The sequence below is a fragment of the Henckelia pumila genome, chromosome 2, assembly GCF_033568475.1.
Source record: "Henckelia pumila isolate YLH828 chromosome 2, ASM3356847v2, whole genome shotgun sequence".
NCBI classification, from domain to species: Eukaryota; Viridiplantae; Streptophyta; class Magnoliopsida; order Lamiales; family Gesneriaceae; genus Henckelia; species Henckelia pumila.
The window spans coordinates 100,493,522-100,554,469 of NC_133121.1; the positions used below are offsets into that span (position 1 = coordinate 100,493,522).

A 60,948-nucleotide genomic window follows, 5' to 3' on the forward strand; every position below is an offset into this window, starting at 1 on the left:
GTTGTCCATTTCCAATCAAACATTCATTCTTGTAAATATTGCAAATCTCATTCACAAAGTTGCAAGAAAAACCATCTCTATCAAGCATAGAAATAGATATAATGTTTTTGACCAAATCCGGAACATATAAAACATCTCTCAAAAATAACTTAAAATTGTTCTGCAAAACTAAATAAATGTCTCCTATAGCTTTGGCTTCGACTCTAGAACCATTCCCGAGCCTTAGCTGGGTCTCACCCATCCTTAGCTTACGACTTCTTGTCATCACCTGCAAATCATTGCAGATGTGAGATCTACATCCGGTATCCAATACCCAAGAAGAAGTATTAAGCGAAACATTTATTTCAATGTAAAATATACCCTTTGCAGTTCGCAACTGTTTGAGGTATTCCTTGCAGTTACGTTTCCAATGACCGGGTTTCTTGCAGTAATGGCAAATGTTTTCATCTTTTATCCCATTTGAAACCTTGGCCTTTCCCTTCTTATTTGGTACAATCTTCTTGGGCGGGGCAGAACGTTTCTTATCCTTTCCACTTGGTCCTTTCTTAGAGTTAGAAGAGGAGCCAACCAAGAGTACCGATTTATCCTTCTTTAGTGTGGCTTCATATGTGACAAGCATATTGACCATCTCTTCAAGGGTGTCCTCTATCTTGTTCATATTGAAGTTCATCACAAAACCGTCAAACGATGAAGGAAGTGATAGAAGCAACAAGTCCGCGCTAAGTTCATGCTCCAAAGTCAAGTCGAGTGTTACCAACTTTTCAATGAGCCCAAACATGTGCACCCCATGCTCACGGACCGAAGTCCCATCTCGCATGCGGCTCGTCATGAGCTCTCTGACGGTGGCATACCTCTCCGACCTTGACTGAGCTCCAAAGAGTTCCTTGAGGTTCTTGTGAATGTCAGCAGCATTCACGGTGTAGTAGCCCGTACCCTAATTGAGTAATTAAAGGATTAATGCTAATTAAATAAATTGGGGATTGGACGGATCGGAAGCTCCGAAGGGACGATCGGAAGCTCCGATCGGGATCGGAAGCTCCGATGAGGATCGGAGGCACCGATGATATTACGTCATCCATGACGTGTGGCTGGATCGGAAGCTCCGATCAGGATCGGACGTTCCGATCACCCCTATCCGAAGTCAACAAATGATATTTTGACACGTGGCAGATCAGGATCTTCGGAAGCTCCGATGGCAGGATCGGACGTTCCGATCAAAGTTCGGACGTTCCGATCGAGGATCGGAGGCTCCGATCGTTGTCTATAAATAGAAGGCCGAGACTTCATTTCTCCTTGCCAATTCCGGATTTCCTCTCTAATTCTAGTCATATTCGAGTTGTGCTAGCCTTCCTAGGCTTGAATCGGGAGTCGTCTAGGCGTTCGATAGTCGTAGCGGAGTTGTGCCCAAGTTCTGGAGGCATCGACATCAAAGGGCTAACGACGGACGAAGGTATAGTTTTTGCTTCCTATAAATATTTAGGAGTATGCAATAGCTTAGTTAAGGCTTTTAGAGCACTTTAATGATAGTAGTATCATTTGGCAGTGTAGAGCAGACTATAGGCGTGGACCTAGAGTTGGTAGAGCTTGCACTGTTTTGAGGTACGAAAGTATTGTTCGAGATATCCTGACTGAGTATGCATGTATTATGTGACTGCATGATTTATATGCCATGATATTATGCTGCATTCATTTGCATCTTGCTGTATCTCCTTCGAGATGTCTGTAGTAGGGTTGTACCCTATCCTGTTAGTGGATGGACTTCCATCGATTTGGGTCCGGCGTATCCACAGTTATCTCGGTATGGGAGCCACCTCCTGAAGCGACGGCACAGCGTGCTACATACCAGGGCCCGGTCTGTCTCTGTTATCTGATCCTTGACCTCGAGTCTATAGGGAGTTCACTTTGCATGCATGTATACTCATACTCTCGCACTGAGCGTTTTATGCTCACGTCTCGTACTCTGTATTTTCTGGACACCCTATTCCATGGGGCAGGTTTGCGATTGGACGAGGAGGGTGGATCCAGGAGGGGCTAGTCAGTGGTTGGCTAGCTGGAGCTTCGTCTAGGTTTTATTACTGTTGTTTGGGTTTATACAGCTATTCGATTTGGTTGTATATTATTGGATAATTACAGATTCCTTTTCTTGGGATTGTATAATGTTATTGGTTTCCGCAGTTTTATTCTGATATCTGTTTTATTAAGTTAATTGCATGCCTAAGTTCTGTTTAGTAGGTGATCCGGGTAAGGGTCACTACACACGGCATCCTCGAATCTCCTTTGAAGCTCATCAGACATCGAAGCCTGCATGTAACATTTGTCCTTGATATCATGGTCCCACCATAAATCAAGTTTGGCCAACTCTTTCGGACTTGTATTACCCGGGACTTCCTTCGGAGGCGGCTTCTCTTACACGTAGAGAGCTTTTTCCGAAGTAAGAATAATTTTTAACTTACGGAACCATTCCGTATAGTTTGCGTCAGTCAATTTGTTTTGTTCGAGAATTGAAAACAGTGGATTGCGTGGATTCATCGTAATATAATACTGAAAAGGAACCAGACAATAATCAGTGATTTGTTTAATTAATTTACTAAGACATAAAATATGGCGAATTTTATTTTATGAATTACACTCCCACTATTTTAACGATTTCACTATCCTCTAGTGAAAACGGGAAACTATTTTCCTTAGTGAGAACATGGAGTCCAATTGACAAATCATGATCCCGAATAATATCAGCCAACCATAATTTTCAAAAGGTAGAGCCCAATTACTTCCAAAGTAACCCCAATGTTTTTACCTCATGTCCAATAAGGGCCCAATAATATGACGCCGTTTATTGTGACATGTCAAGATAACCCATCAATATTAAGTTGTGATGGACGGTCGCCATGTGGATCCCCAATAATATGAGCCAATCCCATGGGAGTTCCACCCAACTTACAACATGTGTCGATCCAATGTACAGCTTTCCGACGAACGGGCCCCCCCAATAATATGAGCTGGACCGTATCCGCGGGTAGCATCTCATACATTGATCGTTGATGGAAGGTAGGAATATTTAAATAATATTTAAATTCCCTTTTATTAATCTTGATATCAATTTTAAATCATATTTAAAATGAGGGATTTTTAATTTTGAAAATTTGTCTCATCATGCAATTTATGTATGCTTGCGGGATTCATACAATTTAGTCTAAACATGCATACATCAATAATATCATATATTATTTAAGGATGATCGATCCCATTAACTAATCGACCCGTGGTTGCCAATCACGAGTCTAAGTCCAATCCTAGGTGATATGCAAGTATGCAATGCAATCCTATTACATTGTGCTTCCAATTTACATTTCTTCGGTCTTCATTGTCTGCTGGGCCCACCATTTCTTCAAATCTTTGTCTCCCACTAAGTCTAATAAATTTACAATAAATTTCGATGACAAATATGGGATACATTTTAGGGGTGGGAACGGGCCATAAACCAGGCCCACTTTTATTACATATGACAATCGTATTGGGCTATAAACCAAGCCCATTAATAAACACCAACAACAATAAGACAAATGTAAATCACCTAACATACACCTAAAACATTGGTCATGGCAATCGATCATCCTTTATCCATTAATTAATTCAATAATTAAATAATTGGATAAACATGCAAAGGCATCATAATTTAAAAAATAAAATCATATTTTATCTTATCCATCCATAAGATCATATCTTATCATCAATTGTACCAAAATAATTAATTTTATAAAATTTAATTTAACGGATAAAATTTATAAATTTTCCAAAAATTCAAATTTATCCAAAAATCAATTTTAAAATTTTCGGACTCGAACAATTCGATCTGATGTCTCGTGATCTAATCAAAAACAATTTTTGATCGGATCAAACACTAGAATTTCAAAAATTCAAAATTTTTTTAAAAAATAAAATTTTAATTTTCCGGGCTGCCCGGGACAATCCCGGGCAGCCCGTCGCTGCCCATTGGGCAGCGCCGTGCGCTGCCCGTGTTTTGCCCGTCAAAATTTTGTTAAAAATTTGTTTTGTTTCAAAAACCGAGGCTTAAAAATTTTGTGCAATCGATTAATTTAATCGTTTGATCTGAGCAACCTGGCTCTGATACCACTGTTGGAAATCGGTGTTCAGATCAATTAGAATTGATACCCGGTGCAGCGGAAGTTTAAAAATTTTATTTTATTAATATGGAACGATTCCATATCTGGGTATCAAAACTTTTACGATTAAATTTGTGTAAGTAAAATAAATAATCACAATTAAATATTTTACCTTAAAATCTCGAAGCGAGATTATGGACACCAACAGAATTTAATCTGCTCTTGTTGTATATCCCCGGAACTGATGAACGAACGTTTCTTCAATCAGGTCCACGAATAGAAAACAAAACCCTCTGATTGACTGCACTAGAAATCAATCAGAAGTTTGCGTAGAGAATAAACAGATATGATCTGTTAATTCAGATTGTAATTTTTCATAAAAATCACAAGCCGAATTTTCTCCGAAAGGGACAGAGGATTTCAAAAATCCTCTTGAATAATCTAGACTGATTTTCGAAAATTCAAGACTGAATATCACACACAATTTTCGAACACTGCAGTCCTATTTACAGATAATTTCTAGACTGGATTAAGTTATAATTATATCAGGACTCTAACTCCTTAAAGCCCACAATCCATAACTTAAGCCCAACAAGCCATGCCTGTTGTTATAGAAATTAATATAAAATTCATCGTGACTCCGATTGATAAACTGATTTCACCAATGTGCACAGAAACCATTTCTGCATCTTTTAGAGTCAAGAAAATTTTTCTGAATCCGAATTCAGTGATTTTCAAAAATGTCCATCCCTATGTCATTTTAGGAAATTCCACTCCCTTTAGTTAAGAAGTCCAACTTTTCTTTCATTAAATTTAACTCTTTAAATTTAACTATCTCTACGGGATTTTAGTAATCCATTACTTGTGTAACCCTCAATGGTTCAGGAATACAGCTAGCCGTGGGCTCACAACTCCTTGTGACTCGGAACAACAATTTCCGACTTACCCATCGAATCATGGTAAGAGCGCCTAGCAACATCGCCCCATGATTTCCTAGGTATTACTGATAGTGCCTGCAAGAACCAGTAGATTTTGGTTAGCGTACAGTACGGTCCCTTCAACCATATATGCCGATCGAATCAACAACCATTGGTATATCGAGAGTCGTTCGAGATTCGATAACTATGCATAACATCTTGGAGATCTATTAGTGACATCGCATGTGTTACTAGGATAACCCATTAACCTAAAACACATCATGTACTCTGGCCAGAGATTCGTCACACTAATATCTCCTCAGATCGCATAGGATATCCACACTCGCAAGTATGTGGTGAATCCTTGACAACAAAGCATCGACTCATATATGTGTCGTAACTATACCCAATCCCGACACCTGATGACCCCAATAGAGTCGGTAAATGAGTCAAAGTACAGTACTAGCATATAGAGTCTCAATGATGTTTCAAGTAATAAGGACTAATGGTATACAACCAAAACCGCGGACTTTATCCACTCGATAAGTGATAACCACTTGGAAAGTCCGAATAGGGTAGTTCGATCAATCATCATATGAATATCCATTTGCATGCTTTGAACATCTCTATGTTCCATAACAATAAAACGTGGTACTCGGCATCGCAAATGCTAGTCTCAATCTCGAGCGATCCTTATCCTTATTTGCGGACGGCTCAATTGACTAGGAACTGTTTAGAATATACAGTGACTATAAGATGTGTTTCATGATGGCCATCCCCATGTGCTACCACATCTTATATACACTATAGTATATTCAAGGTCTTTATCAAAACAACAATAGTATATCATAATATAACATTATGAAGAAAGATAAAGTCAATGCCATTATAAAAGTGTAAATTATATTAAACAAAAGATTGTTTTACATAGAGTCATAAAAGCCCTTAGCCACAAGTTGGCTAACCGGGCACCCACTCTTTCAAGCACAGCCTAGTGGATCTTTTGAGCCTCGAGCTCAATCTGTTGTGCAATCTGGACCTATGTCTTCTTCTACTCCTACTACTTCATCTGGATCTCGTGGTTCACGAGGTATGTTCCATTTTGGGAAGAAGAAGAAGAAGGAGGAGTTTTGTAGCCATTGTGGAGGGAAGCATCCTGCAGCTTCATGTCAGAGAGCTACTGGTGCTTGTTATATTTGCGGTCAGCAGGGACATCTGCGGAGAGATTGTCCTCAACGCATGGGTTCTGCTAGTGGATCGGGATCACAGGTTGGATCTCAGGCTTCTATTGTTCCACGTCAGCAGCCAGCACCACAGAGTTCTTCTGGTTATCGTCCACAGACTCAAGGGCAGGTGTTTGCTCTGTCTCAGGAGCAGGCTACAGAGAGAAGCGATCGCATGTTGGCAGGTACCTTTCTGTTATGTGGTATTCCTGCACTTGTATTAATTGATATTGGTGCATTGCATTCCTTTATTTCTAGTCGCTTTGTTAAGAGACATATATTACCTTATGTATCATTAGATATGGATTTAGTTGTATCTACTCCGTTGGAGCAAGAGATAGTAACTAAGCTTCTAGTGATGGGTTGCCTTCTGAAGTTTGAGGGTAATGTGTTAATAGCTAATTTGATGATATTAGCGATGACAGATTTTGACTGTATCTTGGGAATAGATATGCTGACTTTGTATCACGCTACTGTGGATTGTTATCAATGTCTGGTACAGTTTCATCCGGATGAGGGTGATAGATGGTATTTTTATGGTGAGGGTGTGCGACCTCCGATGCCACTTGTTTCGGATCTGAAGGCATGTCATGTCTTGGAGTCAGGTGGGGAGGGCTACCTCATCTATGCAGTTGATATGTCCACGAGTAGTACGGGAATTGATCAGTTACCAGTTGTCAGCGAGTTTCCTGATGTATTCCCTGATGAGATTCCTGGTTTTCCTCCGGTGCGAGAGGTTGAATTTGGTATTGATTTAGTACCAGGAACTACGCCTATATCCCGAGCACCTTATCGTCTGGCACCGTCCGAGATAAAGGAATTGAAACAGCAGTTACAGGATCTGCTTGATAAGGGATATATTCGTCCGAGTGTTTCTCCGTGGGGAGCACCTGTTTTATTTGTCAAGAAGAAGGATGGATCGATGCGATTGTGTATTGATTATAGGCAATTGAATCGTGTCACCATCAAGAATAAGTATCCTTTGTCGCGGATTGATGATCTGTTCGATCAACTACAGGGTACTTCTGTTTATTCAAAGATAGATATGAGATCTGGATACCACCAGATGCGGGTACGAGACTTAGATATATCTACGACTGCTTTCAGAACCAGATACGGGCATTATGAATTTCTGGTGATGCCATTCGGTTTGACGAATGCACCGGCAGTCTTTATGAATCTGATGAATCAGATATTTCGAGAATATCTGGATAGATTTGTCATCGTCTTCATTGATGATATTCTTGTCTATTCTCATGACAAGGATGAGCATGCACATCATCTAAGGATTGTTTTACAGATGTTACGAGATAAGCAGCTGTATGCGAAATTGAGCAAGTGTGAATTCTGGCTTGATCGAGTAGTGTTTCTCGGTCATGTGATTTCTAATGAAGGGATATCTGTTGATCCTAGTAAGATAGAGGCAGTGCTGAACTGGTCTCGACCGACGACGGTTGCTGAGATTCGTAGTTTCTTGGGTCTAGCTGGATATTACCGTCGGTTCATCGAAAATTTTGCACAGTTGGCAAGTCCTTTGACTCAGCTTACACGGAAAGATGTTGCCTTCATTTGGTCCTCGGATTGTGAGACGTCATTTCACGAGCTGCGTAGACGTCTTACTACTGCACCTGTGCTAGCTCTACCTTCTGGATCAGGAGGTTATGTTGTCTATACTGATGCCTCTGGTCAGGGGTTAGGATGTGTTTTGACACGGCATGGACATGTTATTGCCTATGCTTCTCGACAGTTGAAGACGCATGAGAGTAATTATCCAGTGCATGATCTCGAGTTAGCCGCCATTGTATTTGCGCTCAAGATTTGGAGGCATTATCTTTGTGGCGAGAAATTTGAGATATTCACGGATCATAAGAGCTTGAAGTATTTATTCACTCAGGCGGAGTTGAATATGCGACAGAGACGCTGGATTAATCTTCTGAAGGATTATGATTGTGAAATCAAATATCATCCAGGTTCTGTTAATCTGACTGCTGATGCCTTGAGTCGGCAGGTGAGACCTTCTGCACTTCAGACTAGTGAAATATCTCATATGATTCAAGAGTGTTGTTCATTAAGTTTTACGCTCAAGCACAAGAAAGGGAGGAATGGGATTCGTTTGTATACTATTCTATCTGAGCCAGCATTGTATTCTCGGATCAGAGATGCTCAGATATCTGATGTTAAGACTCAGCGTTTGGCACGTCTAGCCAATGGAGTTAATACATCTGGATTCCATCACTACAAGAAAATTGCAAAACGACAACGGATATTATCCGTTGTCGTAGGGGGGATTAAAACCGTTGTAACTAGGGGCGTTGTAAAAAGCGTGCCCTATAACAACGGTTTATATCCGTTGTCGTATCCATCCTACCACAACGGTTTTGCAACAGTTTGTAACCGTTGTCGTAAGTCTCCAAAGACAACGGTTCTGCAACAGTGTAAATCCGTTGTCATTGACTATTTAAGACAACGGTTCTGCAACAGTGTAAATCCGTTGTCATTGACTATTTAAGACAACGGTTCTGCAACAGTGTAAACCCGTTGTCATTGACTATTTAAGACAACGGTTCTGCAACAGTGTAAATCCGTTGTTGTTTATGGCTTAGGACAACATATTTGCAATAGTTTATATCCGTTGTCGTTTGCAACAGTGTATATCCGTTGTCGTTTGTGATTAAAACCGTTGCCTAATTAATATTCATACGAACTATAAATATTAATAAAAAAATCAATATAAAATAAAATATTTACTACATTGAATCCATGAAAATATTCAAGTTCCAAAATAGTTACACACATCAAATTTGAAATATAATACTACGTAGTCGAAACTGAAAATATCCCATCTAATATAATATAAATGTAACAAAAGTAGTTCCAAAAGATGGTTATATCAAAACATAAATCATCATGTGTTTGTTCTTGATAACGATGTTCACGAGATGACTTCTATGTATTACCAAGGCGATCTGAAACACAGCTCAATCCTTGCATCAAAACCCCTTATGCATTACTCCCGAGTTACCTAAAAGAAACACATTCTCAGTCCAAAATTATCAACAAAATCTTAGACAAATTTAAACATGGAATCCAATCTCAACTATCAAACTAATATATCCCTTGTCATGGAAAAAAATAAAATAAAAAAACTCAGCAACTCCAAAAGGGAAGGCAGTACAGATTTTATTCAACTCATTTTTGCATTTGTATTGAATTCATAAAATATAATAGGCACAGTTGACAAACCGTGGGCTCCTACCAACCCACAGGCCACAAGCTAAACCATGGATTTGGCATTTTCAAGTTACACTCCACAACATCCCAATAACTCAAACCACACACCATTTCAAGTTCCACTCCACATCCCAATAAGCTAGCCTCCCAACTTTAATTCATACTAGCATGGATCTGCCTTCTTGTTTGATATCATAAGCAAATTAACATTATTTTAGGTACATGTAAAATAAGCTATGCATATTTAATCTCTCCTATTCTACAACATATTTCATTTTAACTAAAAGTTGACTAAAGATCCTATGCAGCTAGTTAGGCCTTGTTCGTACCTTAGGGAATCCAAGCTCATAGAGCCCAAAAACGACAAGAGCCACCAAAGGAACAACAGAAATTGGATTATCACAGCAGAAAATAAAAACTCATTAAGCAAAAGTGAACAATAAGAAAATAAAACAATATCAATTAAACATACCTATTCATAATTAATATAGTCTAGTACGCATTCCGCCCATTCGGATCGCACTTCATCAATTTCTTCATTAGAGTAAACTGTTTTCATGAACTGTGAACAAACTCAAATTATATTAGTAAAAAAAACAATAATGAAGAAGAAACATGATATAAACACAATTATTTGAGAAGATTGAGAATATGTCAAATATACTATTGAGGAAAGTGAATCCTTATCACTGACAGCATTTCTTTCAACAATTTCTTTCATAAACCTCATCAAATAATACCCACACTGTTTTGCATCTGGTTGGCGAGGACCCTAGATTATCAAAAAATTGTCAATGATTAATACATGTATAAATATTTGTCAATTTATCGCAGACAAACATATATAAGAAATACCTTTATCACTTCCCATGTAGGCTTTTTTTTTTCCTTTCCTCTCCTTGTTCGAATTAAACAATCTCAAGCTCCTTCATATAGCAACAAGATTCGACATGAGTGTTCCATTGGCTAAATTAAATGCTTAATTAAGAAAAGAATATATACTCACATATCCACTACATATTTCCAGTCCTCATAGCGATTGCGATGACTAAGTGAATCCAACAAATAAACCACCTCCACATAAGAATCGATGACAGTGAGAATCCAATGACAACTATAGGCACAAAACAGATAGTCAATTAACACGTTTCGCAAAATTGTTGAAAAAAATCAATTATAAGTGATATTGTATTTCTAATTTACCCAACATTGTATGGCACCAAAACTAATTGATTTCTTGCTGCACCACTTAGCCTATCTGCCAAAACACTTGCCCAGCTATTCAAGTGTTCAATTTTTTCATTTTTATCAAGTTTGGATACATATGGCATGACTGGGATGGTGTGTGGATTCATAAATCTAAATTTTTCGACCTTGTTATCTTTTTTCATCTTTTTGAAGAGAATCCTGCCATTTGAACAGAAAAATGTTACCAGATTAATGAATTTTATACAAAATATATGCTAAAAAATTCAAAGAAAAATGTTAAATTTAATCGAAAACTTACCACATGTAAACAACTATACAATTGGCAGATATTGGCTCCAACAGATAAAAAGGTATGATATCTTCAAGGTCCACAAGTAGTTCGTACTCATCGTCAAATAAATCATGATCAAGAAACATTGATATATGTTTTCCAGGTATTTCCAGCCCACGCTTAGCATAACAGTACAAAATATGCAATGATCTCGGCACATTGGATGGCAAAACAGGATTACTTTTTTTCTCAACAATTTTCTTTCTTTGAGGCTTCTGAAAATCGCACATGTAAATATGTTAGTGGTGAAAAAAGGATGGATACGCCCTGAAACTGAACATATTACAACTCTGAAAAAATCTTATATATTAACTAACCGGAACCAACATTTTTACCTCATCTTTCATCACTACCAAGTGTGCAGGCCAAGCCACATGGGTTCCTATAGCATCACCAACAGTATCACATTCGTTTGGTATTGGAAATGGCAACAGTGCTGATTTCTCCACAGCCTCATCAACGGAGACGCGCATGCAATTCATGGGTAATGGAGCACCATGAAGTAACTTGCCAGCCCCATTGACATCAACAATTGTACCATAGGCAACAACATTGGTCTTAGAAACCAATGTCAAAGCAACCGGCTTACCCTAGAAGACAATCAATCATGTTATAAATTGATGCAACTTATTCTTGCAATAATATCAAGTAATGTAACCACAATTAAACAAACATATACCTGAAGATACTCATCCTTGCTCAAAACTTTCATGTCATCATCAATCAAAGTTTCATAATTTGGGACACTCTTTTCTGTTTTGATCTTATCTACACTCATGGGAGGTAACCTCACTGAGCAACTTCCTTTTTCATCAACCTCAATGTCGCATGCACCTTTTCTGAACATTTCTTCAAGTTTCTGTATGCGTGCATCTTGCTCTGCCATGCGTGCATTTTGTTCTACCATGCGTGCATCTTGCTCTACCATGCGTGCTTCTTGTTCAGAAATTAGCATCTTTGCCTCTAGCAATTCCTTTTGATGACGAACGATTAATTGACCATCATCAAGAGGTCTATTCCATTTTCTACCAACATTAAAGTAGATTGTTGGAGTGATATGACCTCCAACAGCCCTCACACGCCCAGCATGTTCTTCTGAATCGAGTGCATTTGTAAGGATATCTTTCTTTGCCCCTTCAAAGTGCAACTTCCCCTCTCGTTTTTTTTGCACATAATCATCCTGTAATTACCAAACATACAAAATAATTACTAAATCAGTTTTAATAAATAACAAAGTATTGATTATCATGTATTGATTGCATACAATCTTTTCTACTGCCATTCTCAGATCATCCCCTTCAAATTCACCCTCCTTGTTGACCCGTCCTCTCTTCCAAATAAGAGCTCGATTTATCTCATCGTCATCACATAATTCAGATGCCTATAAACAAGGAGCAATCTTAGAATACAGATTTTGGAACATAAATTCCAGCACATAAATAAATGGACAATGCAGGAGACACTTTTTCAGCCGGTTGGACAGCTTTATTAATGTGATATTCATAACAAGAATGTACATAACACCTTCAATTAGGTTGAAATACAGAATGGGTGTTGAATTATTGGACAATAATATGTTCCTAAAATCATGCGCAACATGCCATCCATAAGGAAATCTGATTTCCAAATATCAAACTAGTAGTTTTAAAAATATATTAATGTGCAATATTAACCAGCAGCTTCAATATACTTACAATTTCATCAGCAAAACGTGCATATCCTTTACGGGAAAGTCGATGAGGGTATACGTTCTGCCTTCTTCTCTTCTTTTGCTCATCACTTTCTTTCTAGTTAATTGAACATTTCACATACGTATCAGATTTCAATAGAACTAATGATATTGTAATTGACTTATTTGTAAAAGACAAATTATGAATCTTACCATGAAGTCGTCAGTCATGCGGCTGATTACGAAAGAACTCCAGTCATCTCGTGTAATACCATAGCCAATCGGTGGATCTTTCAACTCATCTGGTTTATCCATCTTGCTGAAAATGAACTTTTGAGTGAGAAAAGCTTTATATTGACGCCATTTATTATTTGCTGAACTTAGACATCCCTTCTTCCAGCTTTGGTCAATATTGTACGTCAGCTGTAGAAAATTATTAAAAAAAACAGCACATTCAATATATCGTAACCATTTGAGATCTAATTGAAATTGTGTAAGCATTATAACTTACATTCACCGATTCCCATATTAACTCTTTAACATCATTTGGAACCTGCTTCCAGGTCTTGTAGCTTATCTTAATCTTCTCTCGAACGAGCACGCCGATATAACTTTGCATTTCACCCGCAAATTCTCCAATTGGCTGTCCAATCTTGTTGAACTTTACATCCTTCCTAATTCCATGCACCCTTTGCCTAACAAGCTTATCCAAACGTGTACGACCTCTACATGTCCTTGTTGATTCGGTCTCTGTAGATTCAATTACTGTTTGACCCTCACAACTATTGTTAGTCGCAGAATATGCAGTACTATTTCCTTTAGCCTTATCAATCCTCCATAATATATGGCTCTTCTCAACCGTTTCATCAACTTGATACCCTATAGGAAGCTTTCCACGACCTGCCATAGTGTCATCAAAGAAATGAGGAGATTATTGAATGCCGAAACCTTGTCAAGATCCTCAATGACCCAATTCCTGCAAAAAAAAAAAAAATAGACAACTTGTTAGGCATGAATATTGGTGACGCTGCTGATAATCATTATGCACAGATGAAATTAGAAGACAATGGTGAATTGGGTTATTCAAATCTCTACGCATTTTATGTCCTAAGCAATTAACAATAAAATAAAGATTTATGAAGGGGACCATAGATACGCAATATTATAAAATTTCTATTTGGGACATTAAATATTAAACAAAAAGGCAGAGTAGTGTATATATATATATATATATATATATATCAACATCTAAAGACAAAAACAACATTGGTAGTATAAAAAAAATATTACATTTAATTATTTTCAACCCAAGTCCCATCACAATCTTCACGAATGCACGGTGGTTCATTCTCATCTGTTCCGTCATCATCCAATGATTTCATTGATACAAACCCTCTTGTAGAACACTGGTAGTGGATTGACTCATTTTCCAACTCATCACAATTCATGTATTCAATGTAATCCTTAGTAGGAGTGGAAAGTACAACATGCCATGTAGGATCTTGAGGATCTTCAATGTAAAATACCTGCTTTGCTTGACTGCCCAAGATAAAAGAGTCAAACTTGAATCCAATTCTGTTGAGGTTTACCAACGTGAAACCAAGATCATCAACTTTAATACCGTTATTATTCTCAACCCAATTGCATTTAAACATTGGAACTTGAAATTTGTGATAATCGAGTTCCCATATTTCTTGAATAACTCCATAAAAAATCATGTCTGACACAATTGGATTTTTGTCCTTCGCACTAGCAACTTGCATTGTCTTTGCGACTAAACTTACCCCAGAGTTTTGAACTACTCGTGTATTATCACGCTCTTTTGTATGATAAGTAACTCCGTTAATCAAATAACTAGAGTACTTTAACACTTGATTGTTAGGTCCACGCACTATCCACTTAAATCTTTCGGATATTTGACGGGTGGAATTGCCAACTGCACTCACACGATCACGTAACCAGTGAATAAAAGTCCGGTTATGCTCATCTTGTAACCACTTTTTGGACTTAGCTTTATGAGGAAACGTTTCCTTCAAAAATTCCATGTATTTCCTAATGAAACGATTATTGATAAGTTATCCAATAGAATGTAAGTAAAGTGAAAAAAATATTAATAGTTAAGAGAAATTACTCGATATAAGGATTGACGTCAACATCATTTTCCAATACATAACGATGTGCTTGATTCAACTCATCATGACAAGTGGAGTGCAATACTGAACCAGACAGAGGCTTAGTAAGTTGTATTTGCCGATGTCTTGACGGGATCCCAATTGTATGCACATTAGACATGTAATCCGAGCAAAATTCTACAGCCTCTTCAGCAATATAACATTCGGCTATACACCCTTCAGGACGATTGCGATTTCGCACATAGTCTTTCAAGGTCTTCATGAATCTTTCAAATGGGTACATCTGCCTATACCAAACCGGTCCACACAATTTGACCTCCCGAACAAGATGAACAGTTAAATGAATCATTATATCAAAAAAGGATGGGGGAAAATATTTTTCAAGCAAACACAATACTGTCACAATCTCTCTTTGCAGAGCATCCAACTCTGAGACATCTATCACTTTATTACATAACACATTGAAGAAGCCACAAAACAGAGTGATAGCATCTCTAACATGTTTAGGCAAGACACCACGGATGGCGACTGGAAGCAATTGTTGCATCAAAGTGTGATAGTCATGTGATTTAAGGCCAACAAGTTTCAAGTCTTTCATCGACACAAGATTTTTAACATTGGATGAATAACCTGTAGGGACCTTTGTTTCAGACAAAGAATTGCAAAGTTTTCTTTTCTCAGCCTTACTTAGAGTATAACATGCTGCTGGTAAAAAAGTTCTCTTATCCCCCATCTTTGGTGCCAAATCAGTCCTCAAATTCATCTCCACAAGATCTAGTCTTGCTGCTACCCCGTCCTTTGATTTTCCAGGAATGTCAAGTAACGTACCGACCAAACTTTCACAAACATTTTTTTCAATGTGCATCACATCAAGAACATGCCGAACATGTAGATGTTTCCAATACTCAAGCTCAAAGAATATAGATTTCTTTTTCCAGCAAGATATTTTATCACCATGCTGCATCTGACACTTCCCACTCACTTTTCCCAGGTGATAATTTATTCTTTCAACTCTATCTAAAATTTCATGCCCAGTTAATGGTTTCGGTGCGGGGTTTAACTCTTGGTTCCCATTAAATGCTTTTTTCTGCCTTCGATAAGGATGACTTGGAGGAAGAAATCTTCTATGGCCTGTGTATGACATTTTTCTACTATGCTTCAACCTTGTAGAACATGTTTCTTCCCCACAAACAGGACATGCATGATATCCTTTCACAACACAACCTGACAAGTTCCCATATGCAGGAAAATCATTGATTGTCCATAGTAAGACAACTCTAAGTGAGAAACTTTCTTCTCGACATGCATCATATGCCTCAACACCTATATCCCATAATTTTTTTAAGTCATCAATCAAAGGTGCTAAGTAAACGTCAATATCATTTCCCGGCTGTTTAGGACCAGAAATCAACAAAGTGAGCATCATAAACTTTCTCTTCATACACAACCATGGAGGAAGATTGTAAGTTATCATCACAACTGGCCAACAACTATATGCAGAACTCATCAAACGATGAGGATTGATCCCATCTGCTGATAAGGCCAATCTAAGATTTCTAGGTTCAGCAGCAAAATCTGGCCACTTGTGATCAACTACTTTCCAAGCGGGCGCATCGGCCGGATGACGCAAGTGTCCATCACGAATTCTTTTATCAGCATGCCGAGTTAACTCCTTGCATATCTCCTTGTTCCGAAACAATCTTTGAAATCTTGGAATAAGTGGGAAGTACCAAAGGACCTTTGCAGGAACTCCTTCATTTATCGTAGAATTTTTACCCAACTTCCACCTTGACATCCTACAAATAGGGCAATTGGAAAAACCCTCGTACTCCTTCCGGTATAAGATACAATCATTCGGACAAGCATGAATTTTCACATAATTCATCCCTAATGCACAAAAGCTTTTCTTTGCATCATACAAAGATGAAGGCAATTCATTGTCATCTGGAAGCATTTCTCCGAACAAACTAAGTAAGTCTGTGAAACTTTTATCACTCCAACTATATTTTGCCTTCAAGTTATACAATTTCACAAGTGCTGATAACTTTGTAAATTTAGTACATCCAGGAAACAAAGGTTTCTCGGCATCTTCAAGTAGCTTATGGAATTGGTTTGGATTTTCAGCATAACTGTCGTATGTTGCATGTACCATATCAAAAGGGTCCTCAGCAAAAGTTTTTTGTTCATCTCGCCCTACTTGATCACTGTAATTCATTGAGTTGTCGATCGTAGATCTTTCCCCATGCCAAATCCATTTATGATATGTTAAATCTATACCATTACAACACAAATGTGCTCTTATAGTGTCAACATCTTTCAGCTTCAGATTACCACATCTTGAACATGGGCAAGCTATTTCATTCGGATCGGTAGCGTTTCACATTGCAAACTTCAAGAAAGACTCTACCCCAACCTCATATTCATGTGATAACCTATTTTTTGACATCCACTCTTTGTCCATCTTTTTAATAACTAATCAGTCAAAATCTACCTTCAAAAAATTGTACATTATACAACAAGATCAAAACACAAGCCTCAAGTAAAAAAATAATTAAAAAACAACCATAAACAATTTATTTAGCAGCTTTATCGTAGTGAACTCGACATAAACCAGCCGAACATAAATGCAAGTTTGGGACATATTTTTTGATACAAAGCAGTGGAAAATACTATTTCTAGAGATTAAAAAAATGATGCAATTTGCATATTTCTTAGCTTTGATAAAAAAATGCAAATCATAGATCTTCATACCAATTTTTTGTGCTTCATTTATAATACCATTTCTTGACATTAAAAAATGATGCAAAGAACTCTAAAAGCATGGTCAGGTTAAAGAAGGTATAAATGATAAAAATCACCCAAAAAAAATGAATTTTACAAGTAAGCAACAAATTTGATGGTCATACTTCAAAAATCAAAAATAAGAAATGAAGAAAATTATTGTTTTTTTAATGTCGAGAAATGGTATCTTTCAAACTTTTTTCCCTAGCAAACTCTTTTTTCTTTTTCCTATTTTTTAATGTCAAGAAATGGTATTTTAAATGGTAACTTCACAAACTCTTGAAGTTAGACTTTGCAAGAGATTTTAATCTTAAAATTTTAAAAAAAACTAACAAAAATAGAAGGTTCAGAATGACTTCTGAACATAAATTGGAAAATTTCAAATAATCTATAAGTTTCCAAAATTTCATTCTTAACTCATTCAATCGTCGAATTGGGGTGAGGCGGTCAGATAACTGGAGGTGGGGGAAGAGTTGGCATGCCTACCATACGGAACATTGCATGATTTATATCATGGAATGTAACACCCTAATTAGTGATTTTAGAACACAACATTCATATATATGCATAGAAAGGATCCCAAAATTAATGGAGTGGACATTGTTGAGAAAACTAAAAGTTCACATGACATCTGATTCCTTTTTTTAACCTTTAGAATGGAATATGAAAAGTTTGAAATGTCTGCCTTTATCAGCTTCAGTCATTATTAAATTGAAGTAATGGAACAAATAAAACAATAGTTTCTTTCTCGATCTGAATCTATTTTCATCAAAATATTATTAAGACAAACCTGTGTGTCCTTGGAAGCTCCCAGCTGATTTCAGTCCCTGGAATAATATGAAAGTAAAATATTCAAAGATACACGAGGGAGCAATTGATGATGTGCTAGCCAAGAGGTAAAAAATACGAAAAGTGAAAGCCTTGAATATGAAACTTATACATTGACCAGAAGTAAATGTAGGAAATCATTGGTTACCCTTTATCCCTAAACAGTGTACAAATCAATAGCCAAATACAGCGTCGAAATTAGCTGTGGTTTTTTTTTTTTACAATTTTACTATAAAGAATAAAGAAGCAGAAAAGCTATCAAAGAACAAGAAAGTACTCAAAACCCACCACAAGTCTGAAAAAACAACGCAACAAGAAACGAAAGGCCAAATGCATAAAGTGAGCTGTTTTGATTCACTTGCATGAAGAAGAATAAAGGAAAAGAACAGTGGGATTTCATTTCATCCAAGAATTCAAAAATCCAAGAAAACTGAAGGATTCAGAGCCTCATACCCCATCAAGAATCATCATCTCTGAAATACTATTTAAAGGACTTCCTTTTAACACAAAAGTGAGTCATTAACCAAGGGTTTTCATTTCAGGCACTTAAAACACAAAGGGTTTGTGGACTTTAAAGGACATATATATTATGAACAAGCCCTGAAGCAATCTATCAAAAGCAAGATAGGGACTGTTACATAGCAGGAAAAATGGGCCTCTCTGTAACAGAGATGTAGGGGGGAAAAATATGGGGATGAATAAAGCACTGGACCCATATATTGTATAATTCACATTAGCACTTAACAAGAAAATAAAGGGGGGAGTGCAAATTGCAATAATGAAGGGTGAAATGGGGCCGAGTGGCAGGGCGTGGGAGAGGTAGAAGATGACACTGTCTCTGTCTTTATTAAAATCCAAAATACCTTATTTATTAAAATAGAATCCAAAATAACTTATAATTATAAAATCCAAAACACCTTACTTATTTATTAAAATAGATATATAAAAGGTAAGGAATTACTGTTCGTAATGTTAATTAATGGGTTTTAGATCCAGTACCCTTCAATCTTTTAACTTTTTAGGTCTAAATTTGTGGGTTTGTGAGATTAATTAGCACATAAAATCTCAACTTTTTTTTTCAGATTTAATCTACTTTCTTGGTCATCATATATGTAAATATTATTTGATCTTGGAGCTAGCAGATACATATTAATTTACTTAGGGTTTATTTGTTTGTATATGTATTAGTAAATGGCATTGAATTTAGTCAAAAGAGTCTACTACTCTACTATGAGTAGAGTAGTAGATTAAAGAAAAAGATCAATGTCATGATCAAAATCAAGTACTTTATGAGTCACTAGAAAGGAAGTACCACTTGACGTATCATCACACAAAAAACTGTATTTCTACCAAAAATGAAGATAAAAAAAATTGCAAAAAAATACTTGAACAAAGTGGGGTACCAACCTTTTTTAATGTTAGGCAAACTTCTGAAAAATCTCCGGGAGCAATCAGTTTTGTGGATGCAAGTTTGGTCAATTCAGTAACAGCCTCTTTTCTCTCAGACCATTTAGCAGCTTTCTGAAAAATAAATAGCAACCATTACACTTAAATAACAAACATTAAAAACAGAAACAACAACAAGATATGTCGTTCAATAACCAATGATTTAAGAGAGGCTCACTTACCACTCCTTCCCAGAATCCAGAATTATCCAAAGGTGTCAGAATTTCAATTTTGATCAACAAGTTTAGCAGGGCCAGCTCATTTATTTAAGGTCATTGGGTTGCCAAATTATTTTCTTCTGAGAGCATTTAATTTTGGAATTGATGATAGGTTTTGGCATCTCCACTGATTCAGGAGAAGCTATATTCTAGAGAGAAATGCTTGGCTCCTCTGAAATTTGTCCAATCACCGAATATTTTATCTAACACTTTTTCTTAGCTTTTATAAGTTCCTTCTTTGCAAGGGTTAATTAAGGTTAACTGCATGTATGTTATATCAATCGAAAATCATATCTTCAAATTGGAATAGATCTATTAACCATGAAGGTATTAAAACCACATATCATATTAACCATGAAGGTATTAAAACCTGAAAGCATCAATCTCAGAGGAATCTTTAGGAAGTTGTTCCGCTAATAGTTGTCGAGCATTATCATCAGAACTTGAATGATGTGTGTCACTGCTATTAGTTACCTTAGAAGATTGGACTTCCCCCTACAGAGGAAAAAAGAGATTTAATGGAACAAAATCTAAATTCAGCATCACAATAATGAACAAAAACAAATTTAAAAGGATTAAATAAAACAATAACAAAAAAGTACAAGATATAACCATATGCTAAGAATAAATAGAGCAGAGCCCCAATGGGAACCCTTGTATTTTCCAAATTTGGGTGTTATGTACGAGATCTTGCATTTTAAAAACATACACCTCTGCCACTCTATTTTTTCTTGGAAAGCACAATCCACCTCAAAACATTGATTCCCACTGAAGCAAACATCAAAATAGAATTGGGGCCCTCCATTTGGCCTCGGGTCCCCCCTCCTAAAAAAATTCTCTTTGACTACAAACCCCACCAAACTAACCATGGTTAACAACTCAGCCTGAGTCAAGAAACCGCACGTGTGGAGCATGGATGTAGTAGTAGTAGTAGTAGTACAAATTGGGCAGAATAAAAACTCAGAGAAATGTCTCTCTGTTCCCATTTTGCATCACTACCTCACCTCCTCCCAACAAAGTTAAAAGAGAATTCGAAGCCTTCTCTCATTTGGGAGATCGTTTCTTTCTAGACTTCTAAGTTCTACCTATTTGTTTCTCCTTTTCTTGAAAATTTTCAACCCATTCACCAAAAGCACAAAAAACAGTAAACCTAGACTTAGCATCTACTAAAAACCAACGAAACATGAGAACGAAGCTAGAGAACAAAGAAACAAAACTTACACAGTGATGGTCGCGACTGTAGTGTAGATCTAAGCTGTAAACTTGAGATTGAAGTCGCGATTGGAGTTGCTAAGGCTTGGGCTAGCTGAAAGGAGGCCGGACGACTAGATTCCGGCGATCGATCGGTGTCTTGCAGCCGGAGAAGAGGCGGGTTGAAGGGGCGACGGGTTAGGGCTAGGGATTGGGTTTTTTTCTTTCCATCGCACTTGTGCCAATAAAGCTGGGTGTAGTAGGTTATTATTTTTTTTAAGTGTGTAGTGTAGGTTTATATATATATGTGTAATTTTTTAAAAAAAAAAATAAATAAATATCAACGACAACGGATTTCATTGTGTTGTCGTAACCCCAAAAAAACGCAAATAGACAACGGTTAATTAAAACCGTTGTCGTTGGTCAAAAAGACCCGCTCATAGACAACGGTTTTCAAAACCGTTGTCTTAGACATATATACGACAACGGTTTTTTAAAAACCGTTGTCGTTATTAATTAAAAAACGGTCTACGACAACGGTTTTTCTAAAAACCGTTGTTAAAGACTAAAAGACAACGGTTTACATATAAAACCATTGTCGTTTTAGTGTGGTTAATTAATAAATTTGTTGTAGTGCATTTTCAGGCAGATGGTTTATTGTGCCTATCTAATCGAGTGGTTGTACCTAATGATGCGGAGCTCAGGAACGATATTCTTTCTCAAGCTCACAGGATTCGATTATCAGTCCATCCTGGAAGCATGAAAATGTATAAGGATTTGCGAACTAGATTCTGGTGGAAAGGGATGAAGAGGAGTATGTATCAATTTGTTTCGAGATGTTTGGTTTGTCAACAGGTCAAGGCTGAACATCGACGACCAGGTGGGTTACTGCAGAATCTTGAGATTCCCGAATGGAAGTGGGAGCATATGACTATGGACTTTGTTACCCACTTGCCTATGACGTCACGTCAGTGTGATGCTATCTGGGTTGTCGTTGACCGTTTGACAAAATCAGCACACTTTATTCCTTATAACCGGGAATATTCTTATGATCGCATGGCACGTTTATATATCCAGGAAATAGTGCGATTACATGGGATTCCAGTGAGCATAGTCAGTGATAGAGACCCGCGATTTACCTCACAATTTTGGGGTAGTTTTCAGGAGGCGTTGGGTACCACTCTGAGTTTGAGCATTGCATATCATCCGAAGACTGATGGGCAGTCAGAGCGGACGATTCGTATGCTGGAGGATATGCTACGTTCTTCTGTCATGGATTTTGGCTTATCTTGGCAGGATCAGTTACCCTTGATCGAATTTGCCTACAATAACAGTTATCATCGTAGTATTGATATGGCACCTTTCGAGGCATTGTACGGTCGACGGTGTCGTACTCCGTTATTCTGGGATGAAGTCGGGGAACGACAAGTTGAGGGTCCTGAATTGGTGCAGCAGATTGTAGACAAGGTAGATTTGATCAAGCATAGGATCAAAGTTGCTCAAGATAGACAAGCCAGTTATGCTAATATTCGCCGCAAGCCACTTCAGTTTGAGCCTGGTGAATATGTATTTCTCCGAGTATCACCTTTCAGAAAGGTGATGAGATTCGGCATGAAAGGCAAGTTGTCTCCTCGTTTCATTGGGCCTTTCCAGATATTGGAGAAGATCGGAGATGTTGCATATCGTTTGGCTTTACCGCCAAATCTTTCCAGTATACACAATGTTTTTCATGTGTCGTTGCTTCGACAGTATATAGCTGATGAATCTCATGTGATTCAGTCTACTGATATTCAGCTAGAGCCAGATCTGTATTTTGTTGAACGACCAATCCGTATCCTAGACAGGAAGGAAAAAGTTCTTCGGAACAAGACTATACCACTTGTGATGGTACAGTGGCAGCGCCGAGGCGTTGAAGAAGCAACTTGGGAAACTGAAAGTCGTATGCAAGCGGAATATCCTGAGTTATTTGCTTTGTACTTTTGATTTATCATGTAAGATGTAATTACAGTTGTTGTAATAAAACATGGTTTAATGTTTCATATTGTTATCTTGATTTTGTCTTTAGATATTATTTCGCGAACGAAATATCTAAAGGTGGGGAGAATGTAGTAACCCAGATTCCATTTTAAGATAATAATATGTTAAACATGATTAAGGGTTAGTAATTTCGGAGTGTTATTGGACTTCGGAAGAGAATATGGGCTTTTGAGTTTGGGCCAGATCGGAAGCTCCGAACCCAGATCGGAAGTTCCGATCCTAGCCACTTCGGAAGCTCATCGGAAGCACAGAGATCGGAAGCTCCGATCCTGGAACGGAAGTTCCGATCTCCGGCTGCCAGCTTTGCTCGATGACTCAGCCGCGAGTTTTGACAAGTATTGGATGTAGAGCAGATCGGAAGCTCCGATCGGGCGATCGGAAGTTCCGATCCTGGCGTGTCCTGCATGCACGCAATGAGCTGGATCGGAAGCTCCGATCCCAAAATCGGAAGTTCCGATCCTGGCCGGGAATTTTTCCTATAAATAGGGCTTCGCAGATTTATTTCTGAATTACGAATTCCCGAGTTTCTTTCTTCAGTTATATAGTGTGATATATACACTTGAGGGCCCTATCGGTTATAATAGAGGTTCTGGAATAACCAAGGTGTGGTTATAGTCATCCGGGACTAGCGACTCCAAAGGGCTAACTATGGACGAAGGTATGGTCCGGGAATCTATTTAAGTTTTGGGAGTACTTATTAGCTTATTTAAGTCTTATAGAATTTATGTAGTGATACGGTGAACTTTTGAATATAGGCTTGGAACCTAGGATCCTACTTTACTTGAACTAGCCTAGAGGTACGTACACATTGACTGAGATTGCCAGCGAGTATACATGTTTATATGTTGCATTTATTTGGCATTATTATATGGCATGATGTATGCTTTACCGTCTTCTATACTCATATGTCATGTGCATATACACGTTGAGCCTATACCTTGTTATACCTGACTATAGAGCCGCTCAGCTCTATACTCGATAGTCTGTCACTGAGAGTACCGCGACGGCGGAGGCATTTATGTCTGTCTACTCTGGTGTACTGGACGAGTGTGGTTGCACCCAGAGGTTGATCCGTGCGATGGCAGCACTCATGTGGCGCCGGTTCTGAGCATGACTTTTCAGATGACCCTATACCAGTCATCATGTTGCATGCATTATATACATATGTTTACTCATGTCTATGTACTGGGCGTTAGCGCTCACGTCCTAGTTGTTATCTTGGACACCCTATTTCATGGGGCAGGTCGCAGGATGGACGGGGCTGGTAGTTCAAGGCAGGACTAGGGAGCAGGAGCCTTGAGGATTTTATTATACAGGATTCGATATAGCAGTATAATGTTTAAGTTTTTTATTTGGTTGTATCACTACAGTATTAAGTCTGGATTATTTACTAAGCTGATATGTAAATTATGGATTATGTTTCCGCACGTTTTTACTCTGTTCCATATATTGTTGTATTAAGTTTAATGCATGCTATTAGTTGCCAGTTAGTAGGTGATTCCATGCAGGGTCACTACAAATCTGCAAGATGAACAAAAGTTGTTTGAAGTTGAAGCGGTTAACTTTACAGGAAATCAAGGACGACAGCCGTACAACTTCTACAACAATAATTATAATCAGAACTGTCAGCCCAAGCAAGAGGAGAAGAAGCCGAGTTTCGAGGAAATAATGATGAAATATGTGGCGGGTACTGAGGCTCGCTTACAAAATCAAGAAGCTATGATGCAGAGATTGGAAATTCAGATGGGTCAAATTGCTTCCCAATTGTCAAATCGTCCTGCTGGATCTCTACCGAGCAACACTGAGCTCAATCCCAAAGGCGTGAATGAAATTATGGTAGTGACGAGATCACAATCTGAACAGTCTGAGAAGCAACCGGAAGCAGAGACCATGGAGGGCCCGAAAAGTTCTGAGAAGAAGGAGGATGTGCGGGCTAAAAATTCATCCACGGCAGGTAAGAAAGGTAAAACTTCAAAATTTGAAGTTAATGAGCATGTGGATATATCTACTTTACCTTTTCTTCATAGAGCTAAGCAATTGTTATTTGATTCTCAATTTAAAAAGTTTCTTGAAATCTTCAAGAAACTGCATATTAACATTCCTTTTGCAGATGCATTAGCTCAGATGCCGAGATATGCTAAATTTCTGAAAGACCTGCTGAAAAATAAGAAAAAATTAAATGATCTTACGCAGGTTACAATGAATGAGGAATGCTCGGCGGTGTTGCAGAAGAAAATTCCAACAAAATTTCATGATCCAGGGAGTTTTTCTATACCCTGTCAAATTGGAAGTCTATCTTTTGATAATGTGTTGTGTGATCTAGGATCGAGTATAAATTTAATGTCATATTCTATTGCTCGAAAATTAGGTGTAGAAAAAATTGAACCATCAAATATTTCTCTTAAATTTGCTGATGGATCAATTAAGAACCCAAGAGGAGTAGTGGAAAATATTCTAGTCAAGATAGAACACTTTATATACCCTGTAGATTTTGTTATTCTTGACATGGATGAGGACTGTGAGGTTCCACTAATTTTAGGGCGTCCTTTTCTTGCTGCTAGTAGGGCCCTAGTTGATGTTGATAAGGGAGAGTTGGTTCTGAGATTGAACGATGAGAAAGTTGTTTTTAGAATGTTTAAGTCGGCTACTGATAGCCCAACTGTCAAATCTTGCTCTGATGTTAATTTTATTGATGTAATTTATGCTGATGTTGGTGAATATCTGCAGGTGCAGTTGTCTGCAGGAATTAATCTCTTGCACAAATTCTTTAATGGTGTAGCATGCAAGTGCAGGACTGATTCAAGTTTTTCACAGACGGTGGATAAACCACCTTGAATGTCGCCACTCAGAGAGGAGTATAGTCAGGCTATAGACTATAAATTTAGCGCTGACTGGGAGGCAACCCAGTGTTTTTGCTTTTGTTTTTTTTTTTTTTTCGGTTTTTGTTTTGTTTTTATTTGATTTTTGTTTCTTTCCCATGCCAGTTGGTCGTGCATGCCGTACTCTAGAATGCTGATACCGTCCTGAAGGATTCTGTCAAGAAGGAGTATGAATCAAAAACCAGGGGAGTGTTATTTTTGTTTTCTTTGTGTTTTTTTTTTCATTGCATTGTGTGTTTGTTTGCATTCTGTTCATTGTTCTGAAGCATTGAGGGCAATGCTTTGGATAAGTATGGGGGGGTAGACTAGTTTATAGCATTTGTGTGTTTGTTTGGCATTTGTCGTGTTTCGTTTTTGTTTGCATATAGTGTGTTGGGTAGGATGAGTCATGATAGCCAATGATGATGAAGTTATGTTGAAAAAAATGTTTTTTTGAAAAATTTTGCTCTTGACTGGACATGAGAAACTGTAGGTTGAACCGTGAATATTTTTAAGCACTAATGTTAGACCAGTGGACTGTAACAAAAGATTTGATGAAGTTTCTGTCTGTTTGACCATTGCACGGCAATAGGTGGTTTGTGGATCTTGATTGTGTTCTATGAATTTTGATGAGGCTCTAGTTTACACTTATGATCTTGGGCGCACCTGGAAAAAAATTTTACAATTCCATCCGGGCCTTGAAAGGATTAAAATCCTATAAAAGATTAAATTTAAGGCTAAGTATGCGGGTTAAATGGGATTGATGCTCCATCCGGGCTATAGACGAGGGGATTAGAAAGAAAAAATAGAATGATTTTTCGTATCCTAGCCAGTTGTAGCTAAGTCAGCGGGTAATTATTGGGGCTAAAGCAATACCAGGTGCAAAATCCGGAGGTGTGTAATTCATTATCTCAAGGGAGGTGGGTATGTCTAGAGGTCGTTGGAAGGAATGAGCACTTGAAAAGTGAAACTTGCACTGATTTTTCATAGGTCGCTAAGCAGATTTGAAACGAATTCGGTCTAAGTTGTATGAAACTGGAATGACATTTCACACACGCACGTTCACGTTAAACCGAAAGTGTATTATGAAAAGTTGAGAGCATGTATGTGTTTTTGGTTTTGTGATTGAACTTCTCGGAGGCTGTGCACATTCATGACTTATCCTTATTCATGTTTGTGTTTGCATGTTTTTGCATGTCTTGCTCGAGGGCGAGAAAGAGTTAAGTATGAGGGTGTTGATAACTACATTTTGTATGCATATTGTTGTGATGTTTTTATATCGTTCTTGCATTAGTTCGTATTATTTTATACGCGTTCTGTGTCGTTTCGGGCCTGTTATGTTCACATCATCTCCCCTTGGTATTTTTGTAGGAAATTTTCACAAAACCCGGATTCTCGAGCAAGTGCGAAAGAGAGCCGCGACAACTAAAATAGTGGAGCATTTGTACACATTAAAGAAGAGAAGATGAGAAGCTATTCATGATGGAATTCGAGCTGTGCAATTTTAGAAAAAACAAGTACAAGGGAAATCGTGCATCAAGCATTGGCTACAGCTGGAAAATGAAGAAAGAACGAGCTCGAGAAATGGGCAGAATTGAAAGATGTAGCTGCACATGGAAGATGGAAGTTGGCGCAAGGTGTTTTGAATATTTAAGAAGAGTTCGAAGCGGCGTCGAGTCAAAGAAGAAGAACATATGAACAAGAATCCAGAAGAAATGAAGAACAAAGACCATGGCTGCTGTGCAAATCATGATGAAGAAGAAATAGCAGAAGCTGCACAGCCATGAAATAAAGAGCAAGAACCAACCATGCTCGAGAAGATGAAATTGCGCAATCAAGAATTGTTTCAGAAATCAAAATGGGCGCGCGCGAGGATCCCATGGAGCGCACGCGCAGAAGCAATTTCCAGAAACTTTGAAGGAGAAGCGCGCGCATGCGTTAATGAGTGAGGCGTGCGCACGAAATCAATTCCGAGGGCCCTGTTATTTAAGCTTGCGCGCGAGCGGGCCTATTTTGTGCTCGCGCGCGTGTCGCATAATTTTAAAAATCCGAGAAATTATATTTCGCATAGGATTTAATTATGAGGGTTCCAAAACACTATAAATAGATGTTTTAAATATTTTAAAAGGGGTCCTGACCAGTTCCAGAATTTCAACGGAGAAGAGGAGGCGGCTACGGCACAGGCTTGGGAGATTTTTCTCTTCTCTTTTATTTTATTTTATTTGTCAATTCATGATTAAAACTTGGTTTTGAATTATGAATTGTGAGTAGTTTTTTTTCTTCGATCAAGGCCACGTGATTGGGCCAGACAGTTTATGTAAAAACTTGATTTTTTTTATTTGAGATTTTCAGACTTAATTGATTTTATTGATTATCGAATTTATCTTCGTCTTATAAATTTCTTGGCCAGTTATTTGTTTGCTTGTTAATCGAGTCTAAGTCGACAGAGGAGGTCTCGAATTCGATCACTTTGATTTTCAACATAGTGTAAAGCTGACTAGAAATAGGATTCGGTTTTATTATGCGGTTTAGGTGTCTACTGAATTTTCACGGTGATTTATGCATTCAAATTTGATTAGAATTATGAAAGATTAGTTTATCAATATTTGAATAGGTTTGATTGTTCTAGAAATAGACCTTTGAATAAATTAGGAAAATTCCCGTAAATTAAGATTAAGTCTGATATCTTAGATCGATTGCTTGTTGCATGAATTGTCTGGTACTTACATGTGTCCTTGATCGAACTTTTCCCAAATTTTAAGTAATCCAAAGTTTTCTGCTGCGTTTTTATTTAATTTAATTTTATTTGCAATTTTATTCATTAGTTTAAAATCTAAAATCATTTTTTTTTTCATTAGTCTAGATTAAGTAGAAATAAATAGATTTTGGTAATCATATTTTTACAGTCCATGTGGGTTCGACATCTGGACCTTTGTCCACTTTATTATAATTTGCACTACAAGAAAAACGGCCAAAGACAACGCTTTTTTCGCGTTGTTAATGTCCCCAAAAAAGCATTGTCGTAGCCTGTGTTGTAAAAGACCACGCTCAAAGACAACGCGGAAAAAGCGTTGTGGTTTTCGGAAAAGACAACGCTTAAAACAGCGTTGTGGTATTTGGATACGACAACGCTTAAAGCGTTGTCGTATCTATTAAAAGCGTTGTCGTATTTTGAATTTACAACGCTTTAGTGCAGTGAGAAAGCGTTGTCGTAGCTTCAATCCACAACGCTTTATATGCGTTGTGATTTCTACAAACAACAACGCTTTTGAAGCGTTGTCTTTTATACAAGCTACAACGCTTTTAAGCGTTGTGGTATACTAGAAAATACAACGCTTAAAAGCGTTGTAGATTGTATAAAAGACAACGCTTCAAAAGCGTTGTTGTTTGTAGAAATCACAATGCATATAAAGCGTTGTGGATTGAAGCTACGACAACGCTTTCTTCGTGTAAAAAAAGCGTTGTGCTTGGCAGAGGTTGCTTAAAAAATCATTGTGCTTTGTTGTTAATTTTGTGCCAAAATAACCAATAAAAAACGTTGTCGTTAAGAACGTTGTTTTCGATTTTTTTCAAATTAAATTTACATATAAATAACACTATTAAAATACATGAAATTGCAAATCTGTGACAAAATATTCTCATAAAAAAGTATAGAGTCATTGTGCTGCAATATATTGAAATTGCAAGGTATCAACAAGCATTTAACGCTAGCTATCCCCACAAAGATGGTGCTGCAATATTGAAAGAAAATTGTTCCTAACAATGCAATTTTTCTGAATGCGACCACAGTTAGCGACGATCTCCGCCACCAGTAAGAACCAGACAATCTCCGCCACCAGTAAGAACCAGATTTCTGAAATAAAACATTAGATAACACATGTTAAATATAACACATCATATCAAACCATATAAATCTAACCATAAATCATATGATACAGCTCATCCAAAAGGGTAAACATGCAGCCTCAAATTTGCAAAGCTACCATGAAATCATTCTTTAATATCATTGTTCTTTTAATCATCAATGGCCACGTCAAGCAGAGCACACATTTTTTAATTTCATTAAGTCATGCAGCAAATGGTTTCTCGATTTCAAAGCCCTTGAAATCGAGAAAGCTTCAAAATTTGATAGCTTAAGAATCCAACATATAGATCTAAAATCCAGTAGGGTATATTAAATAGATCTCAGGTCATTGAACAAAAATGGTATTAGTCAACCCAAAAACGTGCCATCTGCACATTGCTATCATATCAAAAACTTCCACCATTCAGATTTCGTAGCATAATGATGCATGATTTAAAATATTCATGAAAGTGCATCTTGCATCTAGGCAGTGCAAGTATCCTAGCATGGATATCACCAACATTCAACAAATTAACATCCCACAGGAAAAAGCAAGGCATTCTTAATATTATTATTTTTTTGTTTAATAAGAATTCTTTTTTTTTTTTGAGGATTTATAAGAATTCTTAAGATTAAATTTATCTAACACAAGGATGCAACTAACATTTAACAAGTAAACAATTTACAAAGCTCTTGCATCGATCCATGCACCCCAAAAATCCCATCTCAATGATCATTAAGATACATTCCCATACCATGTTATTCAAAACAAATTGCAAAAAATACGAAGAAAACAGGAGAAACACAACAAAAACTTATGGTAATGGGAGCTGAGCTCTTGAATCATCAGCATCAAACAAAAGCATAGACATTAAATACAATGTCAATAATTCTCGAGCAACTCATATATATCATATATCATATGTATATCATGCATGCGCAGCAACTCATGATCATTAATTCTCTATTTTTCAGAGCTAGCCACTCCACATGCACATATATACTCGAGCATGATCGAACAAGGATACATATATAAACATATAAATTCAAGCAACAGAACAAGTTACAATGTGACCCAGGTACAATACTTTCATGCTAAGATGCAAAAAATTGCCCTTCATTATAAATGACAGAAAAAGATTTTAGTGGAAAATTATTATATTAGCATCAATGCTAATCACAAAATTTTCAAACAAGAGCAATTAATGTTTATACAAGTTTCTCGAAATCAGCCCAAAACTATGAAACATAGGATGATGATGAATGTTCTTGTGGATGACCCAAACTCAAAAAGCAAAGAGTAGAGATCAATTCAAAAATTTGAAAACTATTAAATGTAACAGCCAAAACTAGAAGCAAAATAACCTGCATACAAATATATAAAAATACATGTGCATATCTATTCATAAACGTGTTCTTGTATACATTCTGTCAACTCTGAAATCACCTCTTTAATTTCTTCTAACGAGTACTCACCTTTTGAGAACTGTCACATATATTATGTTAATAAAAAATCATATAACAATAACTTTGAAAATTTAAAATAATTTAGTTGTAATTATTTGAGTTAAGAAATATTACTAATGATCGTAGTGAAACGTCCTCGATATTCTCAACTTCTTGAATAATTTTTCTCATATATCTCATCACATAAAGACCACATTGTTTTGCATCTAGCTGCCGAGGACCCTATGGTAGTAGAGAAAATTTTTGGTGACAAATTTAGATATTTAAACATAATATATTAAACATAAATTATGCATACCTGTACTACTACCCACATAGCATTCTTTCTACCCTTCCTTCCTTTGCTTGAGTTAAACAATCGCAAGGCCCTTCAATATACTTGATATATGAGTTTTTGTATGAGTGAATTAAATATTTGTTAAAAATAAATAAATATGAACTCACATTTCCACTACATATTTCCAATCATCATCACGAATGCGGTGACTTAAGGAATCCAACACATAAATAACATCCTTGTATGGTTGAATAACAGTGAGAATCCAATGATAGCTACGCAAAAAAAACATAATTAGTGCGTCTAATTCAATAAATAATCGAAATAAAGCAACCAAATTGATATTTAAATTTTTACTTACCTGATATTACATGGCGCCAAAACTAGTTGATTAACCGATGCACCACTCAACCAAATAAGAGATCATTCTTTGAGTTCTTCATCGCAGACCTTTCACCATGCCATATCCAAGTATGATACGTCAAATCTATACCATTAGAATACAAGTGTGCCTTTATAGTCTCTACTTTTTTCTTCTTCAGATTACCACATTTTGTACATGGACAAGATATTGCTTCCCGATCCTCGGCATTTTTTATTGAAAATTCCAAGAAAGACTCTACTCCATGCTCATATTCACTTGATAACCGAGACTTTGACATCCATTCTTTGTCCATTCTTTTAGTAAGTAACACTATAGAGAATAAAATATATAATGTTAATATGTATATTTTCAAGCTGATGATAACCAAGACTTTGACATCCATTCTTTGTCAATTTCAGGGGACGCAAAGCACATCATTGGCAATTTCAGGGAACTTCTTAAAGAGCTTTAGTATTTTCTGATTCTGATTTTTATACATATCATTGGCAATTTCAGGGAACGCAAAACAAATAATACATCTTCTGTTTCACCAATTGAGCAGCATTTTCATTTAAATAGAAAACAAATAATTACATAGGTTAGCCAAACATTAACTAGAATAGCCATCAGCTGGAGTTGGTAGTAATTTGGTGAGAAAAATGAGGTATAACTCAAAGATCATCACCAAAAAAAAACAAAAGGCTGTTATGCCAATTTAAAACAGTTGCCTTGCATGTTCAGGCATAATATATTCTACGGTTTTTATCATGTTAGCATGAACCAGAAAATAAATAAGCATCCACATTTAAACTACAAAATAAAGAATTAAAAAATAATTTTAATAGTCAGCTTAATGGTCAGCAACAAGATAAAGCAGTTCATAGGCAACTTAATGCATGTAAATTTAAATAAAAGTTTAATATAATCATAGAGTTGGCTACAGAATCGCCAAATATTGGAAGAAATATAATGTCTAAATAGAAGGGTACCTTCTTGAATTTCATATTTTAAATCAACAGAAAGATCTCTTAAACACAAAAGTTAATGGAAAAGTTAATGTCAACCCATACAAACAAAAAAAAATTATATGTTAATGGAAAAGAAATCATAATTTAAACCAACTTGAATCAAACCCACGACATTAAGTTAATCATCAAAATTGATTTCTAATGATGCTCCTTTAAATTTTAATCTCCATATGGAAATAAGAAACAGGACAATGGGAAATTAAGCGTGCTTCCTCAAAAGCAAAACAAGCATACCTGCTGGCCTCTATCAATGGAAGATGATCATTGTGTGGTTTTTCTATCACATTTTGTACCTGGAAATCCATAAATCATTGCATCATTATCATCTGTTGTACAAGTTTTCCTAGACCATCTTTCTAGGCACATAAACTCATGAAAGGGTGAAGAATCTGAGACATATGAAGGCATCTTAGAGCAGTAGATTGATATTTTGCATAGTGGGAACATATATTTTAAACAAAAATGTATATGAAACTTTAGCTACAGCAAACCTTGTGGTTTTGATAATTCCAATGACAATCAATCCTCAATTCTTACCAAAGAAAATGCAGATTCAGTAACTCTTGACTTTCTGGGGGTTGCTTTTTCAAATTTTGCGGCAATATGACAGTGAGCAGCTCTGGTTTTTTAGCACGAAGAGCTCCTCTGATTACGGCAATATTAGTACATGAAGCTCCTGATGTATAAATATGATTTTTCTGCAGAAAAAGAATATGGTTTTGAGACAAGAATTCATACAGAAAATCATGGATATAAATGAGTGGACATCATAAAGAAAAAGAATCAACAGTTAAAGTGATAAGTCAGATTGAAAAATTCCAAAAAGAAGTCACATTTATGTTTACTCATTCCTTCTCAGCCATTTGGAAAACTCAGTTTAAGAGAATTCACTTTGAATGGTCCAGGTTCATAAAAAGATAAATTCATCACAAATAAGTAAATAATTTACTGGATATTCAAGCTACTACCATGGAACAAAATCAAGTCTCACATGCTTCTAATAAAAGATTGAATAAATGCAATGATTGAAGGACATGGACCCATTTAAGGGGATCTCCATTTTTCCATAGAACTCGCAATTCTAAAGTTTACTGACTACCTTGAATTAATAAATTCAATGCTATACTAAGTGGAGCACTCGGTCTCAACAAAGCTAGTGGACGCCCCTTTGGCTCTACAATTTTGGGAAGCCAAGTGTTAACAACAGTTTTTCATTAATTTTTTTTCTTTACGAAAATTGATTCTATAATCATATGGATTCAAGAAAACCAACAGAATATACTAATACAAAATCATAATCTCAGTTTCTATATTAATAAATTTTTGATGTAATCACAGCCATGTTTCCCTGGATTAAAGTAGTGTCTGGGATTGCTTTTAGGAACTGCTTTCTGTTTTTCCATTATAGAATTTTGAAATTCTGTGAAGGAAAATTTCAAAAATGCTTCCTAGAAACAATCTCAAACACAATCTTATAATGTCAAATAGAGGTCAATGCAACTTAAAGTAATTGTATTATTTCTCTGAAGAACAAAAATTTATGTAGTTTATTTGCTGTAATCACTGCCCTGTCTTCCCAAATATTATACAGGTTGGTTATCATGAATGATTGGAATATCAAAGCTTCCTCGAAAAATTGCTAAAGTTTTGGTAAATACATAAACTTTGACGAGAAAATATAAAAAAAAAAAAAAAATTGGCAGCAACCACATCACACTATCACAGCAAGAAAAGGCAGATGAAAACGTGGACTTGGGATTATATTTATAGTAAATAAATTCATACATGTAGTGATTGTAAGAATAAACTTCCATTGGCAACCAATGGGGGATTTAGTTTGTCAAGATAACAAAATCTATCTATCTACTTAAGAGGGACAGATGCTCATACAATCTCCAAAACGTCCAAAACAAAGTGTGAAGCAACAATCTTTCATCCGAGGTTGGCCAAGAAACTCGAGTAATCAATTGCAACAAGCATTCACTAAATTATGAAACAATCGAGATAATTTATCTAAAAAAGATCAAGGAAATAAATTATTTTCCCTGCAACCCACAAACACCTACTCTACAACAACAAAGGAAATCAAAAAGGCGAAACAGGATTGTTCATAAACAGTGAGACACAAAATTTTATAAATCAACGAATCATTGACTTTTAGGACACAAACGGAGATTAAATGACGAGTGAGAAATGAGATGAGAGATCTACACCTCGGATCGGAGACAAAAAACAAAATCTTGAAAATCAAATAAAAAATCATTTTTAAGTATATTTAACATGAATAACCAGAAACCATTCTTAATCCCTAACCCGTAATCGAAAGCACAGTTTGAAATCAACAGACCGACAAAATTATTCCAGCAGAACAAGACTAATAAACACTGAATTGTAATTGTTTGAAAACAGTAAAGAAACATTAAGAAGAAAAGAGTTCTTGAACCAATTAGCATCGAGAAAAATAACGACTATTTCCAATATATATATATAAAAAAAAAAGGTTGTAAAAAATAATCACTATCAAAAGAGAGACAAGCCTCGCTCTTATTCTGAAATCAAATTCATCAACCACCCAATGTCAGAAAGAATCATAACTACCAGCCAGAGCATTGGTGTACCATAACTATCGAGAAGATATCAATTTCTAATCAAAGGTTTCAACCTATGCACAAAATAGTAAAAGAATCTCAATTGAATACCTAAAATTTCCAAACTCACGGTGAAATAGAAGCAAAAATAACACAAAAAACGAGTTTAGTTTTAGAGTGAAAGTGAAGCAAGAACACCGAGAACAGAGTGAAAACGAAACCAAAAGGAAAAAAAAACTAACCCAAACGAAGCTCACAAGAGTCGACCAGATAGATATAAGCGACACAGAGGAGGCCGAAAACGTTCTAAAGCGATGAACGAGAGAAGCTTCGGCGGTGGATTTTGAGAGGAAAGCTACGGCAGACGGCAGAGCAGATTTAAATGTGTAAAATCCGACCACCAAGAGCTGTTCTAGCCCGAATCCAACATCAAAATGACTCAAAATCACGAAATAGATGCACCAAGAACAAAGCCCAACCACCTGGAAATGATTCACAACAGCCGCACTACTCCAAGCTAACCCTAACAATTCACGACATATGGGAAATCCGTGAAGCAGCAATTTGAGCATAGAGCATATGGGAAATTTGTGAAGCAAAAATTTATCTATGAAGCTACAGCAAGAATCGAAAGAGAATAGCCATACGTTATATTTTAAAGCTGAAATCAGTACGGAGCTACAGGAGAAAAATTACTGAAATAGAGAAGAAGGAGAGAAAGGGATCGGATGGAGCTGCCGGATCAGCGGTGTTGGGGAGTGTCGATGTTGGGGAGCGTCGGCGTTGAAAGAAGGAGAGAAAGGGATCGTATAGAATGAAGTAATCGAGAAGGGGGAGAAGTAATCGAGAAGGGGAAGAAGTCTGATTTGGGGATTTGGGAATATTATTTTTTTATGTTTTATTTTAAATAAAAATAATATATTTTCTACAACACTTTTTAAAAAGTGTTGTGCTACATGGAGAAAAAAACGCTCAAAGACAACACTTTTAAAAGCGTTGTCTTTGACCCCAAAAAAACACTGAATAACAACGCTTTTTAAAAAAAGCGTTGTCTTTGATTAATAAAAAACATATAACCACAACGCTTTTCACTAAAAGCGTTGTCTTTTTTAAAAAAACAATACTTTTCACTAAAAGCGTTGTCTTTTAAGTGTTGTGTTTGTGCATTTTTCTTGTAGAATTGACCTGGTTCGCTTGCCAGTAGAATTTATTCATACCGAAATAACCGGTCAGCGACAATGCTCAATACGAAGCAATGATATATAAACTAATATGCAGCAAACAAATGATTTAAAATCATTGGGTAAAACAGTCTACTCAGGGCGCCATGAACACACAGTACCGTGCTAAGAGAGCTAGTCCGCGGGGTACTCGTGTATTCCCCTATCCACTATAGCGTCTACTCCACCGTCATGGTCGCTCCTAGTGATAGCAAAACCAGGGGCTGAGTGTCCCCAGACAAGAATCCATAAGGAGTAACTCATCACCGATGGATACTTGTCATGACTCACATCATACCAGATGCAGTCTATCGTAAAAATATGCATGTGCTAAGCCGTAAAAATATGGTAAAACACGTAGCACATAATCATGCAACATATAAGCATGTATATCATGTCGGCTATCTCGGTCAGTACTTACGTACCTCTAACACTGCTGGTCAAAACCTAGCTCCGCTGGTCTAGACTCCAAGCCTACTAGTCCAGTCTACTGCTACTACAATGCAATTATCCATGCATCAATAATTAAGCTCTAAAAGCCTTAACTAAGCTATTGCATACTCCTAAATATTTTTAGGATGCCAAAGTTATACTTGCGTTCGTCGTTAGCCTTTGTTGTCGATAGCCTCAAAACTAGACCACAGCTCCGCTATGACGCCTAGATCGTTGTGCCACTTCCGGATTTCCCGTAGGACGCCTAGATCTCCCTAGATCTGAGTTAGAAGGCCTATGAATTGAGAGAGAAGAGAGGAATTGGTGCACCTCAAATGAACTCTCGGCCCTCATATTTATAGACACGGAACGTTGCGTCCATTCGGGTTTGTTGCGTCCGTTCTGCCTGACGAACGTTGCTTTCGATCCCCATCGTTGCTTCCGATGTCACATCAAGTGCGTAAGCAATGACTTAATATAGCTGACATCACGGATGACATCAACTGCCAGAACATTGCTTCCGTTCAAGAACGTTGCTTCCGTTCTGGGTCACCCTTCAGACCATTTCCGATCATTCTGAATCCATTTCTGAAGTCCTTTAATCCAACAGAAACTTCCTTAATCATATATTAGCAAATAAAAACATGATCATATGATTAATTACTCCTTAATTATTAATTATGGATACCGGTCACTACAGCATGGATGTGGACGTGGACGTAAAAATGATCGCGGTCGTGGTCGTGGATATGAAAATAATTGAGATAGTTACTTAAATAACTCATCTCAAAATAATGTCACGAACCACCCACCAAAAATGCAGCATGAAAACACGAGTGAAAATGAAAATCGCTCAAAAAGATCTGAGAGTGTTTGTTATAGATGTGGCACTCCAGGACATTGGTCAGATATTTGTCGAACCCTTGAGCACCTATGTAAGCTCTATAAAGAATCGATAAAGAGGAAAGAAAAAGAGACCAATTTTGTTGAAAACAATAACCATTCAAGTGGTTCAGCTCATTTCGATGCTGCTAATTTTTCAAATGATTTCGAGGACATTGATTAATATATTGGTGGGATTAAAATGTAGCATACTGTATTTTTCATGTATTTTTGTATTATGAAACATGTTATATTTTTCATATAATGTCATTAATTTTCTTTATTGCATATTTCCTTTTGAAGTTCAAAATGAAAAACGGTATGAGCAAAGCTAAACAAGAAAATAATCCCATGGAAGTTTGCATATCTGATAGTGGTGCAACGCACACTATTCTCCGAGATAAAAGATATTTCTTGAAATTAAAACCAACAAAAACAATAGTGAATACAATATCAGGTCTTGTAGACTTGATTGAAGGTTGTCGAAAAACACATTTTTTGTTACCTAATGGTACAAAATTTTTGATAAATGATGTTTTATATTCACCACAAACAAAAAAAATTTGTTGAGTTTTAATGACATATATTCTCATGGGTATGATACTGAGACGATAACTTATAGAAATCAAAAATATATGTGTCTTACCACATATAAATCAGGAAATAAATATGTGGTTGAAAAATTATTAATGTTCCCTACTGTATTGCATTATACACATATAAGGCCAATCGAATCAAATATGATAGTTAATAGTTTTCAATATTAACCAATTGGCATGATCGATTGGGACATCCTTGTTCAATAATGATGCGAAAAATTATTGAAAATACACATGGTCATCCATTGAAAGACCAGTAGATCTTTCAGAATAATAAATTTCAATGTAAAACATATTCTCTTGGAAAACTTATTATAAGACCATCGCCAGCTAAAATCCAAACAGAATCACCCATATTTCTTGAACGTATTCAGGGTGATATTTGTGGGCCAATTCATCCACCATGTGAACCATTTCGATATTTTATGGTATTGATCGATGCCTCTAGCAGATGGTCACATGTATGCTTATTGTCAACTTGGAATGTGGCATTTGCAAGATTAAAGACTCAAATAATAAAATTGCAAAATCAATTTTCCGATTATACAATCAATAAAATAAGACTTGATAATGCTGGGGAATTTACTTCCCAAACTTTCAATGACTATTGTATGTAAATGGAAATTACTGTTGAATATTATGTTGCTCATGTTCATACACATAATGGATTAGCTGAATCATTGATTAAACGTCTACAACTGATTGCAAGACCAATGATTATGAGAACAAAACTCCCTATTTCTATATGGGGACATGCAATTTTACATGTTGCGGCATTAATTCGCATCAGACCAAGTGCATATCATAAATTCTCCCCATTGCAGCTTGCATTTGATAAATAACCAGATATTTCTCATCTGAGAATTTTTTGGATGTATGGTGTATGTACCTATTGCACCACCTCAACGATCAAAAATGGATCCCCAAAGAAAAATCGGTATTTATATCGGCTATGATAGCTCATCAATCATTCGATATCTTGAGCCTCAGACAGGCGATGTGTTTACAGCACGTTTTGCTGATTGTCATTTTAATGAAGAAATCTTCCCAATGTTAGGGGGAGAAAAGAAACACATTAAAAAAAATCACATGGTATGTACCATCATTGTTATATTTGGATCCAAGGACCAAACAATGTGAAAAAGATGTACAACAAATTGTGCATTTGCAAAGAATAGCAAATCAAATGCCAGATGCATTTGCACACAAAAGGGGTAACAAAATCATACATACCTGCTGTAAATGCCCCTGCTCGAATTGAAATGCCAAAGAAACAAATTGAAGACACTCATGATGTCATAAAACGCTTGAAGCGTGGAAGGTCAGTCGGTTCCAAAGATAAAAATCCTCGAAAAAGAAAAGTCATAAAGAAACACGATGATCACAAAAATGGTGTTCTAGAAGAAACACCTGATGATGAAAATGTTCTGTCAGAACCACAAACTGACGAGAATCGTGAAATCTCTATCAATTATATTAATACTGAAAAAATATGGAACCGAAAAGATATAGAAGATATTGATGAAATATTTTCTTATAATGTGACATGTGACATCATAAATGAGAATGAAGATCATGAACCAAAATCTTTTGGTGAATGTAAAACTCGGCATGATTGGAAAAAATGGAAAGATGTCATCCAGATTGAATTGGATTCGCTAAATAAACGTAATGTTTTTGGATCTATAGTCCTTACACCGGAAGGTGTAAAACCTTTTGGATACAAATGGGTTTTTATTCGAAAGCAAAATGAGAAAAATGAAATAGTAAGATATAAACCTAGACTTGTTGCACAAGGTTTTTCTCAAAGGCCTGGAATTGATTATGCAGAAACGTATTATCCTGTTATGGATGCAATTACGTTTCGATATTTGATAAGTTTGGCAGTATCTGAAAATTTGGAAATGTGTCTTATGAATGTTGTTACAGCTTACTTATACAGATCACTTGATAGTGATATATACATGAAACCCCCTGAAGGATTTAAGATGTCTAAAGCACAAAGTTCAAAACCCAGAGAATTTTATTTTGTGAAATTGCAAATATCATTATATGGTTTGAAGCAATCTGGCCGAATATGGTATAATCGGCTAAGTGAGCACTTGATGAAAAAGGGATATGTAAATGATCCAATATGCCCTTGTGTTTTCATCAAGAAAACAACATTCGGATGTGTAATTATTGTTGTATATGTTGAAGATTTAAACATCATTGGAACGAATAAGAAAATTCAAGAAGTTATGATATACTTGAAGGAAGAATTCGAAATGAAGGATCTTGGAAAAACCAAGTATTGTCTGGGTTTGCAAATCGAACAAAAAGAATGTGGAATTTTTGTTCACCAGATAAATTATACAGAAAAAGTCCTTAAACGTTTTAATATGGATAAATCAAATCCATTAAGTACTCCAATGGTTGTTAGATCATTAAATATAGAAAAAGATCCATTTCGTCCATGTGAAGATGATGAAGTTATTCTTGGTCCAGAAGTATCATATCTAAGTATCATTGGTGCCCTTATGTATCTTGCAAATTGCACTAAACCTGATATATCTTTTGCTGTAAATTTATTGGCAAGATTCAGCTCATATCCAACAAAGAGGCACTGGAACGAAATTAAACATATATTTCGTTATTTACGAGGAACGACAGATTTGGGACTTTTGTACTCAAAAGACACTAATCAAAGTATCATTGGTTATGCTGATGGTGGATATTTATCTGATCTACATAAGGCGTGTTCCCAAACCGGATATGTATTTACTCGTGGAGGCACTGCAATTTCTTGGCGTTCACAGAAACAAACACTCGTAACAACTTCATCAAATCACGCCGAGATTATTGCGCTACATGAAGCAAGTCGTGAATGTGTTTGGCTAAAATCAATGACACAACATATCCAAACTTCTTGTGGATTATCAGTAGACAAGAAGCCTGTGATGCTGTATGAAGATAATGTTGCATGTATTGCTCAAATGAAAGAAGGATACATCAAAAGTGATAGAACCAAACATATCCCCCAAAGTTCTTTGCCTACACTCAAGAACTTGAAAAGAACAAAGATATTGATATATGTTACATTCAATCAAGTGAGAACTCATCAGATATCTTCACAAAGGCACTTCCTACGACAATATTCAGAAAACATATATATAACATTGGGATGCGCAATCTACGCAATATGTGAAGAATCGTTCGTGTTGACATGAGGGGAAGTTTACGTAGCTGCACTCTTTTTTCCTTACTATAGTTTTTATCCCAATAAGTTTTTTCTAGTAAGGTTTTTAACGAGTCAGTATAAAACACGTAAAAAATACAGTCATCATATCACGGTCATCATCACAAGGGGGAGTGTTGAAATAATGTTATTATTAATATTATTATTTAAAGTTGAATGTTGAATATTGAGTTGTAAAATGTTGAAAATTAGTGTGTGATGATGTAGATGATGATAAATTAATTTTTGGACTAATATAAAATGTGGATCTATAAATAGGTCTTCATTTGTGATAAAAAAAAAAAAAAAAAAAACACACAATTAAATTGAGAAAAAAAAATTTGTAAAATGTAAAGTTAGATATATTTTGACGTTTTTTCAATACTAATCTTATTAATACACGATAGAGAATAACTTATGAGCATGCATGAGACTGCTTTGAACAGTTTAACTTTTTTTCTCCTAAATATTGGCCTTCACTTTCTTGACTTATATTTAATGAATATACAGGGAGTGAAAATCGTCGTCATAGATAAAATTTCTCTATATTTAATCTTACTAAGAACTTAGCATAAGTTTATTAAATATTAATTAATTTATACGAGGATGTCTAAAAGTGTTTAGTTAAAAAAACAAAACAAAAAATATTCATATGATATAAAAGAAATTTCGAAAAAAGAAAAAAATAGTTTAATAATAAATTTATGTTAAGTCATTTCAATAATATAAGTTTTATGCAAAATAAACACGAGGTTTCTTCTTATATCTCAAATTATTTAATTCAAATCCATTTTTCCTCATTGAAAAGAAAAAGAAATTGTTTCACAAAGCATGCCACATGAAACTCTTAACTCTTAACTCCCCATCGTTGAAACTCAAAACAGTTTCAATTCAACTGAATGCTGCGAAGTAGCAAAAGAGGCTATCCATCCTCAAATGAAACTACTGGAAATGCTTCAACGCCAGCTTGTTCCATAACATTCCTCTGCAAAATGGGTACACAAACATGACGGAGAAGATCAAAATCGACAACTCGGGTTTTCAAAGAGCTCGGACATAACTTTTAAATTCCACGTTTATGGGTAGGCCAATTGTACATTTTCGCGAAAATATGTGAACATCGTTTGTGCATAGTCACATGGAATTATAAGAATTTAGTCACTCACTCTTGCACAAAGGTATCCAAACTTTAGCCGGGGGAATATAAAACACATACATTATTAGCAAACCACACGCAGTAAACATAGAAACCTACTATGTAATAAATGATGGTGAAAACAAATATGTAAGCTACGTATTTTACCTGGATGATTGACGTAATCCTCCCAGGAACATCCTGATATCAGAACAAAGAGCACCAGAATCGTCAAAAATTAATGGCAATTCCAAATTATATTCATTCACTAGCAATAAAAGATTGCAGACAAGTGCATATGCAGTAGCGGGGGCGGGGGCGGGGGCGGGAATTCACACCCCCTCAGGTAAGGAAAAATAATTTTGCCCCACAACAAAGAATTCTTGGGTTCCACCACAAGATCACGAACCTCAAATTGTTTTTCCACCCATGTTACCTCCTCCCAAGTTTTTGATTCTACATGCTTCCATGTACCAGGAATTTGGATTGTTTCCACATGTTGTATTAGTCTAAGGCTATCTGTCATCAAAACATGGCGGTAAACTTAATTACCAAAAAAACAAAAAAAATAAACATGATGCTAATTCTATAAAATCTAAATAACTCATGATGTAAGTATGCAACAAAAATATACATTTCTGATAACTTGAATAGATATCACTACCCAGAGTTGTTAGGTATTTTAAAATGGTTTTACAGGCTACAGCGAATCAGCGATTAACAAGGTAAGGTTTTAAATTTTCTTGTTGAGAAAATTCCATTGACATAAAGTATTGTGTCAAAAGACAGCTAGAAGAAATGTCACAGAGATTTATTCTATGAATAATCAATCTTGGTCAACCATAGACTGAACAAAACTTACTTGTAATGAATGCTTCAGTCCACAATTCGCGTTGTGACCATGATGGTGCAATTTCTCGAAAAGGAATTCCAAATTTCAAGCATATTCTGCAAAATGTGACAATTTTAATGCAAGCAAACTTGATAAATAATGAAAAACATAATCTTTGAGATAATGGACAATCCTTCATCAAATATCAGGTTTATAGTGATAGACAAAATATATCTCCCCTTTTCTTTTGACCATTCTTATCAGGAGAAAGGAAAGTGTTTTAGTACTGCCACAGTTTCTGGTGAAAATTTGTGCATGCGCTTGTGATTCAGTGTAGAAAGAGCATGCGAGAAATGTACTCTCTGATCACTTGGCGTATAACTCCAGGAAGCACACCATCACCAAGTGGAGTAGTCTGAACTTCAAAAGAACTTGAAGTTGGCAAGCCATTTTGCTCAGAATTATCAATGACATCATCCTTCTCCTGTCGATTCAAAACTTAAAGCAGTGGTAACAAATCTTACATTTGAACACATTAATCATGTGTATATGACAAACAAAAGATTAGGCCTGTGGGTGAACTTGATATTGAAATGTAAAAGAGGTGTCCCAATAAAATCTTTATCCTGCAAGTTTCATCACAATGCATGACCAGATAAATATCTATACAAGAATCAAAGAAAGTACTAAGAGACCATCTTTTATAAATGTCCAACTACGAAGTGGATGCAGGGGACGCTTACAACAAATGAGAATTACATTGAAGCACTTCACTCAAAATGATAATATTATTACCATGTACAGGACATTAAAAGGAAATTATATGTTGATAAAAAAGAGCTATATAACAACAAACTAACTGAAGGGGGAAAGGGGGTAAAATCTCTTTATATGCCACATACTGAATTGGATCTAACTTTTGGAAAACCATGCTCTGGAGTCGGATGAACATTTTAATCATGTTAGCGTTAATGAGTAAATAATTGGCTATGACCACATAGAATTCTAACTAATAACTAGAGAAAATCTTCTGTGCACATTCATGTACTACAAAATCTACCAATAATTCTGATGTTAAGAGCCAACTGAAGACACATATCTCCACAGGCCAATGAATAACATTAAATCTCCGCTCAGATATATTTGCAGTTCTCGAGGTCTTCACTCTATCATTAGATTCTCTCTCGTGCTTAGTGTAAGGTTATTCTCATTAATAGACGAACCTTGATATTGTCAATAGAAATAACCTCAAACGAATTGAGAATTTGAGAAATCTATTCATCAACTAAAACGATAATAAGGTGTCCCAATTTATGTCCATAGAACAGATTAAAAGTAGATCTTATTTTAAAACATACAGCTTGTACTACAATTACCAAGACTGATCACATGCATTTGATAATAGTAAGCCAAAGCTTCAAATTAAGGGAAAGTAATTCCTGTCATTTACATCTCACCTTCCGACATACAACAAAAAAATTTGTCAAACACCCTTCCAAAATATGATCCCCATCATTTGACAATAAAAGTTCGGTAACCGAAGGTGGCCTCAGCTTCTCCAAAGATTTCCTCAACCTACCGGTAAAACTCTATTATTAATCGCTGCATAAAAAACACATAAAGTAACTGCAAGTATTCATACTACTATAAAAACATACGATAATCCAAATAAAAGCGGATTTACAAGAGGGGACACGGTTACCTGACCCATTCCGAATATTTTGCATTTGCCAAATCCCTTCCTCGACCAACAACTGCCAAATGTGCTCCATAACCTCCAACACCAAACACCGGTGAAACATATGCACCAACATGGACATGCACATCCAAAACATCAGAAACCCTTCTCTCATCAAAGCCGTCTTCCAAACAACTCAAATTCTCTGAATTTCCACTCACAAGTATAGTGATTGCAACCTCCTCCCCACTTTCCCTCTCATTCAAAACAAAGGGTGTGGCTTTTCTCATTGAATTGTCAATCAAGCATCGAATCTTAGAGTCCCATGTTATTGCCCGATTCGATAACTCCAACAAGCATTTATTATTTTCTGGCATTTCAAATAAAAACTTAGGGTTGGATCTTAGCAATAATTTGAAGGAATTTGTTAGTCTCTGCAAGTGTCTATCCCAAAATAAGATTTCAGAACAATTTCTGTGAGTTCGGGTCGTCGTGTATGCACCTGCAATACAATAAAAACACATGCATCAATAAACTAGAGCTTTCAGCCAAATAGAAATTTGCAAAGAATTCATGAAACTTGAAAGTGTGAGGTGAGGTGTTGTTTGTGGAAGGCAGTGCACCTGGGTGAGCTTCAAGTACGGTGGTCGCAGGAGGAGGAGCGGCTGCATGCGAAACGACGCCGTTTAGAAACAGAAACCTGTTGCCAAGCGACATCTGTAGTGCAAATGATCCAATCCGAACAATAACAACGATTTTCAAGGCCGGAGCTTTATCGAATCCAAGCTGTTCCAGAGAAAATTCGAGCCAATTAACCTGTAATTCTAAGTTTTTCCATCAGAAACAGAAAAGCAAATCGGAAAACATGACGGGGAAGCGCCTGTGGCGGCAGAATTCATCGTCACTTGTAACTCATGTTTACAATTAAAAAAAAAAGTTTATAAGCTTTTCATGTCTAAATATATTATTTTTATTGAAAATTATATATTAAAATTACATTGAAAATTATTGTGATGGTGATGTGATGATATTTTAATTTTTGATTATATAATAGATGACATATTTATTTTTGGACATTTCTCAATTGAGTATCTATAAATAGACCTCAAAATTTGTGAAAAAATAACACAAGTTTAGAGAGAAGATTTTATAAGTATTTGGTTTGATATATATTTTGAGTTTTACAGTTTTTAGTTTTTACCATAAATTTTTACTTTTCACAACACGTTATCAGCACGATCGCTCGAAGGTTCTCTATAATTTCCGACGCTCCAAAACACAAAGAAAAGACAAAAATATTTAACAAGTAAGTATATTTATTTTATTGTTTATTTATTTGTTGTGTATATATTTAATATATAATATCATGTTATTATCAGACATGATAAAAAAATAAGTTTTTTTTTTAAAAAAAACTTGTTATAAATCCTGGGAGGATGTTAAGACGACATCCCACACTCCCAGTAAGGGATACGACAAATATAAAAGCTTCTAAGGTTTTTAAATAATACGTGATATGATTATACATTACTGCTTATATAATTTTATTGTGTAATTATATTTGTATAATTTCATGTTATTATATAAGAGGCTGTCTATGACACCGACCTTATAATAACGTGATATGATTATACATTACTGCTTAAATAATTTTATTTTCTAATTATATTTGTATAATTTCATGTTATTATATAAGAGGCTGTCTATGACACTGACCTTATAATAACGTGATATGATATATATTTTATTGCGTATATTTAATTATGATTATCATTATATGCATCACATGATTATCACAAATTTTTATTCAACGCATACTCGATTTTTTTCTTACCCCCAACGGTAACAAATGACTAGTTTTTGTTCTATAAATATGTTCACTCAAACTCATTTTCAATCACATTAAATTCACTCTTTCTCTCAAAATAATTTCTCCTCGATTTTTCAAAGATGAAGATGATGACATTTATTAGGCTATTTTTCATAACGACTATGATCATCATGCTCACGAGTCTTGTACTCACCAGCGATTTTTCACCACATACTTTTTCTCTATTTGTACACGCACTTATAATCTTCGTTATTCCATTATTTTGTATTGTCGTACTAATAGAAATTAACTAATAAAATGCATTGTTATTTTTCTAGTACCACCATGTCAAATTTGGCAAAGATTGAATTTGTTGCGCTCGATATCACTGGAAAGAATTATATGTCATGGACTCTCGATGTAGAGATGCATCTTGAGTCATTGGGTCTAAGTGATACCAACAAAGAAAATAATATATCATCCTCACAAGAAAAGGCAAAGCCTTTGATTTTCTTACGTAGACATCTTGATGAAGAATTTAAATGTGAGTATCTCACAGAAAAAGACCCAATGATTTTATGAAAAGGGCTGAAAGAAAGATTTGAGCATATAAGGGAAGTTATATTCCCGACCGCCCGTGATGAATGAAATACGTTGAGATTTCAAAACTTTAAAAAAGTCAGTGATTACAATTCTGCGATGTATCGAATAGTCTCGCAATTGAAATTTTGTGGGCATGTTGTTACTGAGATGAAAATGCTTGAAAAAACATTTTTCACATTCCACGCATCAAATATAACTCTACAACAACAGTATAGAGTGCGTGGATTTTTGAGATATTCTGAACTCATCGCATGTCTTCTTGTGGCGAAAAAGAACAACGAATTGTTAGTATGAAATCATCAATCCCGACCCACTGGTTCAACGGCATTTCCAGAAGCAAATGTCGTAATTAAAAATAAAAACCAAAATCAAAGGCATAGACAATATTTTGGTCGTGGATGAAGTCGAGGAAGTGGGCGTGGACGTGGACGTAAAAATTATCGCGGTCGCGGTCGTGGTCGTGGCCGTGGATATGGAAATAATTGAGATAGTTATTTCAATAACTCATCTCAAAAGAACGTCACGAACCATCCACCAAAAAGGCAGCATGAAAATACGAGTGAAAATGAAAATCACTCAAAAAGATCTGAGAGTGTTTGTTATAGATATGACACTCCAGGACATTGGTCACATATTTTTCGAACCCCTGAGCACCTATGTAAGCTCTATAAAGAATCGACAAAGGGAAAAGGAAAAGAGACCAATTTTATTAAAAATAGTGACCATTTAATTGGTTCAACTAATTTCAATGCTGCAGATTTTTTGAATGATTTCGAAGACATTGATTAAAAGATTGGTGGGACTAGATTGTAATAAATTTGTATTTTTCATGCATTCTTGTATTATAAAGCATGTTATATTTTGCATTTGTATTGTACTTAATTTTTCTTTATTGCATTTTTGTGAAGTTTGATATGGAAAATGCTATGAGCAAACATGGAAATAATATCATGAAAATTTGCATACCGGATAGTGGTACAATGCACACTATTCTGCGAGATGAACAATATTTCGTGGAAATAAAATCAACAAAAACAATGGTGAATACCATATCAGGTCCTGTAGACTTGATTGAAGGTTGTGGTAAAGCACAATTTTTGTTACCAAATGGTACAAAATTTTGGATAAATGATGTTTTATATTCACCACAATCAAAAAGAAATTTGTTGAGTTTTAATGACATATATTCTCATGGATATGATACTGAGACGATAACTGATGGAAATAAAAAATATATGTGTCTTACCACATATAAATCAGGAAAGAAATATGTGGTTGAAAAATTATCAATGCTCCCTACTGGATTGCATTATACAAATATAAGGTCAATCGAATCAAATATGGTGGTTAATAATTCTTCAATATTAACCAATTGGCATGATCGATTTGGACATCCTGGTTCAATAATGATGCGAAAAATTATTGAAAATACACATGGTCATCCATTGAAAGACCAGAAGATCTTTCAGAATAATAAGTTTCAATGTAAAGCATGTTCATTTGGAAAACTTATTATAAGACCATCACCAGCTAAAATCCAAACAGAATCACTCATATTTCTTGAACGTATTCAGGGTGATATTTGTTGGCCAATTCATCTACCATGTGGACCATTTTGATATTTTATGGCATTGATCGATGCCTCCAGCAAATGGTCACATGTATGCTTATTGTCAACTCGGAATGTGGCATTTGCAAGATTAATGGCTCAAATAATAAAATTGCGGAATCAATTTTTCGATTATACAATCAAAACAATAAGACTTGATAATGCTGGAGAATTTACTTCCCAAACTTTCAATGACTATTGTATGTCAATGGGAATTACTGTTGAACATCATGTTGCTCATGTTCATACAAAGAATAGATTAGCTGAATCATTGATTAAACGTCTACAACTGATTGCTAGACCAATGATTATGAGAACAAAACTCCATATTTCTATATGGGGACATGCAATTTTACATGCTGCGGCATTAATTCGCATCAGACCAAGTGCATATCATAAATTCTCCCCATTGCAACTTGCACTTGGTAAAGAACCAAATATTTCTCATCTGAGAATTTTTAGATGTATGGTGTATGTGCCTATTGCACCACCTCAACAATCAAAAATGGGTCCTCAAAGAAAAATCGGTATTTATATCGGTTATGATAGCCCATCAATCATTCGATATCTTGAGCCTCAGATAGGCGATGTGTTTACAGCACGCTTTGTTGATTGTCATTTTAATGAAGAAATCTTCCCAATGTTAGGGGGGGAAAAGAAACACATCGAAAAGAAAATCACATGGTATGTACCATCATTGTTACATTTGGATCCAAGGATCAAACAATGTAAGAAAGATGTACAACAAATTGTGCACTTACAAAGAATTGCAAATCAAATTCCAGATGCATTTGCAGACACAAAAGGGGTAACAAAATCATATATACATGTTGTAAATGTCCCTGCTCGAATTAAAATTCCAAAGAAACAAATTGAAGACACTCATGATGTCATAAAATGCTTGAAGCGTGGAAGGCCAGTCGGTTACAAGGATAAAAATCCTCGGAAAAAAAAAAGGCATAGAGAAACACGATGATCATAAAATAGAAAATGGTGTTCCAGAAGAAACACCTGATGATGAAAATATTCTGTCAAAACCACAAACTGACGAGAATCATGAAATTTCTATCAATTATATTAATACTGGAAAAATATGGAACCAAAAAGATATAGAAGATATTGATGAGATATTTTCTTATAATGTGGCATGTGACATCATAAATGAAAATAAGGATCATGAACCAAAATTTTTTGGAGAATGTAAAACTCGTCATGATTGGGGCAAATGGAAAGATGACATCCAGGTTGAATTGGATTCGCTAAATAAACGTAATGTGTTTGGACCTATAGTCCTCACACCTAAAGGTGTAAAACCTGTTGGATACAGATGGGTTTTTATTCGAAAGCGAAATGAGAAAAATGAAATAGCAAGATATAAAGCTAGACTTGTTGCACAAGGTTTTTCTCAAAGGCCTGGAATTGATTATGAAGAAATGTATTCTCCTGTTATGGATGCAATTACATTTCGATATTTGATTAGTTTGGCCGTGTCTGAAAATTTGAAAATGTGTCTTATGCATGTTGTTACAGCTTACTTATACGGATCACTTGATAGTGATATATACATGAAAATCCCTGAAGAATTTAAGATTTCTGAAACACAAAGTTCAAAACCCAGAGAATTTTATTCTGTAATATTGCAAAGATCATTATATGGGTTGAAGCAATCCGGCCGAATGTGGTATAATCGGCTAAGTGAGCACTTGATGAAAAAAGGATATGTAAATGATCCAATATGCCCTTGTGTTTTCATCAAGAAAACAACATCCGGATGTTAATTATTGTTGTATATGTTGATGATTTAAATATCATTGGAACAAATAAAGAAATTCAAGAAGTTATGATGTACTTAAAAGAAGAATTCGAAATGAAGGATCTTGGAAAAACCAAGTATTGCTTGGGTTTGCAAATTGAACAAAAAGAATGTGGAATTTTTGTTCACCAGACAAATTATACAAAAAAGATCCTTAAACGTTTTAATATGGATAAATCAAATCCATTAAGTATTTCAATGGTTGTAAGATCATTAAACATAGAAAAGGATCCATTTCGTCCATGTGAAGATTATGAAGTTATTCTTGGTCCAGAAGTACCATATCTAAGTGACATTGGTGCCCTTATGTATCTTGCAAATTGCACTAGACCTGATATATCTTTTGCTGTAAATTTATTAGCAAGATTCAGTTCATATCCAACAAAGAGGCACTGGAATGGAATTAAACATATATTCCGTTATCTATGAGGAACGACAGATTTGGGACTTTTGTACTCAAAAGACACCAATAAAAGTATCATTGGTTATGCTGATGCTGAATATTTATCTGATCCACATAAGGCACGTTCCCAAACCGGATATGTATTTACTCGTGGAGGCACAGGAATTTTTTGGCATTCACAGAAACAAACACTAGTAACAACTTCATCAAATCACGCCGAGATTATTGCGCCACATGAAGCAAGTCGTGAATGTGTTTGGCTAAAATCAATGACACAACATATCCAAACTTCTTGTGGATTATCAGTAAACAAGAATCCCGTGACGCTGTATGAAGATAATGATGCATGTATTGCTCAAATGAAAGAAGGATACATCAAAAGTAACAGAACCAAACATATCCCCCCAAAGTTCTTTGCCTACACTCAAGAGCTTGAGAAGAATAAAGATATTGATATCTGTTACATTCAATCAAGTGAGAACTCATCAGATCTCTTCACAAAGGAGCTTCCTACGGCAATATTCAGAAAGCATATATATAATATTGGGATGCGAAATCTACAGCGTATGTGAAGAATCGATCGTATTAACATGAGGGGGACTTTACGTGGCTGCACTCTTTTTTCCTTGCTATGGTTTTTATCCCACTGGGTTTTTCCTAGTAAGGTTTTTAAAGAGGCAGTATACAAACACGTAATATCACGATCATCATCACAAGGGGGAGTATTGGAAATTATATATTAAAATTAGATTGAAAATTATTGTGATGGTGATGTGATGATATTTTAATTTTTGATTATGTAATGGATGACATATTTATTTTTGGACATTTCTCAATTGAGGATCTATAAATAGACCTCAACATTTGTGAAGAAATAACACAAGTTTAGAGAGAAGATTTTATAAGTGTTTGGTTTGATATATATTTTAAGTTTTAGAGTTTTTAGTTTTTACCATAAATTTTTACTTTTCACAACAATTTTATCTATTTTTTATTAATGCATTTTCATTATCAAATTCGTCAGCTTCCCACGGTCTGCTAGGCTAATCAATAATTTCTAACATTATCAAAACATGTTTCAAAAAAAAAAAAACATTATCGAAACATTTAATAAAGATTAAAAATGAAAATGAAAAAAAAAATTCTAGCAAACTTTTCTATGCTTCGATATTCTTCCTAAAATATTTTATAACATTTTTTTCGAAACACATATCTTTATTAAGGGATATCATAATTTTAAAAATTATTGTGGGGCTAAACTGCAATTTGAAATGTCGAAATAACAAAAAAACAAAAACAAAAATGTAATATCTATATTACATATGACTATATGAGCAATTTTGGTTAAAATAAATAGTGTCTAATGGGCATATTCTTTATATATAGGGAAATAATAATAATAATAATAATAATAATAATAATAATAATAATATGGAACTATATCTTAGTATTAGAAAAAATATATACAAATAAAGATTAAGATATGAAAAAAAAATTTACACCAAATGAATCATAATTTACCCCAAAAATATAATTATTTTAAATAATATTAAAATTTATCAACCTACTTCTAATTTTACCCTCCAATTTGCATTCGTAAATTGATCGATAAAAAAATATTATTAGACTCAGATAGTGTTTGAAAAATGTTTTTTTAAAAATGATTATGGGTTTTTCTTTACAAAATTTTGATTAAAAAACAACAATAAATTAAAACATAGTTCCTATAAACATTTTGTGGATTTATAGATTAAATTTTATCGTAACCTTGAATTATTATCATGAACAACAATATAGTAATCTTGCCATTTTGGCCGAAAAACTGGAAAACCAACTTAGAAAGGCAGCAAAAAAAAAAAGAAAGAAACATCGTTAAACTTGAACCAAGCGATGAGAATAAAGAGTCTTGACATCAAAACAGAGAGCGTTTCTCGACACAGAACTGCAATTTCAGCAAGCAATCTTTACCATACAACAAAGAAAAAGACCAATTCCAAGTACATTGAATCGAAAAACGTCCGCTCGTTGCAGAACTAGTTATTATGTTCAAAAGATTGGATATGTCATGTCCATCACAAGGGGCAGGCTTTCTCAAACGCAGCTTGCTCTTTGCGACAAAGATCGAATTCATTCGTGTGGTAGTACATACACCCAGCATATGAATCTAATTCTTTGTTGCAATTCTGATGAAGATCTCTCAGCCTGCAGAGACAAATTCAGTGAATCTATAAATGCACAAGCAAAAGATTTGACATTTATAAGATTCGGCCAGAGAATAAAGAGGAGAGAAAAGTTGAGTTTCGAGCAACGTTTTACATATTTTAATCCTACTTCAGTCTAAACTTCATCGTAAGCATTTCAATCACATGTTGCCAATCTACTAGACTTTGAAAAAGAATGCAGATTATTCTCATCGAAAAACTCCCCAAGAAGGTCTTTCTTTATCTCATCAATGGCATCCAGAAATTGTCATATATGTTAGATACGGGTCACTCTCCAACAAGCCAGTATTTGACAAGACAACACAATACCAAGGACAAAAAAATTCAAAATACCTGCCAATAATTCAGTGCAAACTCAAAGAAATAGTGTTCGAAAAATTGATTTCTTAGCATTTCATCCAATATAAGCTAAATGAAGAGAACAAAAAATCCCACAAAAATTCAGCAGGGACCTGTATCTGAAAATTTCTTGGCATTTCATCCAAAATATTGATTATCAGAGTTTAGCAACAATACATTTGAAGAGTTGGATTGGATGCCTTTAGTAAGACTACACAAGCAAACATATGTACACTGTTCGACAGATAATAACATGAACATCACTTCTAATGAAAAAGCACAGCTTATATCATGCCAGACTATAAAAATAAAAACTACTGAAAACTTCTAGAATCCCTTCAACAAAAAAAAAAAAAGGGGGAGTTGGGGGGGGGGGGGGGGGGGTGTGGGGGATCTTGCAAAATGAACAGTAGAAAGTTTCATGAATGAGTAGTTTCGAACTCATACTTACATTTAATTAAAATCAATCAGCTCAATATCCAACATGAAAATACATAGTGGCAAATGCAATGCCCAATCACATCGTTACAACTATCACAAGCCAGTCACAAAACACTCCACATTATCAACGACAGTCAACAGTACTCAAATTAAACCAAAGAGATCTTGACTCCTCATTTACCACAAAAAAACTAACCTGATAAGTCATCTTTTTACTTGATATTCCCATGACTTTGAGGAAACTTATAATTAGATGTTTTCAAGTCAATCGAAAAGAGAAAGTCCTACCTAAACTAGGAGCAATATTCTCAGATGTAAATAAACTAAGAAAGAAAAATACCCATCGCACACTGACATGATTGATATAAAAATAAAGATTTTGTCTGCATAAAAGATTTCTAGTAAACCAGAAACTTACAAGTGAAGCACACATTGTGTAACTTGACGTCCTTTGTCAAGACATTTCTCAGGGTTAGGATCATCCTTCTTGCACTTCAAAAATGCTACATTTTCACCACGACACCTAGTTCCAATGTGCTTGGAAGCTGCCATCAACACGGATGACGCCGGGACTGGATCTCCTGCCACACCTGAGCTGCTAGCCATCCTTAACCAGAAGTTACAATACTATCAGAAAATATAACTGAAAGCCATAAGCTACAAGCACCATTTGGCGTTTTCGAGGATGATAACAATTTCGGAACAAACTGTTGAATTTTATCCAATTTAATTTCACATAGATGCAGAAAATTGATAAAATGTTTCCTGTAGAATCGCACGAAATATTCATCCAATTTTAGAGCTTTAAACAGAAGCATTTGCACTGACTAATAATCAGTATAATACAGAAGATCAATCTTAAATTTTTACTCCTGACATAAATTGAACGCCACTCCTCCTGCAACCCCACAAACACCCAGTATTATCAGCGGTACTGCGGTAGTATATAAAAGGCATCAAATTTTACAGAATTTATGTTAAGAAAACCATTACCAAATTTTTTATTTTCCACACGAATCGAATTTCTTAAAATAATCATTTCATCGTCAATTTTACCTGCAACCCATTAACAAGCATTAATCACAAATCAATTGAGATTGATTATCGAACCCGGAGATCAATTGAAAACAATTCTTTTGCCGAATTCTTTGGATTAAACGGGAATGTAACTAAAAAAATCGAGAAAAATAAAAATAAAAATCACCTTTTGCTGCGTCGTTTGTTCCCAGGTTCAGACTCTGGTTGTAATTTGGACGAGTCGGGGGAGAAATAGCGGATCTAAGCTCAATTGGGCCTAACACTTGATAATCGAGCCTGTGACCCATAAGATGTTTTATTGGGCCAAGAACCCAATGATTATATATAGAAATACCTAAAAAAATGATTATATATACAATACAACAACTGACTTATTTTTGGAAGATGGATTTATTGTTTGAGTTACTTATTAAAAAAATATTAATTTTTATTTCAAAAGTATTATTTTTTATTGTAAATATGGATAAGATTGACTCATCTCACGGATAAAATTCGTCTTTTTTCTTAGTAGTACTGGTCTCGATATTGTCCAAATTTGTTTACACTCATTTCGTCTCATTTTCATCTCTAATTATTGTAAAAAAAAAAAAAACAATTCAACTTCCATGGTTGCTCTACCAAAACGACAGCGGCCCTTCCTCGTCTCTTCATACCATATCATGAATATTAGAAACTGCTAAAGTGGTATATTGAATGAGTTGGCAGATCGAGGTTTACATTCTCGCAACAACGTTTTGTTTTTGGATGTTGTGTTTCTGTTATTAAATTAAATAATGTTATATTATATTGATTGCATTGCTTTTTTTTTTTTTTAAGGAAAGAGATCTTATAATATTATTGAATCAAATCTTTAATTACAAGATCTATCATCCAAAACGAAAATTGCCCATGAGACCAAACAAAAGGAATCTGGGATTTAAAAGCAAAAGCAGCTAGAGAAATTGCTACTAAATTCGCCTTATTATCCACAAGACGAAGAGAAACAACACCCTTTTGAGATAAAAGATTGTTGATATCTAAAGCCAAAGATCCAGAATATTGATTGCATTGTTATTTAGTTAAATGAAGGGTAAATTTCAAATCAATACCTAAACCAATTATTAACTTTTATTTTAATATCTACTACATTAAAACTTATTTTCTACTTCATGGAGAGAGAAAATTTTGTTTACAAATACCAATTCTACCCTTATCCTAATAAATCACTAAAAAAATGAGAGAATGGATACTAAAAACAAAACAAACAAAACAAATCCAAATAGCATTTATATAAAAATTCAAATTAAAATTAAAGAACATAAACCATATCATATACATGCTTATGTTGATGCAGGATCAAGTATGTGTCTAGCAAGTAAACACATACTCCCAAATCATTATTGGAAGAAATACGATAAAGGATTAAAAAGTTCGAATAGGAGATGGATCAATAATCATGTTTGATACAATAGCAGAAAAATTAAAAATAGAAATTGAGGAAACAAAATTTGTAATACCCATTATATACCAAATAGAATCAGGAATGGACATTATAATAGGAAATAACTTTTTAAGAGAATATCTTCCTTTTACACAGTTTGAAGATCACATAACTTTAAACAAAGGATCATCAATGATTTACATTCCTAAAATTCGAACAGCATTTCGTGTAGGAAATGAAAGATTTACAAAGAATTTTCATAAACGAAATACAAATCCAATAGAACTAAAAATAGAAAATATTTTAACGGTTAATCCTGAAAAAGAAATCATGAAGAAATTTCATGATATTTGTTCTGAAAATCCTCATGACAAAATTAAGAAAAGAAAACAATTCATTGCTTCAATAAAACTCAAAGACCCTAATATCACAATCCATGAAGCACCAAGAAGATGCAACATGGATGATGTAAAAATATTCGAAAAAGAAGTTCAAGAATTATTAAAACTTAAGATAATCATTCCTAGTAAAAGTTCACACTGTTCACTAGCCTTTTATGTCAGTAAGAAAGATACTGATAAAAAAAGAATGGTAATTGATTATCGAAAAATGAATAATGCAACAATTATGGATTGATATACATCCCAAACAATAATGATTTACTATCTTATATAGGAGTAATGAAATATTTCTCTAGTTTAGATTGTAAATCAGGATTCTGGCAAATTCAGCTAGAACCACAAACACAACTACTTACAGCATTCAGCTGTCCAAAAGGACAATATCAATGGACTGTATTACCTTTCGGACTTAAACAAGCTCCAGGTATCTTCCAAAAATATATGGATGAATCTTTTAAACCATATGTGGATTTTTATTGTGTTTACATAGATGACATATTAATTTATTCAAAAACATTAGATCAACATTATAAAGACCTCATGACAGTACTAGATATTTGTCATAAAGATGTAATTATACTTTCTGAAAAGAAAGCACAATTGTTTAAAACAAAAATAAATTATCTAAGATTACAAATAGAAAACGAAAAACATTGTTTACAACAACATATACTCAAGAAAATTCATGACTTTTCTAGTGAAATCAAAGATAAAGATCAATTAAAAAGATTTATAGGATTATTAACATATTCTGAAAATTATATTAAGAAACTTGCAGAGATAAGAAAACCTCTACAAGTAAAACTTAAACAAGACTATAATTGGAAATGGTCGAAAAAAGATACTAATTACATAGATACTATTAAAAAGAAAATAATTAGTAATCTTCCTGAATTATATTTTCCATCAAATAAAGATATAATAATAATTGAAACAGACGCATCAGACGAATATTGGGAAGCATGTTTAAAAGCCTATACAGGAGAAAGAAATTTAGAAGAACTTACTAAAACAACTACCAGGATTAATGAAGAATTATGTAATTATACATCAGGAACTTTTCAAGGAGCACAACTAAATTATCACTCGAATGAAAAAGAATTATTAGCTTTAATATTTACAATTAGGACTTATAAAATTTATCTTATTTCTAAACCATTTTTAGTAAGAACAGATAATATGAATTTAACATATTTTAAGACAAGGAAAATATCAAGAAATGCAGGGAGAAATGAAGCAAGGTTAATTAGATGGCAATTGGAATTGAACCATTATCAGTTTGAGATCCAACATGTCAAATGAACGGATAATTAATTACCCGATGCATTAACAAGAGAACTTCATCCAAACTATACTATCCGTAGTAACGGAATAACAAAAGAGATTCTAAGTGATCCAGAAAATGACTGCGAGTCATCCGAACATGCCTCAAAAAGCATAGAAAATATAAATTGATGAAATGAGATTTATATTCAGAAACATGAATTATTTTATGACTTTTAGTCATCCGAACATGCCTCAGAAAGCATGGGGAATATAAATTGATGAAAATGAGATTTATATTCAGAAACTTGAATTACTCTATGAGTAAAACAATCAATCTCATTTATGAAGATTGGTTCAATTCTTGCAAAAGAATTTCATAAATGCAATGATACGCATAATAAAACTATCTGAGTTACTCACGATAAAGAGTTAAATTTCTAACCATTTATCTATATATATGTTTTATTGTGCAGGATGGAGAAATTAAATCAATTAGAAGAACAATTGATTGACATAGATGAAGAAATTCAGATTCTTCAACAAAGGAAAAAGAATATAAATGGAAAAATTCAGAGGATAAAAGAAAAGATGACAACCTCGTCGTCATCATCCTCACCAAGCACACCAATCAAGTTAACCACTCCATTTGACAAAATAATGGAGATAAATGAGAAACAGTCAGTGGTCACAGCCAACACTGACAAAGAAAAAGAAAAAAAAAAGAACCGATGGACACAGCCAGCACCGAGAAAAATAAAAAAGAAAAAAGGACGTTTAAAAGCGCCCTTGAAAAAAAAAGAAAGAAAAATGGTCAATTTACGACCACAAAATCCAATTTTTGAAAAAACAAATTTTTCAGAAAAATGCAGGACTGAATTCTTTGAAACATTAAACTATTTGAGAATGGCCAAACCATATGCAGGATCCTGGCTAAAAACTTATGACACACAGAGCGTATCGAGAGCAAGAACACTGCAAGGTGCTCAAGCGCATGAAGTCGCAAGATTCTTTTCAAATGGATTATTAAGTGGATTGGAAGTCAGTCCCAACAATCAATAAATAGAACTATTTCCATATCAATTAAGAAATAGTATCATCCAGTTCAAGAAAGCAGTCTTTAAGAACGATCCAGTATTAACATTGAGTATTCACTCAACCCTTCCAGATTGGGATAATAACAAATTCTATCAACCAATGGTATATATTCAATGTCGAAAACAAAAGGACAAGTTCTTATTCGAAGGATCAAATGAAGGGAAACCAGTAATGAATATCTCAACACTTCCTGAGATAAAAATAAAGACATTGATTGACATGATCTCAAAGACGGAAAAGATTGATGGAAATTCAAAGGTTAAAATAAATTTTGCAACCAGTAAAATTTTATTAACCACTGGACACAAAGAGACAATCCAAAAGAAAGATCAAGCTTTGTTAGCTCAATTCGAAGCTCCGATCTACGAAGCAAGAGTTGACATGACCAGAGAAACTCAACAAATGCTATGTCAAAGACTAAAAACAATAATTTCCACTCACAAATGTGGACATTGCCAACCAATTCAGACAGAAGAAGCAACTATCAAAGAGGACAAACCAATAAAGAAATGGTCTGAATGTGTCAGTGAGTCAGATAGTAACACAATATAAAAACAAAAGAAATCGTGGACCACACCACATGTGAAAGGCATCCACTCAGATGTAAAATGAGCTGTTTTCCATTATGTAGTGTCGGGTGGTCCCCCTATTTCTTTATTTTAAAAGTTTGTATGCGTTTCTCCACGCCTATAAAAGGAGAAGTTTGTGTTGTAAATAAACAAGTGAAGTT

At 35.2% G+C, this 60,948-nt stretch overlaps 2 protein-coding genes and 1 long non-coding RNA gene across 5 annotated transcripts; all 3 read right to left on the reverse strand.

Annotated features, from left to right (window-relative positions):
- Positions 1-32,149: 32,149 nt before the first annotated feature.
- On the reverse strand, positions 32,150-36,141 carry LOC140879482 (uncharacterized). Its single transcript, XR_012149438.1, has 4 exons — positions 36,006-36,141; positions 33,713-33,873; positions 33,410-33,468; positions 32,150-32,270 (listed from the first exon to the last, which is right to left on the reverse strand). It is a non-coding gene; the product is annotated as an uncharacterized lncRNA (long non-coding RNA).
- Positions 36,142-42,820: 6,679 nt separating this feature from the next.
- Positions 42,821-46,663, reverse strand: LOC140881955 (uncharacterized). Its single transcript, XM_073287644.1, has 8 exons — positions 46,382-46,663; positions 45,783-46,260; positions 45,538-45,655; positions 44,440-44,564; positions 44,111-44,196; positions 43,658-43,767; positions 43,417-43,449; positions 42,821-43,098 (listed from the first exon to the last, which is right to left on the reverse strand). The coding sequence occupies exons 1-8, from the start codon at positions 46,473-46,475 to the stop codon at positions 43,036-43,038; spliced, it is 1,107 nt and encodes a 368-aa protein (XP_073143745.1). The 5' UTR covers positions 46,476-46,663; the 3' UTR covers positions 42,821-43,035.
- A 7,184-nt stretch (positions 46,664-53,847) lies between these two features.
- Positions 53,848-56,274, reverse strand: LOC140883990 (NADH dehydrogenase [ubiquinone] 1 alpha subcomplex subunit 8-B-like). Of its 3 annotated transcripts, XM_073290639.1 has the most exons (4): positions 56,203-56,274; positions 55,992-56,054; positions 55,417-55,605; positions 53,848-54,198 (listed from the first exon to the last, which is right to left on the reverse strand). In XM_073290639.1, the coding sequence occupies exons 3-4, from the start codon at positions 55,602-55,604 to the stop codon at positions 54,069-54,071; spliced, it is 318 nt and encodes a 105-aa protein (XP_073146740.1). In that variant the 5' UTR covers position 55,605; positions 55,992-56,054; positions 56,203-56,274; the 3' UTR covers positions 53,848-54,068. The 3 variants fall into 3 exon arrangements, with proteins under 3 accessions (XP_073146740.1, XP_073146739.1, XP_073146738.1); XM_073290638.1 differs by lacking the exon at positions 55,992-56,054 and having other exon boundaries at positions 56,203-56,245; XM_073290637.1 differs by lacking the exons at positions 55,992-56,054; positions 56,203-56,274 and adding an exon at positions 56,055-56,178.
- Between the last annotated feature and the right edge of the window lie 4,674 nt (positions 56,275-60,948).

Coding starts and splice junctions, on each gene's coding strand:
- LOC140881955 (XM_073287644.1), bottom strand. CDS start 46,475: ATGTCGCTTGGCAACAGGTTTCTGTTTCTAAACGGCGTCGTTTCGCAT. Junction 45,656..45,782: donor AAATATTCGGAATGGGTCAG/GTAACCGTGTCC, acceptor TTTTACCGGTAG/GTTGAGGAAATCTTTGGAGA. Junction 43,768..44,110: donor GACTGAAGCATTCATTACAA/GTAAGTTTTGTT, acceptor TTTTGATGACAG/ATAGCCTTAGACTAATACAA.
- LOC140883990 (XM_073290637.1), bottom strand. Junction 54,199..55,416: donor ACACAATGTGTGCTTCACTT/GTAAGTTTCTGG, acceptor TTGTCTCTGCAG/GCTGAGAGATCTTCATCAGA.